The following is a 72,089-nucleotide window of genomic DNA, read 5'->3' as shown; positions in this document are numbered from 1 at the left end:
AAAGGCATGAAAGTTTCATTTTAAAAGACAATATTGACCTGTGACATGTTTAATTTGATCTTGTATTAGTTCATATCCTAAAAAATGCCGTCGGAAAAAAATAAAATAAAAATATAAAATGAAATAATTTTCCTACCTACCTACCCTATTTTTTTCAGGCTGGTAGCAGGAAACAAGACTATTATTTTTTTTTTTTGGCCTAATTAATGCCTCACATATATTTAGGAATCTACAGTAATGGATGTAAGAACATTCCATTTGAGCATGATGTTTAGTTTGGAACACCAGCACCTTAATACAAAACCACTATAATTGATTTACCTTCATTATTTTCTTCTGTTGGATTTCTTCTTTCTCATTCACAGAGTCAGAATTCTTCAATGTTTGTATCTTTTCTACAACTGAAACAAATACAATGTAGAGTAACAAATCTATTTTACAATTATTTTTTTTTGTGCATGTTCAATTTTCAGAAAGCAATATATGAGTAGGATTGAAGGCTCAATTTTCAGAGAGCAATATTCTAAATAGAGAAGTCACTATATACTGGTGAAGGGCTTCATATTTAGACCTTTTTTTAGTACTTAAAATTTTTCCATTTTTTTTTCTTTCAGCCAAAGATTGTCAATATCATTTTTTAAATTAAGGTCTATTATTAATTTTTATGATGCTTTTTTAGATTGAAAGGTTTTAACTCAATTAATTAGTATTAAAATCTGTTTAGCCTAGTTGTGTGGTGTATAATGAAAACACCCAAAAATTTTCCAAGTCTGTGATTCTTATGACAATTATAAATATAATATTTCAAAAAAAAAAAACAAAAACAAAAACAAAAAAAAAACAACTTACCTACCTAAATGTACCTACCTTGAATATTTGGATTAGTACATCAAACAATTTTTTTTTTTATTTACATAAAATCATATATTTAACTTTAAAAAAAAATTCATTTGTTTTACATACATCAACTACATCGTATTTAAAAGTAATTCTTAGTCTTCTAAGACGAACGGAAAATATTATTCATATATAAGTATTGTGAAGTAAGAGTTATCTCCTTTAATATGACTGCAAAGTCTTGTGTAGATTTTATTAAATCAAATATTTCTTTCTTTCTCTTTTTGTTTTGTTTTTAGTTAAATGTCAACCAAATACTTTATTAAAGTAATACATTATATAAAATAGAACGTAATTAGAGAAACAACACCGCGGGCTTGTAGATTTTCTCGACAGGCGTGCTCTAAGGTGTATGCATACTTGAATACGAATAAAACCTCCAAATTATTTTTTTAACAGGGATGGGGTAATTGTAATTAGTATTTGTAATTGAGCGTAATTAATTACATTTTTTAAAGTTATTGGAAGTAATGTGTATTTGAGCCAGTCTTCAATTACAAGTAATTGAATATTTTTTAAATACAATTCCAAAAATGTCATGTATTTTCAATTACTTTTCAATTACATTTCAATTACTTTTTTTTAAGCTATAAGTTTAAAAAGGTGTCTTTTCAAGATACACAGTTCAGTATACCTGCGTGGCATGGGCTTGTGTTTGTGCAACAATTAAATGTCTCAGAATGTTTAATTTGTTTATAGTACAGCATGCCACACTGCCCAGGGCAATAGGTAGAGGTCTAATTTTGTTCAGGTGTGAACCCCTCTAATACCCAAGAACAAAAACACTGAATAAATGTTCACTATAGTAAAAACCTTATTCAGAACCAAACATGAATTCAATAGTATTGGATGAATTTAATGTCCCAGAAAATGTTTCTGGAAATTTTAAAGTCAAAATCATTCCATGTTTCCTTGTCTTTCTCGGTTAGCCCAAAGGTATTTAGCTGTACCAGCGACTTCAGCACCCGTTGAAAGACTTTTCAGCATGGCTGGAAAACTGTTCAGACCAGAAACAGTACATAATGCTTTGTGTATCTCAATGCCGTTTATATATGTATTTGTTCTCAAGATTTTTTAAAAATAAAACTTAAGTAATTGAAATGTATTTAATTACATTTGTAAAAGTAATTGAGAGTAATTAATTACATTTGAAAAAATCAATGTAATTGTAATTGCAAGTAATTGACAAAATTATCAATGTATTTGAAAGTAATTAATTACATTTCAAAGTAATTGACCCCAACCCTGTCTTTTAAAATTATTTTTGTTTGGTAAAACATCAAATAAATGGTCTATTAATGTAATATATCTAATAAAATATAAATTTCGTTAATAAATAATAAATTTTCCCCTGGCAGGCGTCGGCAGGCGTATTTAGTATGACCGGTGCAAAGGGGGCTAACTCGTTACACTACACGTGTAATAGACTAATACTCAATTTCCCTATCTTTTTCGGCAATATCTAGATTTCGTGTATTAATATATTGTTTTCAGGAACATGTTTGTGCAAGGGAATATAAGATTTTTTTGACAAGAAAAAAAATTACCTGCTACCTAAACTCGAGTGGGAACAACATACGAACTCCAGCCATGTCCATTGGCATTTTTAGTGTAAACAAACCAAAATGTCGATCCCGATATTTAATGAGAACTCCGAAAGAATATAAAATTAGAAAACACATAAACTAAATAAGAAATTAAGACTAGGACTAAAAGCTTTAAGTGGTTGAATAAACTCTGTTATTAAACAAATTGTGTGCATAAATTTATTTTAATAAAAAAAAAAATAATAATGATAATTTTTTTTTTCCATATTACATTGTACATGTAATGTACAGCTGAAAATTATTTGCAAAATTTTAATTTTGGCTTTTGGGCACTATATCAAATATCAATCTAACAGACAACGTGCTACAAGTACAAGTTATGGTTTATCTTAATTGTAGGGATAATCCTAATGGATATAATAAAGTTAACCCAAATATATTTTATATGAGCTAGACAGGCTAACTGCAGCGTACATTTTTAGACATTGCTTAGTGGTATAAATAAGTATATGCATGATGAAGATTTTTGTGGATTGACTAAATATTATATGTGTATTATATGAATATTCGTTAATTCAGACACTTGAGTTCCAGCGCCCGGACTACTAAAAACCCCTTCTATCATTGATAGATACATGTAGATAACTGTTAATTCTGTTCTCCACCAGTCGCTTCTAGAAGGTGAAGCGCTCAGATTAACGAGGTTCCCAGCGGCGGATCCAGGAATTTAATAACGGGGGGGGGGGGGGGGCAGTAGAAGGCAGGGAGTCTGGAGGTTGCATTGAAGCCCCAAGCGGCCGGATCCAGGGCAAAGCCCTGGTGGGACGAATTCTAACAAATAAGAGGTGTTTTTTCTCCTTGATTTTAGGTTAATACAAACAAAATGTTAAAAAAAAATCAAACAGGGTGGGGGGGGGGGGGCACGCCCGGTGCTGGATCCGCCTTTCGTTCCACTATACATACAAGCGTACATTTGAGATCATCTAGAAATACTGTCTGAATCTTTCAATCGCTATCATTATTTTTAAATTTTATAAACAACCAAACAAGGCCACAATACTTTAATTTTTATGTCACAGTTGTAATTAAATTATTACTATTATTAAATATGAAAATTATGCTTTGCGAAATATTTAGTATCTTATTCCGATTGGCGTGCATAGCCAATCGAATACAACCGGTTTTGCAGGTATGTGAGAGTCATGTGCGAGTGTTTTGTTTTGTAGAGGTGAATTTCTATTTTTAGCATTCCTATACGTATGAATGACCAGTGACCTACCATGGACCAATGGATTTCACTATACTAATTTATATGCATGTTTTTACTAATTCGTGCACTATATAAAGTAGGAAACCCGCCAAATTCCCCACCCCAAGCTTTTGTGCCTTTACGGTAACAGATAATGTATTGGTTATACCTTAGATTGATTCAATCGATGTGTATTATTTATTTCTGACCTTAATACTGGATGCCTGGTAAGATGTTCAATAATCTTGTAATTCATTTACTTGTTAAATATATGTAACGATCTTCTGGCAGTCGTATTAATATCTTAATTACCCTTACTTTTCGTTAATGTTTAAATGTCTTGTAAGCTACCCAAGGGGTGGCTAGTATTTCTGAATCCTCAGCATGTTTTACGGGATGAACTGTCCGTCAAATTCTAATTCTGGGCCAACCGTGAGTTTTCCTCTTATTGTTGAACCCAGATTCATAAAACCTCCAATAAGCCAACACGCGATATAGTTTTAGTACTTTTATATAGAATCAGCATAGAATATACTTTTACATGAGTTTGGGATGTATCAGCACCGAAGGTCTGATTCCAACTGACTATAATTTTTGACAACAAAACATACATACTGAACAAAGAAAGAGTAAAATAATAGGATTAACAAAAAGTATAAAGAAATCAAGTATCAAACAATTATTGAGAGAATGGTGACATTTTAGCGGCATGTATATAATAGAATAAAAGTAGATGAAAGATTAAGTGTCAATAAATATAAATATAAGTCAATTAGGAGATTAACTGTCCATCTCTGACTGTGCCTCAGGTAGGATTAGGGCTGTGCGGAATTTATAGAATTTATCACATTTGAAGAAATATCCGAAAAGTTTTTAAAACAATTTACACAAAGTCCGAAAAGTTAATTTATACATGATTTATACATGATTTTATATTTAGTCCAAAAAGGGTCATATTTTACACCGTAACACATGCTTCGCCTTCGCGTAAAACACGTCCTCGTGTTTTGAATGTTAATTAATAGAAATTGCCTCTCCTTGGTTTTCCTTGGTGTCTACGCGGTTGAAATTGTCGCTTATTTTCCCTAAACATGTCGAGCAGATGATCCCTTTCATCTTCCAATATTCGGATGGTCTGTAGCAGGGCGTTGTTTTCTTTCCTTAACTGTTTAGTTGTTTTCTCAGCTTCTGCCTGAATTTTCATTACATACTCATTATGTTCCTTTCCGATCTCGTTTAATTTCCTCTGCATTAAGTCCATAATCACTCTATCACCGTGCGCGTCGTCTTCCAGTTTGCGAATTTTCTCACGATAGATTTTATCATTAGAATTGTTAGATTGTTCTTGCACCTTCTTTTTCATAACCGCATTTTGATTTTGAAGTTGTTTGATTTCAGATTCGGCTTTTGTTAAATTCGTTGTCAAACTCCTTTTCTCTTTATTTGCATTGCATATTTGAATTTTTAGATTTTTCAGCTCAGTTCGTAGAACACACGAATTATCACATATTGAACGAAACTGACTGTCCCGAAGAGAACTGAATGGCAATTCTCGCAGAATTCGTTTATTTTCGAGATACTTGCACAGTCGTTTCATGTCTCGAGCGTTTTTCCTGCTAGCAACCGGTCCCTTGTCTTCACTTTTTGGCTTTGTTTCTTTAATCCGTGTGAAGCACATCCTAGAATAATGTCCAATTCTTTGACATCTGTAGCACTTCTGGTTAAACGCGAAACATAAAACGTTAGGATGCACGTTACCACACCTTCCGCACACTGGATGCTGACATGAAGGGAAGTTGAACTTCTTCTGTCTCCACTGCGGTCGGAAAGAATATTCCATTGCTGGTCCTAACACGTGTACGTCTGCTTCATGTGTATCAGCACTGTCAAAACCGGGGGAAACTCGCTGTTTAGCTATTGTAGAGGTCCAGGATCTGACTACTACAAAATATATGTAGCAGTCCCGGGTGTCGTTACCCTTAGGTTTCTCACACCAAGTTTTACGGGATGAACTGTCCGTCAAATTCTAATTCTGGGCCAACCGTGAGTTTTCCTCTTATTGTTGAACCCAGATTCATAAAACCTCCAATAAGCCAACACGCGATATAGTTTTAGTACTTTTATATAGAATCAGCATAGAATATACTTTTACATGAGTTTGGGATGTATCAGCACCGAAGGTCTGATTCCAACTGACTATAATTTTTGACAACAAAACATACATACTGAACAAAGAAAGAGTAAAATATAGGATTAACAAAAAGTATAAAGAAATCAAGTATCAAACAATTATTGAGAGAATGGTGACATTTTAGCGGCATGTATATAATAGAATAAAAGTAGATGAAAGATTAAGTGTCAATAAATATAAATATAAGTCAATTAGGAGATTAACTGTCCATCTCTGACTGTGCCTCAGGTAGGATTAGGGCTGTGCGGAATTTATAGAATTTATCACATTTGAAGAAATATCCGAAAAGTTTTTAAAACAATTTACACAAAGTCCGAAAAGTTAATTTATACATGATTTTATATTTAGTCCAAAAAAGGTCATATTTTACACCGTAACACATGTATACAGGCCATTGCTTCATCATCTTTCCACTGCATGGTCCCACACTGGTGTTGATATACTGCCTGGTCCATGTTAAGTTGCATGTTCAAAAGCATCATGGGAGATATTGATCAATTTTGAATTATTTTAAGCTAGTTAAATATTTATGATTGCATTAGATAATTAAAGTGAATTAAATCAAATTTATATATATTATATAGTATATTAGAAGCTGCATGGCCATTTTGCATCTTAAACGTTTTTGAAAAGTTATCTGCTCTTGTTAAAAAGAAAAGTTTAATTTTACTTTTGGAAAAACTCTGTGGTCCTGGAAGATGATTCATTTTATTTCACGTTTTAATATAGAGAGAGTTTATGCAAATTTTACCAAGAGATGTTTATGAAATACAAAGTCCTTTTTTCTGAAGGATAATGATGAGAAGAAAAAAAAAACGAAAACAGCATACCTGCCCTTATTTCTTCATCTTAATAAAACATATGTTGATAAAGATTTCAGTGTAAAATTCAAAGTGTAATTAATTGGAATTGGACAATTAATTTGTAAATTCCTTTGGTTGAGTACTTTTCTTCGATAACACCTTCAAAACCCTACCATGATTGTAGAATATAGGAACAATACATTCATTTATAAAGTACAAAATATAATCGTTATACACTGAATACTCTATTTAATTGGTGTCACCACATTGTCACTGCATGCAAGACTCCCCCCCCCCCCCCCCCCCCTTCGGTCGAAAAAAAGACGCACATACACACACGCGCGCGCGCACACATCTCATGCTATGACACCTAATGACAATTGTAAGAGGAGTATGCTTTTTGAGGCAAAACCACTCCAATATATCCTTTCTTCAACTAGGGACCTATATACTAACCTGCAATGAAAATGGGACGAAACTTCTGGAGAGAATCCACACAGTCGGGACGAATCCACCCATTACCGATCAAGGTCTCCATTACGCTTTATATTCGTAGTAAAAAATATACGTTCTGCAAATGCATTGTTGCAACAGAGATGCAGGAACTCGGAAAGAAGACTGGAAGGCTGATCTTTGTTTGAAAGGATTAATTCACGTACATTTAAATCAATTTAGTCTCGTTTATATTCATTTTATTGAGATATTGGTTTAATATGCTTGAATTAGTCCATAATCACCTCAACAGCTCAACGCAAATCTAAGCGCATGAGTAATGGTAAAGCAATTAATCAACAGGTAGAGATAGCAACACAGGTGTAAATAAAAAGAAGAAGTACATTTTGTTTTTCAGTGTGATCGTGTGTTGGACAGAAACAAGTGTTAAGAATTCTATGACAAATATAAGTCAGACAGCAACACAATAAGTACATGATTGTATTTAAATCATAAAATAGGCCTGTAGGCTTGCATTTTGATAACAACTAGGCCTATAAACAAGTCTTACAACTGTGATTTGACACCACTGTAATTTAAAGACACAATAAGAACTTAACAAAACATTGCCAAAATCATGAAGTTGATATCAAAATCTTGGATTCATTAAAATACTCATGTTAGTAGTACTCATTATAAACATAATCATGATAATAAATAATTCATAGAAGTGAAAGAAAAACATTGTAAAAAATTCTTGAGTATTTTTTGGTATTAGACCTGTACAAAGGTGTTAAAAAAAAGACAGCTTTACTTTGCCATTTTGACTATCCAATGCTAATTACTAATTAATTGAAGACAATTTCTATGTTATATCTTAGATTAATTTCCATGGGAAAAAATATTATATAAAGTATTAGATATGGGACTTTTATTCCTATATATGTGAAAAATGGAATATTTTCTCCTAATTCTTCTTATATGGGACAAAATATCTCATATCAGTTCAACAATGGGACTAAAAATTCTGTGGGAGACAAAATTCTATGGGATTTTAAATATCCTATAGGATTATGGTGGGATATCAAGTAGGATAAGAAATCCCTCCAAAATCCTTTTTTTTTTTCAGGTGTTATATCTCCCACAATATACAAAATACAGGTGTCATAATTGGTAAATATAATGAGAGTACAAAATCCCACCATACAATATTAAAAGTTATATAATATCTTTAAAAAAGTGGTTGGCGAAAGTCCGGACAAATGTCGTGTCCGGAGTTAAATGTCGCACTGTTTAAATAAATCATCTATTTACCAGGATGCACCAATTTAATTTGCTCTCATGTAAAATAGACCAGGCTCCTCTCTCTGTAGATACTTGGTGGAATAATACTTAAGATGATGATCAGTCATACTTATCATTTATTGTACGTACAGCATCTCATTATCATAACAATATAGGCAATACACAAATAACAACATAAGAAAACATAGCTGATTCTTCAGAAACACAAGTTTAGGTCATCCAGTGTGGTAGGAGATTTTTAACTATGCTAATTACGTGTAATTTACATTATAAGTATCTCACCGTCTTTGTTTTCTTATCTTTTTAAATGTTGCCGCCGTACAACTAGCTGAAATCTATCGTAACGTAGTACGCGCTTGCTTATATAACCTCCTATCCCTTGTCACATGACTCAAATTATCCAAAGAAAATATGCCATACGAACTATCAACCAATCAACAGCTTGTACGGGAAGCTGAGTTCCCACACAGAACTACTTTTGCCACACAAGCTGCCGTACAATATCGTAACAAATATAACAATGTAAAATTAACAAATGGAAATAGAATACATAACATTAACTTGACTAGACGAATAAATTAATACTTTCAATGTTTATAAAACATCCCTAGGCTGTACAATAGGTACTAAACAAAGTAGCGTATGAATATTGTAACTACCAACGTTCACGGTAGTTCGGTCGGTAGAGCGCTCACTCTGTGATCGGGAGGTCGTGAGTTCGAATCTCGGCTGCGACTGACCTAAATCGATAAAAAATGTGTAGCAACTGTTCCTTCCCCATGCGCTCGGCACTTTGAAGTGAAAGTTGCGGGTCCTTCGGATGAGACCTTAAAAACCGAGGCCCTGTGTCACGGCAGGCGTTGGCACGATAAAGATCCCTCACTGCTCAATGGCCCTGAGTGCCGAGTAAAGGTCAGAATTTGAAGCCCTTCACCGGTATATGGTGACGTCTCTATATGAGTGAAAAATTCTCGAATGGGACGTAAAACAAAAAACAATCAATCAATCAACTACCAACGATAGCGTAAACAAATGTAGTTCTGATTAAGCTGACTGATAATAAAGTTAATGCTGACAATAAAGAACTACTTATAGCCTCAAAATACACAACTCAAATTAAAATGTAGAATCTGATCCAATATTCATAACCTAAATCATAGATTACTGTAGTAAATATGTCACTAAACAGGAAGTGACGATCTGAGTAAAGTATGATGGCTACCAAAACATGAAATGTAAAATCCACCCTCTTATCCCTAACATTATAAATCCTACGACTTTACATGAAGCAACAACAGGTAAAATATGATGATAATAGCTTTTACTACAATCGTATTAAGATAAGCTGACATATTATTTTCAATAAAATCGTAAACGAACAACTTTTCTGGCAGGCACATGATGAACATAAATTTAACAAGTATGAGAACTGGACGACCGCACAATATTACGTAAAATAAAATAAAGTGATATATTACAATATATTACAAGCTTTTATGTTTCGTGTTTGTCTTTGTCTTTTGTTTTGTATGAGTGTTGTGAGTGTGTTTTTCTATATTTCTAGGTTTCATTTCTTTTTGTTATCCTCATTAAACATCAAAAATGAACCGAATCCAGCGTTTTCTTTAACGATGACCCTGTGACATATGGCGCCCACGTTAATGATGTTACTATGAGGGAAACCAGGGTCCAGTTCCTGGGACAAGGCCGAAACGCCACTCGCCAGTGCCGCTGTGACGACCAACGCCAAGATTCCAGACAGTAGGCCTACAATTTTCATTCTACATAATCATAACAAGTGAGTTCTATTCATGATTGTACTCGGTACGTGCTTCGATCAAGTCCGTGCAGAATCAGTGGACTTAATAAATATTTTTCGCTAGCTACGAGTTCACCTGAGTTCATTTCAGGACAGGTGTCCACTATCCAGTGATCCGTAGACTAACTGACATCTGTTTTGTGCGAGGAAAAGAATTTCGCGCTACAAGTTGTGAAAAGACCCTATCGCGGTGAAATTATCCATTCAGTGATTCATATCTTTGGCCAGTGAAAAATAAAATCTATCCAGATATATCTGTGCTATTAATTACTATTTATGTTCTGTGTCTTTGTATTTTGCATTGCATTGTATAAGTCTGTGTATTGTTTAATGTATGGTGTGCGAGGTTGCAGGCTTTGTGAATGGGTGCAAGGTGCGTGTTACTCATGTGTAAAATCATCGGGCTCGACATTCATGTTTTCATTTGTTTTGGTTTTGAACTTCCGGAAGTGTTTTGTTTTGTTTTCCTGATTTTTTAAACAAGGTTTTTGAATTAATAAGTCTTTCTGAAGTCAACAGATCTGACTCACTGAATCCTTATCCACATAACAAAAATAAAATTCAACATAAAAACAAAAGTGGGTTTCTCTGTTTGCATTCAGTTTTCTATAATTGTTAGTAAATTGATTTTTATTCCTAATTGCCGCACGTGATATCTAAAAACATCTTTTAATCTTCATCATTTGTAAATAAATTTTAAAGCTTTGCCTTTTCCCTGTCCTGTTTTCGAAAATCTAGCCCTATGTTATTTTATAATTCATTTGTATTCAGTGTATATGTAAATATTGTCACGTCCTCACTCATACTATACCTGTTATCTGATTTTTTTTCTCACTTATCTATATATAGATTACCTCATACTCAAGTTCGCACAAATTAAACAAGTTATATATAATCAAGGTGTTCATTCTTTATATTTCCATGTTTCTCCTAAATGTCATGATCAGACTTTACGTCCTTACACACACAAATTGTAAATGAAAAGTTTTTGAATGGAAGCCATTTTCCCCTGCATTTGTATATAATTTTAGTTATCGGGTTTTCCGTCGAAATGTATGATAACATTTTGATTGGTTTCTTGGATTTCTATTTGCAATAATATAACGTATCATTTCTGTTCTAATACAGGATGCCCCGACCAAATCTTTCTTAACGTAATACATGTATATACACTAAATGTTACCTTAATAACATTTGTCCCAATGCTTCCAAATCTATTTCTACATTTACTCTTGTTAATTTTTTTAAATTCACAGTTATCATTTAAACGGAAATTGACCTGTGATGTGTTCTAAAAATAATATTTAAAACTGATGCTAATCATATGTGAGGCTATTTAATTGTCAAATATCTTTAAACATAAGAGAACAATATATTATTTAAAAGTAATTCAAGCTTCTTTTACATCCAAAATATTTAGAAATAGCCTTACTCCAAAAATAGGTCATCGTGGCCTATATTGGTTTGATGTTATTGGTTGACACAATCTTGGGACCCAAATCAATTAACTAACAAAGTTTGATGAATTTAAGCATTTTCGTATCCAAAATATTGAGATAACAGTATGACATTCTTAAAATAGGTCATGGTGATCTACTTTTTGGTTCAATACTCTGAGGACCCAAGAAGTATCAACTTCCAAAGTTTTACGATTTCAAGCCTCTTATTATAATTAGATGCAGATATCAAAAGTAGGCCACGATGACCTACTTTTTGGTTGACATGCTTTTAGAACCGAAGATGCATCAACTTACAAACTAGGTGATTCTTAGCGTTTATTTTTAAAAATATATTAAGATATAGCCTTGAAATATCAAAAGTAAAAATATTAAGATACAGCCTTGAAATATCAAAAGTAGGTCAACATGACCTACTTTTTAGTTGATTCACTCCATGAACTCAAGAAACATCAACTGCCAAAATTTAATGATTTATTTGATGAATATCAGCTGAAAAAAATATAGCTACAACCTAATTAAATACATTGATGTAGAAATAAAATTCCTCATGAATGAAATCAGCAAAAAACTAAATACATAAAACAAATTTTAAATGATTCATTTTCATAAAAAAATATATATAATTATACCTACAAATATGCACTTTGGCACTATATTAAAAATTTAAAAAAAAAACCGCATGAATCCATGATATTAAATAGTCTAAATGAATATATTTTCACATGCCTTAAAGTTTATTCTTGTTTGTCTAGAGTCAAATTGACCTCATGAGAGCACATCACACTGTCAGACTTACAGTAATAATCAGTCATTTCTGTTAATTTTTTTCTGCTGGTAACTGATTTCAACTTTTACTCTCAACTCGTGCTTTTTTATTATAAATGTAACATCTCTTCATAAGGCTGTATATGTATGAAAGTAACCCTGATTTACTGCTAATTTCAATGCTTTTCACCTCCCTCTAATTCTATGTATCTACGTACATCCCTTGAATTTATCTTTAAGCACTTCACAATTATGACTTTTTTTTCACGTTAAATTCATATGATCTTTTCAGTCTGCCTCTTCACTGAAACAAAATAACACTTTCTCTTATTTCTCTAAAACAAAATAACACTTTCTCTAATTTCTCTAAAACAAATAACACTTTCTCTAAAACAAATAACACTTATTTGCAGATTGAAAGGAACAACTGAAGAGCATAAACCATTTCCCACTCAAATCAAAATCACATTTTTTCCACCAGTATGAGTTTTGATGGGACTTTTCAAGTGTCCTTTGTACGGAAGCCCATTTAGGACCTATCAAAAAATATTTTCAAATTCGATATAACGAATTGTAGAATTTGTTATAACAGATTTAATTCGTTATAACAATTTCTTTGAATTCGTTATAACGAATTTAATCTGTTATAACAAATTTGTTGAATTAGTTATAACGAATTCAGAAATTTGCTGTAATGAATTAAATTCGTTTAAACGAATTGTAAAATTTGTTATAACAAATTTAATTCGTTATAACAAATTCAAAAATTTGTTGTAACGAATTAAATTCGTTAAATCAAATTCAACAATCGGGGCCTATAGAAAAATATGTATGAATTCGATATAACGATTTGTCGAATTCATTTTAACGAATTTAAGTCGTTATAACAAATTAGAGAATTCGTTTTAACAAATTTAAATCGTTATATCAAGTTTCAGAATTTGTTATAACGAATTTAATTCGTTATAAGAAATTTTTGAATTCGTGAAAACGAATTCAATAAATTAGTTATAACAGATTAAATTCGTTATGACGAATTCAAAGAAACTGTTATAATGAACTAAATTCGTTATAACAAATTCGACAATTCGTTATATCGAATTCAAAAATATTTTTAATAGGTCCTAAATGGGCTTCCGTACCTTTGGTATTTTTTTTTTCAACACAGATAAAATGTTCACTACCTTTTTAATATAAATTTTTAATATAACTTCATGTGTATTTTCAACGGTGTCTTTAATAAACACTTTTCCACACACATCACAAATATGTATACTCCTAGATGTGTTTTCTAGTGTCTCGTAAAGTAAGTGAATGTCCTCAAAACACATCACAAATATGTATACTCCTAGATGTGTTTTCTAGTGTCTAGTAAAGTAAGTGAATGTCCTCAAAACACATCACAAATATGTATACTCCTAGATGTGTTTTCTAGTGTCTCGTAAAGTAAGTGAATGTCCTCAAAACACATCACAAATATGTATACTCCTAGATGTGTTTTCTAGTGTCTCGTAAAGTAAGTGAATGTCCTCAAAACACATCACAAATATGTATACTCCTAGATGTGTTTTCTAGTGTCTCGTAAAGTAAGTGAATGTCCTCAAAACACATCACAAATATGTATACTCCTAGATGTGTTTTCTAGTGTCTCGTAAAGTAAGTGAATGTCCTCAAAACACATCACAAATATGTATACTCCTAGATGTGTTTTCTAGTGTCTAGTTTTCTAGTGTCTCTGTAAAGTAACTGAATGTCCTCAAAACACATCACGTCTGTTGTTGTTTATCAAATGTATCACCTTTTTTTTCCAAATGTACATGAATGTACCTTCATGTCTCAAGTGTTCTTTTTCAATCAATGCCTTTCCACGTACACATCACATAAATGAAGTTTTTCTCCTTTGTGTATTTTCATGTGTTTCTGTAAACCCTTTGAATCATTGACTAACTTTCCACAAAAATTACATGTTATTTCATTACATTCAAACTCCCGAACTTCTTCCCACACACATCACCTTTATTAGGATCATTATCTGTAAATGTGTCCTTAAGTATATCTGTTAATGTTCAGATCAATCTTTCAAACTTTCCACTGTCACATAGAAAAGGGGTTTTCTCCAATGTCTGAAAAACTTCTTTTAAAAGACTTCACCTTCATAGGAGGTTTCACTAGCATACATGTTCATATATGTTATCTTTACGTGTTTATATGCTGAAGGTATGCTTTCCCACATACATCAGATATATATGGTTTAGGTGTCCTGTATGTATCGTTATGCATCTCTGTAAAATTCTTATTTGACTGGATTGAATACCTTCTCAAGAACAATACACATTTAAGTCAAGTAATCGGGTAAATGTCGTTTCACATACATTACATTTAACATATTTTATCACCTTTACATGTCCATGTACGTTTAAGTAAGATATGCGGTTAGTAGAATGCCTTTTCACTCACACATCACATTTATACGGTTTATCACCAGTATGTTCTCTCAGGTGCTTTCATATGGAATCTGAAAAAGAGAAAGCCTTCCAACACATTACAAGGTACGTTTGTTTTCTCTAAAGTGTCTGTAAGTGATCTGATCACTTGTGTGTTGTCTAACACAAATCACATTTATAGTTTTCTTATCAGTATGTGTCCTCCCTTGTCTCTGTAAAGCGTAGGATTGTTAAAACGTTTGTAAGATGCCTTCTCATGCACATAAAATTGATTCAATATCTCCTCAACTGTCAGGTGTTCTGAGCAGTTATAAGTGTTTTTTACCTGTACAGTATGTGTCCTCTTGTGTTTCTGTAAAGCATATAATCGGTAAAATCTGTCTTTTTACACACATCACACTTTTAAGGTTTTTTTTACCAGTATGTGTCCTCATGTGTAGCTTTACGGAACTTGCTTGGTTGAATGCCTTTCCACACAGATCACATTTATAAGGTTTCTCACCTGTATGTATCCTCAAGTGTTTTTTTAAGTGTTCTGGTCGGTAAAATGCCTTTCCACATACAACACATTTATGACGTTTTTCACCTGTATGTGTCCTTATGTGTCTACTTAAATCACCTGAGTGAATAAATGCCTTCCCACACAGATCACATTTACAAGGTTTTTCACCAGTATGTGTCCTAATGTGTATCTGTAAGTTAAATGATTGTATGAAAGATTTCCCACACAAATCACACTGATAAGGTTTTTCACCTGTATGTGTCCTTTTGTGTATATGTAAGTTATGTGAGTGTGTGTATGCCTTTCCGCATAAACTACATAAATAAGGCCTATTAATTTTGTGTGTCTCTTTGTGTCTCTCTAGTTGTCCTAATTGGTTGAATACTTTCCTACACACATCACAATTATAGGGTATATTACATGTATGTGTCCCTGTAAGTGTAGGCAAGGATGTTTTTAAATTGTAGGCTTTCTTCACATTACATTTGTAAGGTTTCTCGTGTGTGTGTGTCCTCATGTGGCTCTCCATGCAAGTGACCATCTTTCCACACACTTTGCACAGAAAGGATCCTCTATAAATAGAAATCCTTACTGGTTCATCAAACCGCCCAGTTTGATAATTTACCATCTTGCACATATCAACAAATGGGTTTTTACATTGATGTGTTTTCATGTGTCTTTCTAAATCAAATTTTGCAATGACCTCCAGACACACATCACATTTCAACAGCTTCTCACACGCCTTTCTTCTCATGTGCTTCTGTAAGTAGTTTTTTGTACCAAAGAACTTTCCACACTTGCCACAATTAAAAGACTTTTTCCGAGTATGCGCCATCAGGCGTCTGTTCAAGTATTCTTTTTCAGCAAAGGTTACAAGACTGTTATCATTATGTGTCTTCATATGTCCAATCAAATGCCCTCTTTCAATGTATGCTTTTCCACACTTGTTACATTTATGAGGTTTTTCACTTGAATGCATCTTCCTGTGTCTTGTTAAACCCCCAGATTTACTAAAAAGCCTCCAACAAACATCACATTGATGAAGAGGTTTTTCCAGATAAGTGTTGTTTGGTATCTCCATGTTATTTGACTGACTGCATGTCTCTTTATACTTGGAAAGTTTTTCAACTCTAAGTGACCTTGGATCTTTTTAAGAGTCAGGTGCTTAATAAGAAATCCTTTGTTTTTCACTTTCGTGTGTCCACAAATGTACCTTTAAATCTGATTTTTCTCTGATTTTCCTCTGAAACACATAATATTCATCATTTTTTTCTCACCAGTATGTATCTTCATGTACCTCTGTAGGTGCACTAATATAGAGAGTGCTCTTCCACACTCATCAAATTTATATGGTTTTTCGACTTAATGTTTTTCAACAAATGCTTCATTTATTAGTCTTTTTCCTTACATGAGTATTGATGTGCTTCTTTACATTCTTTTTCTGTCATTCTCACCATAGTTGTTAAACTTTTTATTACTGCTTTAAATGTGCGATCTGGATGATAGAGCAGCTCCAATCCCCTGTAATCATAACAAAATTTTAATGCAATTCTATCAAGAAACTTGTTTGATGATCTTATGTAGACGTCAATCATTCCACATGTATAAACCAACAGTGTGCAAAATATCATCTTTTTATTTAAACCTTGAGATAATAAGTACCGCCCTCAGAAATATCTGGTCTGCATACCCAAATCAATCAAGTGAGTTAAGGTCCCTCATTGGGTGCTTGAAATTGATTGACATTTACTTCTAGTCCAAGTGTATTTACTTGTACTTATTGTTTGGCGCATGTGCTGACCATCAAATAAACATTTGGTCTTGATGTTTATAGCATATTTAACAGTGTTATAAAAAAGCAGTATGGATGCAAAATTTTAGCTTGATTATATTTATCTGTAGTACACACACATGAAAGATAATTTTATCTCGTAATGATTCAGTAAAATAAATCAGGCTTGTATATAATTACTTTTTTTCCATTCAAAGTACAATTTGACTAGTACATAAGTGACTGAAATCTTGCTTTCACTCACAGAAGATTTTTTTATGAGACCAGGCAAAAAAGTAGGATGAGACTAGATTACAAAATATCTTGATTTGTTTCTTAAAACTGAGCGAAACACAAACTTGAGAAAAGTAAAATCAAGGTCAAAGGAAAGGTCAAGGTAAAACATGTTGATGAAGTTAAAAAACCTCCTTCCAATATAGCAGCATATAAGGTGTAATAAACATATCGAATAGTTTTTTGAAATAAAGCTAAACACAAACTAGAGGTACTGTGAGCGAGCTCACAAAATAATACACCCACCCCTCCCCACCACAAGTTTTTTTTTTAAAGTGCTCATTTAAATTTTGTAAATGTAACCTTGAACTTCCCAAAAAGACCTTGGTTAAGAAAAACGACACATCCTTTTGTCATTAGTAATCTTTCAGAGAAATTCGGACTTGCAACGTAATTTCATTACAAAATTATAGGCCTGTGATGAATTTTACAATTTTTATACCAGAGACCTTGAACTTGCAGGAATAATCTTGCCCAAAGCCATGCCACACTTTCAGGTTAAAAACAATCTTTGTACCAAGTATGAGAATTCAATAATTTCCCATTACAAAGTTATAGTCTCTGGACAATACTTTTTGAACACTTTTTGACAATGACATGAACTTGCAAATATGACCTTGAGTTAAAGGGGGAGGAAATAAGCACCTCCTACAAATTTACCTCGTCTGTGAACCCCTGTCAATCACCTGAAATTAAGGCTGAGATTGGATACTTTTAATTGATTGACATTTAGTTTTTTTTCCTTGTGTATATCTTATGTACCTTGTCTGGCGATCGTACCGATCATCGAATTAACATTCAGGCTTTTGATGCCTACCGCATACATGCCAACGTGATAAAGAAGCAACCACAGCTGACATTTTTTTTTTACTTCAAGACATAAGAATATGTTATAAATATAATTAATCTGTCAGATAATTAAATAATTAATTTTAAAAAACTTGCTTATATATTTCAATTGTATTAAATTTATAAAAAGGGGGATTTCATTTCACAATAGAATCGATAATTATAGATTGTCAAACACTCGAACATTGATTCTACTATATACAGAAAATACCGACCCGCATTTGAGGCATCATTTAACTAAATACAATCATAATTCTATTTTTTTTCTAATCATGACAACATTGAAATATTGTTCAAATAAAATTTTATATAAGACACTGAAATGTTCGTATCACCTTTCTTCAAGAGATGTTGCACGTGGCGAAAGTTATGGTAAAATAATCAGTTTTGGAAGAGAATTTAGTATTTTAACAGCTGTCATTGCACGTAATGATTAGAATTACGAATCCCGAGGAAAAGATTAAATAGTTTCTACAAAATTTAGGGTTTCTAAGTTTTTTAAACTTATTCATGCCCCTCTTTCTACTTTCGTTTTGCGTGCACGACTTGCAATTCGAATTACTTCCCTGGTCTATATTCAATATATCATTTGAAATTAATTAACAAACACACAGTAATTTTGAAATTGAAATTGTCTAATTTATTCAAGGTGCCCAATAAAAATTTAGCATACTTTATTTCATAAATTTCACGATCAACTGATCAACATTTCGATTGACCTACACAAGAAAAACGATTGACATTGTTTTACTATGTCGAAGGAAAACGTATACAGGGAATACAAGTGACATCCTGTGTATATAGGTAGGTATACACAAGCCAGTGCTGTTCCCCCAAGGCTTCACGGCCGCTTCATTAAAGCTCCATCCCTCACTAAATTTACCTGAGGAAAACCGACCGGTTGAAAACCTCGGCCTTTAAGGACATGACATATCTTTGGTTCATAAGCAATCTCTGTTGTAAGTAAGAGCTTCCAGTGTTTCTCCATAACAAAGTTACAGACCAGACAAGATTTCATGGACAATCAGACAGACACTTGTATAGACTGACAGATGGAAAATATATACATATACATATACATGTACATGTACCTTCCCAAGCTTCATTTGCCAGGGGTATAATTTAAGAAAAATTAGGTCAAGGTAAAATGAAAGTTCGTAATGTTTAATGCTGAAGAAGCTAATAACTTTCCTCGATGTATTTATTAATAAGCATATAAGATAAAAATATCTTGCATTGTTTGTTTAAAACTGAGTCAAATATTAGTGGAATAAAAGTTCAAGGTCGAGAAATTGTTTTTCCAGATATGGTATCACCATATGAAGATCTATAGAAAATCTTGAATAGTTTCGCTAAAACTTACCTCAAGACAATATTGCATTCAGTAGGATCAAGGTCAAAAGAAAGGTCAGGTCTAATTGTTGAAGTTGAGTAACTCCCTCCAGTATGTTAAGGCATATTAGGTTTAATAAAAATATCTTGAACAGATTCTTTGAATTCTATATAAACACATTTTTTTCACTATTTATTATATTTAAAATGAGGTTAATGTGAAAGATCAAAAAGTGTTGATGAAGTTGAAAAAATCTTAATATGTACAAGCATATAGAATTTAATAAAAATATCACAAGTGGTTTCTTTGAAACTGAGCTAAACAAATTTTTTTGAAAATGTCAAAAAGGGAAAGGTCAAATAATTGTGATGAAGAATTGATTGATTGATTGATTACATGTATATGTTGTTTTACTTCCCTTCGAGAATTTTTCACTCATATAGCGACGTCACCATATACCGGTGAAGGGCTTCAAATTTTGACCTTTACTAGGCACTCAGAGCCATTGAGCATTGAGGGGTCTTTATCGTGCCAACACCTGTCGTGACAAGGGGCCTCGGTTTTTAAGGTCTCATCCGAAGGACCCACAACTTTCACTTCAAAGTGCCGAGCGCATGGCAAAGGAACAGTTTCTACCTATTTTTTATCGACTTAGGTCAGTCGCGATCGAGATTTGAACTCAAGACCTACTGATCACGGAGCGAGCACTCTACCGACTGGGCTACCATGAACGCTTGATGAAGAAATTGAAAACCTCCCTCCAGTATATATTAGCATATAAGGTTTAATAAAAATATCTTAAACAGATTATTTTCAATTTGAGCTAAACACATTTTTTTTGAAAAGTGAGGTAAAGGTAGAAAGAAAGGTCAAGGTCAAAAATATGTTAATGCAGTTCAATAGTTCTTATTGACTTGTATCAGGATATAATCTATAAAAGTTTGATAAAAATATTTTGAATAGTTTCTTTGAAACTCAGACAAATTCAAAGTATGATGGAAGGAGAGATGGAAGGACAGAATGATGGAAGAACAGGACAGAAGGATGGAAAGAAGGAACATAGACATGACAAACACTCGTACCCCAGCAATATTAATGGTGGAGCATAAAAATGTGCAACAAATCAATGCAGTAGTCTTCCACTCTTTGCCAAATCTTTTTCAGCACATGCCCTTTCAGCAGGTATATACACTATTTACACTAGCCTGAACAAATATTCACATGCCTAGAATTTTGTTAAGTAATTTTATTCTTATTTGAATTTTCATGACAGGGAAAACCATTTTTCTGAGAGCATGTATTGTCATGCCATTATTTTCAACACTTTTTGTGTCTCCAATATGTCCAATGTAAGAGGTTTTTTTGAGGTGGGGATTGGGGGGGGGGGGTTTACTTTAGAATTACTTGTCCTTAATGTTTCACTTTGGATAACTAAATCACACACTTTAAAGTTAATTTGATGTTATTAATGTTATTTAATTTTATATGAAACATGTTACATCTGATGTATGAGTTGATTATCTGAATCAAAAGCAAAATTACATTGTTATAACAATACTGAATTTTAACCTTCAAATTTATATGTTTCTGTGCTTCACACTCAGTAAGTAATTTCTATATGCCTGCTTTCAACTTTACCCAGTCCCAGGCATTGGACTCCAAGGATTTATAGAAGGCTGGTCCCCAAGTGCGTGTCCATAGAAAAACATGTCTACTGACAGAAGCAGCTAGATGGACAGACAGACAAACATGCTGATTCCATTATACCCCCCCCCCCCTTTAAACATTTGGGTATGAAAAGTTTTTGGTTGATGGTAACACCTACAACTTTAAAGACCAAAAAAAACTTCCTTAACCTCCTTGCAAAAACTATTTTCAGGCCACATAGAAGAATAGATGTAATACTGTAGATCCCTTGTTTTATGTGAGTACTTAATATTGCAAAATGGCCCTTAGATGTCAAATTTTGAGAATAATCAGTGAGTGATTGATTGACCAAGAAATTTTACATGGACTTCAGCACCATAAATATACAAGAGGCCCAAGGGCCTTGAACCGCTCTTCCGATAAACTGTACAACCTATCACTTCTATTGAAGCCTCTAAGTATCCTGTATATTTAGATAAACCCTTGAAATTCCAATTCACACTCTGAGAACCCAAGATGATTCTCAGCCAATTAGTACCTGAGAGTTGGTCATGGTGACCTACTTATTACTTGTCATTCTCTGAGGACCCATCAACTAAATTGATGATTCTAAGCCAATTAATACCTAAAATATTTTTGAAAATTATAACCATGAATTTTTTAAGTAGGTCAAAGTAACCTACTTTTCAGTTGTTGTACTACGAGGTCCCAAGATGCATCAACTGACAAAGTTTGATGATTCTAAGCAAATAAGTACCCAAAATATTTAATTAAAGCCATAAATTTTCAAAAGTAGGTCATGGTGACCTACTTTTCAGTTGTTGTACTCCGAAGATTCAAGATGCATCAACTGACACAGTTTGATGATTCTAAGCCAATTAGTAACCAAAATATTTAATTAAAGCCATAAATTTTCAAAAGTAGATCACGGTGACCTACTTTTTAGTCGACCTACTCCAAAGACCCAAGATGCATCAACTGACAAAGTTTGATGATTCTAAGCCAATTAGTACCTGAAATATTTAATTAAAGCCATAAATTTTCAAAAGTAGGTCATGGTGACCTACTTTTCAGTCAACCTACTTTGAAGACCCACGATGCATCAACTGACAAAGTTTGATGATTCTAAGGGAATTAGTACCTGAAATATTTAATTATAGTCATATAAATTGAAAACTAGGTAACCGTGACCCACTTTTCAGTTGACCTTTTTTGAGGACCCAAGATGCATCAACTTATAAAGTTTTATGATCATAGGCCTTAAAATGTCCAAATTATGCCTCTAAAACCTTTTGAAATCGAATGCCTGCAAAGTTCACAAAGTAGGTCACTGTGACCTACTTTTTAATAAATATGTTTTATGGCCCCAAGATGCATCATCTTACAAGATTTAATTATTCGAAACCTCTTAGTATTCAAATTAATGACCTTAATTGTTTTGAAAAAGATTAGCCATAAAGTTCAAAAAGTAGGTCAAGGTGACCTACTTTTTAGTTGACATACTTGAGGACACAAGATACATCAGCTGACAAAGTTTGATGATCATAGGCCTTAAATTGTTCAAAATATGCCTCTAAATCATTTTGAAAAAGAATGGCTGTAGAATTTAAAAAGTAGGTCACCTTGAGCTACTTTTGAGTCAACATGATATGAGGTCCTTTAGATGCATCAACTAACAAGATTTGATGATCCTAGTCCTTATAGTTACTATACTATAGTAAGCAAAATATCAACATTTTAATAAAATGTAATTTTTGGTCAACTTTGAAGTGACCTTGAGACCACGAGACTTTGCCCCAGGGTAAATTCCCGTGCAAATTTTAATCTACAACATATCCTCATCCTTTTGTGCAAGTTTGGTGATAATCTGCCCAGTGGTTCTTGAGAAGATTTTTTAGCTACCCGTACTTTTGTTTCTATTTTGTTTCTATTTTCCTAATTATCTCCCTTTGTTTAAGGATCACAACCCTAGTTTTAGTATAAAAGGGAGCCCTTGGGCCAAGTATACTCTGTGACTTTGACAATAATTGGCCAAGGGGTTCTTGAGTTATGGCCTTTATTCTAAAAAGTTTACGCACACCGCACAAATGGTTATAGCATTAGCTCTTTGAGCCTTTGGCTCAGAAGAGCTTAAAAGCCTGTAATTCTATTCCACAAGTGGTGCTTCTTGCAAAATTACATAATAACAAGAAGTCTGTGTGCCAATGCTCATTAGTAATAACCCACTCTGATATGAATATATGCTCTCATGAATCCCACCATATGGCATGCTTAGACAAAGAGTATGCTAAAATTTCATGCATCTGCGATGAATAATTGCTGAGAAAACTGTGACCGAAATTTGGTACAGACAGATGCACAGAAAACAGGAAGTTGACATCAGATTTATTTAAAAATGAATCAAACCATATGGCAAGCCAGAACAAATAGTGTATTAAAATTTCAAGCATCTGCCTTGAGTAGTTGCTGAGAAAACTGCAATGGGAAATTTGGTACGGACAGATGCACGGATTAACATGAACTTGACATCGGATTCATACAAAAATGAATCCCAACATATGGCATGCCTAAACAAAGAGTGTTCTAAAATTTCAATCATCTGCGAGAGAAGTTGCTGAGAAAACTGCAACGAAAATTTGTTAAGGACAGAAACACGGATACACAGACAGACACACAAGGGTAAAACAGTATACCTCCCTCTCCTTGGGAACGGGGGTATAATTAATGCCTCATGTATATTTATGAATCTACAGAAATGGATGTAAAAACATGAGCATGATGTTTAGTTGGGACACCAGCACCTTAATGCAAAACCCCTATAATTGATTTACCTTCATTATGTTTTGTTGTTGGTTTTCTTCTTTCTCATTCAAAGGGTCAGAATTCTTCAATGTTTGTATCTTTTCTACAACTGAAACAAATACAATATAGAGTAACAAATCTATTTTAAAATTATTTTTTTGTGTATGTTCAATTTTCAGGGGTTGTAATGACATCAGAAAGGGGGTGGGTTTCTTTTCCCAACATTTTATAAAGTTTCACCCCCTGGAGAAACTCGCATAGATCTAGAATATATTTAAATGGGCTACTGCTAAATAATGTGCATGTAGAGTACTTGTTTTTAAATGCCAAAAAAGACGAGAGATGTAAAAGTTAATGTCGGTTTGTAGTAAGGGTGTTCAAAGTTTGTCATGTCAAAAAGTGATGTTGATCCTGTGTGACAGAGGTTGAACTCCCACAAGCAAATATGCTGTTATAATCAAGTGAGGATCTTTCACTATGTATAGATCCATTTACAATATTATATGCATTGAAATCAGCTTTCATAACATTGTAAAATCATATAAACAAGACGGGTTTAAATCTTTACTTAAGTCCAAGGAATCTCATCAAAATAAGTGTATGAAGTAGAGAATGCGGACAATGAGAAACAATGACGTCATGAAAATAAATGGCGACAGCGCCGGGTGTTCATATAATCTTTTTTATTTTTATAATAATTTGGTAAATATTCAAGGTATCGAGCTAAAGTTTTCAACATTTCTTTAACTTTTGTTTTTTTATGTTCCTTAAAAATTTTGTAAGCATAAACTACACATAGTACTAATTTTATTGCATCAGTCCATGAACTTTCCGAACAACCCTCGTATTAGTAGATACTGAAGGCTCAATTTTCTGAGAGCAATATTCTAAATTAATAGAAATTGAAAACATTATTGATTTTTTTTTTTTTTGATAAATGTCTGCATCATTATATATTAATTCAGCTTGCTACTCCTTTTTTTAAATTTCCTATTTCAATGTTAAATCCTGATTCCATTTAATGGAATCATTTCATGCCAAATGGGGCTATGATTTGAACAAACTTGAATCCACACTATCTGCATGAGGATGCTGCCATATTTCTTTTATTATATGACATATCATGGTTATGCTGTTCTTGAGAAGAAGTTTTGGAGGATTTTGTGGTAAAACTTTGATCTCTAATTGTTATGAGAACAGATTTCACCTAACCCAGCCAAGGAGACTTGCTTGTGAATAGATCTGCTATTCATGAGAAGAACATTTTCAAAGATTTTTTCCTACACATGTCCATTTAAAAGTTTGATCTCAATTTTTGCCCCATTCTATATACATATGTACAAGAATCATGATTTAAAAAACTTTAAATTATATATGAGGAATGTGGACAGTTTCATTCTTATCCTTGCTTTGTTGTGCTTAATATTTTTGATATTTTTTTTTCTACCATCACACTCTCCCATTGGAGCCCCATCCTATCCCTGGGGACCAAGATTTGAAGACCAAGAAAACTTTTTATAAATTTCATCTTTCACAGTCCAGTGCTTCTTGAGACAATTTTTTATAATTCCAATCTTTTCAACTTTTTATGCCCCCGGATCAAAAGATCCCGGGGGTATATTGTTTTTGTCCTGTCTGTCTGTCTGTTTTGTCTGTTTATCTGTTTGTCTGTTTATCTGTTTGTCTGTTTGTCTGCCTGTCTGTTGTCAACTTTAACCTTGCCCATAACTTGGAGATTGGTTGGAGCTATGACTTTCATATTTCACATGTGTATTCCTTGTGACAAGACCTTTCTTTGGGTACCATCATATTTGACCTTTTGACCTTGACCTTGGAGTTTGACCCACTTTTGCAAAATTTTATGAGACTTTAACCTTGGCCATAACAACTGAACGGTTAGTGCTTGGGGTTTGAAACTTCACATGTGTATTCTTTGTGACAAGGCCTTCCTTTGGATACCAACGCTTTGACCTTTTGACCTTGACCTTGGAGTTTGACCTACTTTTGAAAAACTTTAACCTTGGCCATAACTTTTGAACAGTTGGTGCTTGGGGTTTCAAACTTCACAAGTGTATTTCTTGTGACAAGACCTTCCTCTGGATATCAACCTCTTTGACCCTTTGACCTTGATTTAGGAGTTTGACCTACTTTTGAAAAACTGTAACCTTTGCTATAACTTTTGAACGGTTAGAGCTAGGGCTTTCATACTTCACATATGTAATCCTTGTGAAATGACCTTTCTTGGGATACCAACTACTTTGACCTTTTGGACTTGACCTTGACCTAGGAGTTTGACTTACTTTTGAAAAACTTTAATCTTGGCCATAACTTTTGAATGGTTGGTGCTAGGGTTTTCATACTTCACTCATGTAATCCTTGTGACAAGACCTTCCTTTGGATACCAACAACTTTGACCTTGACCTTGATGTTTTACTTACTTTATAAAAACTTTAACCTCCGCCATAACTTTTGAACAGTTGCAGCTAGGGCTTTCAAATTTAACATTTTTTATCTTTTGGCCTGGATTTTGACTTGCATTTGAGAAACTTTCACCTTCGCCATAAGCTGCCATACGGGGGCATCAGTGTTTCACAAACACATCTTGTTTTTTTTTTTAAATTATCTCCCCTTTTAAGAGGGGAGATATAAATTATTTCAATCTTGTGTAACTTACATCAACCTCAGGGGTGAGACTGAAATTCATCATTTTTGAAAATGATGATTACTACTCATAAAATTGATTTTTAATAATGACCACAATTCATCATTTTTTTTAGAATAATGATGAAAAATAGTCATAAAAATATTGGAGTTTATTATTTTTAAAATTTAGAATACCTCTGAAGATAAACATGATCATATATCATCACTTTGTATCAAATTGGCAGGTCTGGACATACTTAATTATCTCATTTGTTTTATGGAGTGCACTACTTTATTTTGGTTTCAACTGTTTGTCAAGACATTACTAGATCTACACATGTATCTATTGTAAGATAGTCTACTATAGCTGATTATTGTAGTAAATGGTTTGGATTGATTGTATGTTGTTTTACGTCCCGTTTTCAGAATTTTTCACTCATATAGAGAAGTCACTGGTGAAGGGCTTCATATTTAGACCTTTACTCAGCACTCAGGTCTCATCAAAAGGACCCGCAACTTTCACTTCAAAGTGCTACATGTAAGTGCTTGGCGAAGGAACAGTTGCTACCCCTTTTTCATTGACTTAGGTCAAACACACAACCTTCCGATCACAGAGGGAGAGCTCTACCTACTGAGCTTTTTAAAAGATGCCATTAATTTTTCACTATTTTGTAATTTTCTCCCCTTGGAAGAGGGCGTGGCCCTTCATTTGAACAAACTTGAAACCCCTTCACCCAATAATACTCGGTGCCAAGTTTGGTTAAAATTGACACACTAGTTCTGGAGAAGAAGATGAAATTGTGAAAAGTTAATGACAACAATGATGAAGATGACAAAGACAACAGACAAATTTTGAATAGAAAAGCTCACTTGAGCCTTTGGCTCAGGTGAGCTAAAAACCTATTGAGCAAGCTTCCTGTGTATGACTTTTCCTACCAACTTAACAGGGATCTGTGTTTTCTAGGGGGGTCCAATGACACTTTTAGTTGCTTTAGTATATACATTTAATAACTCTGTAAAATCCAGGAGGGGGGCTTGTGGTGGTTCTGGACCTCCCCCCCCCCCCCACATATGTGAATGTGTACTCCCACTCACCTATCAAATCCTCAGTCAACCTGATCTTTTCAGGTCCAGCACAATCTCTTGATTTAGCTAAATAGCTTGATTTTGCTATATAGCTTTATCAAGCTATTCAAAATAGCTTGGTAAAGCTATTTATATGCAGTTTTTCACAAAAAAATGTTTTTTTTGTAAGAAGTAGACAAAAAGTTGCAAGTATTTGACTATTTACATGTACATGTACTATGGACTATCAAAAAAGCAACCCATATCAAAGATAGTTGTAACATTGCAGCTTTTGAATACTTCTAAGCAAAAGTGGTATTCCCTTTGTTTTGATAACTGTACACCACAATGGTGAGGTGTATAAGTATGATTGCTTCACATTGTGCCGAATTAATATTAATCAATTTTTACCTTCTTCCTTGGAAGACTGTATACAGAGTTGAAGTATTTTACAGTCTTTGGACTGTGCACTTCCTCTCTTCTTTGATTGGTACAAAATGCATGATGTAAAAATTTTCAATTATTTCATTGGTTGAAATGCCATTCTAGGCAAGGAAGATAATTTTCTGGTGATCTAATTTTCATACAAATTACAATTTTTCAATCTAAAAAAAAAATCTATATTTTCATGGTTAACAGAATATTCTTTTTTTGCATGCAAACATTTAAATTTGTGTTTATACTTTTTTTCCTTTGTTTATATACACCTGTAGTAGGGCTTATATCAGCAGAACTACAGTCCTCAAGAATAATACGACCGTGTATGTCAGTTTACTGTTTAAGGTTGTTGCAAAAGTTTTAGAAAAGAAAAGCAACCATAAAAATGGATACATTCTAGGTACTACCTTAATTAACGACTTTGCCAAAAGAATAGGACCCACACAATTTTGCTCTTAGACTAGCTGTAGGGTGAAGATAGGGTCAGAGCAGGAGATATCTTGTCCTTGTCTTCCTGACTTCCTTCATGATCATGTTTATAATTTAATTCATTCAATTTATACAAAATCTGCAATCTACCTATCCTTTTGTATGGATCAGAGTGTTGAAGAATGACAGAAAGCGACCTGAGCAAAATGTTGACATTCCATACAAAGTCCCTGTGAAGGATCTTAAGAATATTTTGGCCCAATACCATCTCAAATCAGGACCTCAACAGGTGCCAGCAAGAGGACATAGCCACAATTATCATCAGAAAACGATTGAATTGGCTTGGCCATGTACTTAGAAGGGACTCAGACAGCATCATAAAGACAGCTCTCTTCTGGACACCAGAGGGAAAACGGAATAGAGGATCAGGAAGGCCCAAAGTCACTTGGCGGTGGACAATGGAAGCCGAACTTAAAGAACAAAAGAGAAGTTGGGGCACACTACAAAATCTAGCTAGTGACAGACAAGGATGGATAACCCTTGTTACTGCCCTATGAATAGCTTAAAAAAGCTATATATCTAATTCAAGCTATATATAGCTTAATCAAGAGGTTGTGCCTGACCTGCTTTTTTTAGTACTTAAATTTTTTCCATTTTTTTTTCCTTTCAGCCAAAGATTGTCAATATCATTTTTTAAATCAAGGTCTATTATTAATTTTTTATGATGCTTTTTAGATTGAAGGTTTTAACTCAATTAATTAATATTATAATTATGTATAATGAAGACATCCAAAAATTTCCAAGTCTGTGACTCTTATGACATTTATCAATATTTCACCAAAAAAAAAACCTACCTAAATGTACCTACCTTGAAAATTTGGATTAGTACTTCAAAGTGAAACAATTTTTTTTCTAATGATGGCCTGGGCAAGGGGGGTTAACTCGTTACACTAAACGTGTAATAGACTAATACTCTTAATTATAGGTTATTTAAATTAGAACATAGTTTTGAAAAATATTTGATTTATCTTCCAAAAGATTTGAGAAAAGCTTTATGTAAATTTAGATGTATGAATCACAGATTTCCAATTGAGAAAGGTCGCTTTTGGGGTGTTGACAGAGATGATCGAATTTGTGATTTTTGTACCTCTAACAATTTAGGAGATGAATTCCTCTATCTTTTAGAATGTGCATTTTTCAAAAGAGAACGAAAAAAACTTGTTCCAAATATTTTTTATGCTAACCCTAATGTTATTTAATTTCATGACCTATTAAATTTTAAGGACACTAAAGTCATTTTTGGACTTGCCAAATTTTGCAAAATTTTATTGTCAGTAATAAATTAATAATAACAAAACAGCTGTTTAAAATATGTTGTAATGATTTATTTAATACTAGCAGAGGCCTTCTATACTTTGATTTTTTTGAACTATACATGTACATGTATATAGTAATCAACATTAGTGCCACTCATTTCATGCTTGTATGTTATTTTGTTGTATCATTTGCATTCATATACCCCAGCTGGGGTCTTTGTCTTAAATAAAAACTTGAAACTTGAAACTCAATTTTCCTATCTTTTTAAGTTTTTCAGCAATATCTAGATTTCTTGTATTAATATATTGTTTTCAAGAACATGTTTGTGCAAGGGAATATAAGATTTTTTTGATGGGAAAAAAATTACCTGCTACCTGAACTCGAGTGGGAACACGTGAACTCCAGCCATTGGTATTTTTGGTGTAAACAAACCGAAATGTCGATCCCGATATTTAATGAGAACTCCTAAAGAATAAAATTAGGAAACACATTTCAACTAAATAAGAAATTACGACTAGGATCAATAGATTCAAGTGTTTGAATAAACTCTGTTATTAAATTACAAATTATGTGCATAAATTTATTTAATTAAAAAAAAAAAATAATTATATATATATTTTTTTCATGTTACATCGTACATGTAATGTACAAAATTATTTGCAAAATTTTAATTTTGGTTTGGGGCACTATATCAACCATCAATCTAACAGACAACGTGCTACAAGTACAAGTTATGGTTTATCTTAATTGTAGGCATAATCCTAATGGACATAATAAAGTTAACTCAAATATTAATTATATACGAGGCAAGCTAACTTCATGCAGCGTACATTTTTAGGCATTGCTTAGTGGTATAAATAAGTGTAATGAATTATTTGCATGATGTAATTTTTTAATGACTAAATATTACATGTGTATTGTATGAATATTCGTTAATTCAGACACTTGAGTTCCAGCGCCCGGACTAATAAAAAAAACCTCTTCTATTATTGATAGATTTATAACTGTTTCCCACCAATCGCTTCCAGAAGGTGAAGCGCTCAGATTAACGAGGTTCCATTATACATACACGTGTATATTTAAGCTAATCTAGAAATACTGTCTGAATCTTTCAATTGCCATCATTTTTTTTTTTAAATTTTATAAACAACCATGCAAACAAGCCCACAATACTTTAATTTTTAAAAGAAAATATTTACTGGAAAGTAAGAGTAATTAAAAAAAACACACAAAAAATTAAAATGCTTATAAAAATTTTCCTCATCAAAAATTTATCGAGTTGTGAAAAATATGAAAAGCTTCAAGAGCCCCCCCCCCCCCCCCCCCAATGTTTTGAATACAATGTCGGCATACGGTCATGAACAATAATAACATAAAACATATACCTGCATATACAACGTGACAAATGTGAGGCAAACAAAATAATGTAGAGCATATTCACATATTTCTAAGTTTTCATTGCTGACTTTCTTTTTTTGGTTCAAACTTCTTTTTAAAGAAACATATCCTTCTAGCAGTTGTAATATTTGAAGGATTGACAATTTTTCTAATGGGATTACATGTATCACTAGTATATGATTGAAAAGTCAAAGTCATCACGTTTATCATCAAACTTGGTTGTTAGATCACTATTAACGTCTTTTTTAAGAAAAATAGAGATTGACAAACACACACACACACGGATGGAGACAGACAGCATTACTCGCAATATGAAATTCAACATAAAAACTAAAGTGGGTTTCTATGTTTGCATTCAGTTTTGTACAATTGTCAGTAAATTGATTTTGATCCCAACTGCCCCACGTGACATCTAGAAATCTCTTTTAATCTTCATCATTTGCAAAATCTTTATAGAACTTCGCCTCTTTTGGAGTCCCTGTTCTGTTTTCGAAAATCTAGCTAGCCCCATGTTCTTTTATAATTCATTTGTATTCAGTGTATATGTTAACTTGTCACGTCCTCAATTATACTATACCTGTTATCTGATTTTTATTTTCACTTATCCATATATATCGATTGCTTCATACTCTAGTTCGCACAAATTTAACAAGTAATATATAATTAAGGTGTTAAGTCTTTATATGTCCATGTTTCTCCTAAATGTCATTATCAGACTTTAAGTCCTTCCGCACAAAAATTGTAAATGAGAAGTTTTTGAATGGAAGCAATTTTCCCCTGCATTTGTATATTTAATTTTAGTTATCGGGTGTTCCGTCGAAATGTATTATAACATGTTTGGATTGGTTTCTTGGATTTCTATTTGCAATATTATAACTTACATCATTAATACAGGATGCCCTGACCGAATCTCTCTAAACGTAATACATGTATATACACTAAATATTACCTTAATAACATTTGTCCCAATGTTTCCAAATCTATTTTTACATTTACTCCTGTTCAATTTATTTTTTATTATTATTATTATTTTTTTTTACAATTTCATAGTTACTATTTATACGGAAATTAACCTGTGATGTGTTTTAAAAATTAATATTTAAAACTGATGCTAATCATGTATGAGGCTATCTAATTGTTACCTTTAAACATAAGAGGACAATAAATTATTTATTAGTAATTTTATAAGATTATGGAATAAAATGTGTAAAAGATGACTTGATGAGGCATTTTTTGAAAAAAAAGAACTTTCTATTGAACATTTAGAACTGAGAAATATCTTGTCTCAGAGCAGGGACTTTGCGTTGTACGCCTTCGTGCTTTGCTTTTAATAAATGCATATATATCTTTAAAAAAAGAAAGAAAAAACCCGTAAATATTTAGATTAAGCCTTGACATTTTAAAAATAGGTTTCATGACTTTCTTTAGGATTTACACACTCTGAGAACTCAAGATGCATCAAAAGACAAAGATATCATTCAAGCTTCTTTTCATCCAAATATTTAGAAATGGCCTTGCTCCATTAGTAGGTCACTGTGACCTATATTTGTTTGATTGTGATTGGTTGACACAATCTCAGGACCCAAATTTATTAACTAACAAAGTTCGAGGAATTTAAGCATTTTCGTATCCCAAATATTGAATTAAAAGTATGAAATTCTTAAAATAGGTCATGGTGATCTACTTTTTGGTTCAATACTCCAAGGACCCAAGAAGTATCATCTCGAAAAGCTTTACGATTTCAAGCCTCTTATTATCTGAAATAATTAGATACAGATATCAAAAGTAGACCACTGTGACCTACTTTTTGGTTGACATGCTTTGAGAACCGAAGATGTATCAACTGAGAAACTTGATGATTCTAAGCGATTGTTTATCCAAAATATTGATAAAGCCTTGAAATATCACAGGTATAGGTCAGCATGACCTACTTTTTAGTTGATGCACTCCAAGGACTCAAGATGCATCAGCTGACAAAATTAAATAAAAAAGCAACAACCTAATTAAAATAAATTTATGTAGAAATATAATTTCTCATGAATACACATCAGCAGAAAACTAAATACATAAAACGGATTTTAAGTGATTCATTTCATTAAAAAAATATATAATTATATCTACAAATATGCACTTTCGGCACAATATTAAAAATGTAAAGAAAATCATAGAAAACGCAGGAAATCATGATGTTAAACAGTCTAAATGAGGATATTTTCAGATGCCTTAAAGTTAATTCTTGAAAAGGGGGTCATCTTTTTCTCCAAAGTCAAATTGACCTCATGAGAGCACATCGCACTGCCAGGATTACATGTACAGTAATAATCAGTCATGTCTGTTAAATTTTTTTTTTTTATCTGCTAGTAACTGATTTCAATTTCTACTCTTAACCCGTGCTTCATTATTATAAATGTAGCATCTCTTTGTTAGGCTGTATACACTGTATGTATGAAAGTAACCCTGATTAATTACCGTTTTCATTGCTTTTCACCTCCCTGTAATTCTATGTGTCTATATACACCCCAAGCACTTCACAGTTATGACTCTTTTTCACGTTAAATTCATATGATCTTTCAGTCTGCCTTTTCACTGAACAAAATAACACTTTCTCTAAAACAAAATAACACTTTCTCTAAAACAAATAACACTTATTTGCAGATTGAAAGGAACAACTTAAGAGCATAAATCATTTCCCACTCAAATCATAATCACATTTTTTCCACCAGTGTGAGTTTTGATGGGACTTTTCAAGTGTCCTTTGCTAATTTTTTTCTACACAGATAAAATGTACATGTTCACTACCTTTTTAATATAACTTTTTAATATAACTTCATGTGTATTTTCAACGGTGTCTTTAATAAACACTTTTCCACACACATCACAAATATGTATACTCCTAGATGTGTTTTCTAGTGTCTCATAAAGTAAGTGAATGTCCTCAAAACACATCACAAATATGTATACTCCTAGATGTGTTTTCTAGTGTCTAGTAAAGTAAGTGAATGTCCTCAAAACACATCACGTCTGTTGTTGTTTATCAAATGTATCACCTTTTTATCCAAATGTACATGAATGTATCTTCATGTCTCAAGTGTTCTTTCTCAATCAATGCCTTTCCACGTACACATCACATAAATGAAGTTTTTCTCCTTTGTGTATTTTCATGTGTTTCTGTAAACCCTTTGAATCATTGACTATCTTTCCACAAAAATTACATGTTATTTCATTACATCCAAACTCCCGAACTTTTTCCCACACACATCACCTTTATTAGGATCATCATCTGTAAATGTGTCCTTAAGTATATCTGTTAATGTTCAGATCAATCTTTCAAACTTTCCACTGTCACATAGAAAAGGGGTTTTCTCCAACGTCTGATAAACTTCTTTTCAACAGACCTCACCTTCATAGGAAGTTTCACTAGCATACATGTTCATATATGTTATCTTTACGTGTTTATATGCTAAATGTATGCTTTCACACATACAGATTTATTTGGTTGAAGTGTCCTGTATGTATCGTTATGCGTCTCTGTAAAATTCTTATTTAACTGGACTGAATACCTTCCCAAGTACAATACACATTTAAGTCAAGTAATCGGGTAAATGTCGTTCCACATACATTTAATATATTTTATCACCTTTACATGTCCATGCGTGTAAGTAAGATATCCAGTCAGTAGAATGCCTTTTCACTCACACATCGCATTTATAAGGTTTATCACCAGTATGTTCTCTCAGGTGCTTTTATATGGAATCTGAAAAAGAGAAAGCCTTCCAACACATTACAAGGTATGTTTGTTTTCTCTAAAGTGTCTGTAAGTGATCTGTTCACTTGTGTGCCGTCTAACACAAATCACATTTATAGTTTTCTTATCAGTATGTGTCCTCCTGTGTCTCTGTAAAACATAGGATCGTTAAACGTTTGTAAGATGCCTTCTCACACACATAAAATTGACTCAATGTCTCCTCAACTGTCAGGTGTTCTGAGAAGTTTTTAGTTTTTTTTTTACCTGTACAGTATGTGTCGTCTTGTGTTTCTGTAAAGAACATAATCGGTAAAGTCTCTTTTTACACACATCACATTTTTAAGGTTCTTTTACAAGTATGTCTCCTCATGTGTAGCTTTGCATAACCTGATTGGTTGAATGCCTTTCCACAGACATCACATTTATAAGGTTTCTCACCTGTATGTTTCCTCACGTGTTTCTTTAATTGTTCTGATCGGTAAAATGCCTTTCCACATACAACACATTTATGACGTTTTTCACCTGTATGTGTCCTTGTGTGTCTACTTAATTCACCTGAGTGGATAAATGCCTTCCCACACAAATCACATTTATAAGGTTTTTCACCAGTATGTGTCCTAATGTGTATCTTTAAGTTAGATGATTTTATGAAAGATTTCCCACACAAATCACACTGATAAGGTTTTTCACCTGTATGTGTCCTTTTGTGTATATGTAAGTTATGTGAGTGTGTGTATGCCTTTCCGCATAAACTACATAAATAAGGCCTATTAATTTTGTGTGTCTCTTTGTGTCTCTCTAATTGTCCTAATTGGATGAATACTTTCCTACACACATCACAATTATAGGGTATGTTACATGTATGTGTCCCTGTATGTGTAGGCAAGGGTGTTTTTAGATTATAGGCTTCCTTATATACATTACATTTGTAAGGTTTCCCATGTGTGTGTGTCCTCATGTGGCTCTCCATGCAAGTGACCATCTTTCCACACACTTTGCACAGAAAGGATCCTCTATAAATAGAAATCCTTACTGGTTCATCAAACCGCCCAGTTTGATAATTTACCATCTTGCACATATCAACAAATGGGTTTTTACATTGATGTGTTTTCATGTGTCTTTCTAAATCAAATTTTGCAATGACCTCCAGACACACATCACATTTCAACAGCTTCTCACATGCCTGTCTCCTCATGTGCTTCTGTAAGTAGTTTTTTGTACCAAAGAACTTTCCACACTTGCCACAATTAAAAGACTTTTTCCGAGTATGCGCCATCAGGCGTCTGTTCAAGCGTTCTTTTTCAGCAAAGGTTACAAGACTGTTATCATTATGTGTCTTCATATGTCCAATCAAATGCCCTCTTTCAATGTATGCTTTTCCACACTTGTCACATATATGAGGTTTTTCACTTGAATGCATCTTCCTGTGTCTCGTTAAACTCCCAGATTTACTAAACACCCTCCAACAAACATCACATTGATGTAAAGCTTTTTCCAGATAAGTGTTGTTTGGTATCTCCATGTTATTTGACTGACTGCATGTCTCTTTATACTTGGAAAGTTTTTCAACCCTAGGTGACCTTGGATCTTTTTAAGAGTCAGGTGCTTAATAAGAAATCCTTTGTTTTTCACTTTCGTGTGTCCACAAATGTACCTTTAAATCTGATTTTTCTCTGATTTTCCTCTGAAACACATAATATTCATCATCTTTTTCTCACCAGTATGTATCTTCATGTACCTCTGTAGGTGCACTAATATAGAGAATGCTCTTCCACACACATCAAATTTATATGGTTTTTCGACTTAATGTTTTTCAACAAATGCTACATTTATTAGTCTTTTTCCTTCCATGAGTACTGATGTGCATCTCTACATTCTTTTTCTGACTGTCATTCTCACCATAAATGTTGACTTTTCATTATTGCTTTAAATGTGTTGATCAGGTTGATAGAGCAGCCTCACTCCCCTGAAAACATAACAAAATCATTTCTTTTAATGCAATTTTATCAAGAAACTTGTTTGATGATCTTATGTACTGCAGATGTCAATCATTCCACATGAATGAACCAACAGTGTGCAAAATATCGTCTTTTTATTTAAAACTTGATATAATAAGTACCGCCCTCAGAAATATCTGGTCTGCATACCCACATCAATCAAGTGAGTTAAGGTCCCTCATTGGGTGCTTGAAATTGATTGACATTTAGCTTCTAGTCCCTGTGTATTTACTTGTACTTATTGTTTGATGCTTGTGCTGACCGTCAAATAAACATTTGGTCTTGATGTTTAGAGCATATTTAACAGTGTTATAAAAAAGCAGTATGGATGCAAAATTTTAGCTTGATTATATTTATCTGTAGTACACACACATGAAAGATAATTTTGTCTCGTAATGATTCAGTAAAACAAATCAGGTTTGTGTATAATTACTTTTTTTCCATTCAAAGTACAATTTGACTAGTACATAAGTGACTGAAATCTTGCTTTCACTACAAAATATCTTGATTTGTTTCTTAAAACTGAGCTAAACACAAATTTGAGAAAGTAAAATCAAGGTCAAAGGAATGGTAGGTAAAAAAATGTTGATGAAGTTGAAAACCTCCTTCCAATTTATTAGCATATAAGGTGTAATAAACATATTGAATATTTTTTTTTTAAATAAAGCTAAACACAATCTGGAGGTACTGTGAGCGAGCTCACAAAATAATACACCCACCCCTCCCCACCACAAGTTTTTTTTTAAAGTGCTCATTTAAATTTTGTAAATGTAACCTTGAACTTCCCAAAAAGACCTTGGTTAAGGAAAACGACATATCCTCTTGTCATTAGTAATCTTTCAGAGAAATTCGGACTTGCAAGTCTCTCCATTACAAAATGTATAGGCCTGTGATGATTTTTATACCTGAGACCTTGAACTTCCAGGAATATTCTTGCCCAAAGTCATGCCACACTTTCAGGTTAAAAACAATCTTTGTACCAAGTATGAGCATCCAATAATTTCCCACTACAAAGTTTAGTTAGGACAATTAAGAAATGAATTTAATTTTTGAAGATTCAAGAGGACATGAACTACGACACTTCACGCCAGCATATTTCATGAAGTGTGTTAGTGCTTCATGATAAATATGCCGGAGTGAAGCGTTGTAGTTCATGTACCTCATGACTTTTCAAAAATTAAATTCATTTCTTATATTGAAATTATTTTTCTGATGAGTTTCCACAAGTTACGCCATTCAACTGTCATTTTTGAAGCAAAACAGTTTGCACTATAGTTTTGACGTCAAGTACAGTATTATGACGTAACAATGGAAATATTCATGCTCATCTCATGGTAGTTTATGAAACCAGAAGTCTCTGATGAGACTGTAGCTCTACTGGTTGTATTTATAAAGGAAGATAAAAGTAGCACTTTGACTTGAAACTTTGCAACAGCAATAAACAGAATAATGATCCTTGGTTTAGTCTCTTTTGTGGCAAGATTTATTATTATATCAGACTAAAACTGCAGGAGGTGTAGCCTTTTAAAACAATTTTACAGAAATTTTGATTTATGTAACCATGGCAACATCATTCAACAAAATCAAAAAACAATAACACCAATTATGTATCTCTGTAGTCTACTTGTATGCCACATTATACTGAAATCAGACAAAAAGTGTAGGAGGAGTAGCGTTTTGAAAGTATTTCAAGAAAATTTCTATTTTTAGTAACCATGGCAACACCGTTCATTGAAACAAAACTGGTACAGAGAATTATGTATCTTAGTGTAGTCTAATTGTGTGCTAAGATATACTAAAATTAGACCAAAACTGTAAGAGGAGTAGCATTTTGAAGGTATTTCAAGGAAATTTCTATTTTTAGTAACAATGGCAACACTGTTCATCGAAATCAGAAACTGGTACAGAGAATTATGTATCTTTGTGTACTTTACTTGTGAGCTAAGTAATACTAAAATCAGACCAAAATTGTAGGGGTAGCATTTTGAAGGTATTTCACAGAAATTTCTATTTTTAGTAACCATGGCAACAATGTTCATCGAAATCAGAAAATCAATATAAAGAATTATGTATCTTAGTGTAGTCAACTTGTTTGCCAAGTTATACTGAAATCAGACCAAAACTGTAAGAGGAGTAGCATTTTGAAAGTATTTCACAGAAATTTCTATTTTTAGTAACCATGGCAACATCGTTCATTGAAATCAAAAACCGATACACAGAATTATGTATCTTATTATAGTCTACTTGTGTGCCAAGTAATATTGAAATCAGATAAAAACTGTAGGAGGAGTAGCATTTTGAAAGTATTTCACAGAAAATTCTATTTTTAGTAACCATGGCAACATCGTTCATAGAAATCAAAAACTGATACACAGAATTACGCATCTTAGTATAGTCTACTTGTGTGCCAAGTTATACTAAAATTAGACCAAAACTGTAAGAGGAGTAGCATTTTGAAGGAATTTCAAGGAAATTTCTATTTTTAGTAACAATGGCAACACTGTTCATCGAAATCAGAAACTGGTACAGAGAATTATGTATCTTTGTGTACTTTACTTGTGAGCTAAGTAATACTAAAAACAGACCAAAACTGTAGGGGTAGCATTTTGAAGGTATTTCACAGAAATTTCTATTTTTAGTAACCATGGCAACAATGTTCATCGAAATCAGAAAATCAATATAAAGAATTATGTATCTTAGTGTAGTCAACTTGTTTGCCAAGTTATACTGAAATCAGACCAAAACTGTAAGAGGAGTAGCATTTCACAGAAAATTCTATTTTTAGTAACCATGGCAACATCGTTCATCGAAATCAAAAACTGATATACAGAATTACACATCTTAGTATAGTCTACTTGTGTGCCAAGTTATATTGAAATCAGATCAAAACTGTAGGAGGAGTAGCATTTTGAAAGTATTTCACAGAAATTTCTATTTTTAGTAACCATGGCAACACCGTTCATCGAAATCAAAAACTGATACACAGAATTATGTATCTTAGTATATTCTACTTGTGTGCCAAGTTACATTGAAATCAGATCAAAACTGTAGGAGGAGTAGCATTTTGAATGTTTTTCACAGAAATTTCTATTTTTAGTAACCATGGCAACACCGTTCATCCAAATCAAAAACCGATACACAGAATTATGTATCTTTGTTTAGTCTACTTGTGTGCCAAGTTATATTGAAATCAGACCGAAATTGTAGGAGGAGTAGCATTTTGAATGTTTTTCACAGAAATTTCTATTTTTAGTAACCATGGCAACACCGTTCATTGAAATCAAAAACCGATACACAGAATTATGTATCTTAGTGTAGTCTACTTGTGTGCCAAGTTATACTGAAATCAGACCAAAACTGTAGGAGGAGTAGCATTTTGAAAAACTGTTTACAGACGGACGGACAGACAGACAGACAGACAGACGGACGGACGATGGACACCTTACTATCGCATAAGCTCTTCTGGTCTCTGACCAGTAGAGCTAAAAATGAACAATCTTCTATTTTGCAAAGAATCTTAAGGAAAAATACTTGGAAATGTATATATTACTTTTTTAATACTTTTTGACGATGACATGTACTTTGCAAATATAACCTTGGGTTAAGGACATGACATATCTTTGGTTCATAAGCAATCTCTGTTGTAAGAGCTTCCAGTGTTTCTCCATAACAAAGTTATAGCCCAGACAAGATTTCATTGACAATCAGACAGACAGTTGTATAGACTAACAGATGGAAAATATATACATATACATGTACCTTCTCAAGCTTCATTTGCCAGGGGTATAAATTTAAAAAATTGAGGTCAAGGTAAAATGAAAATTCAAGATGTTTAATGCTGAAGAAGCTAATAACTTTCCTCAATGTATTTAAGCAAATAAGATCTGATAAAAATGTCTTGCATTGTTTGTTTGAAACTGAGTCAAATATTAGTGGAATAAAAGAGAGGTCAAGTTCAAAGAAAAGGCCAAGGTCGAGAAATTGTTTTTTTTTTCAGATATGGTATCACCGTAAGAAGTTCTATCTATAGATTTATAAATTCTAACTCAGTTTTAGGACGTGTAAAGGGGAGCATTTCACAATCTTTTTTGTAATTGTTTGAACACGTACATGTTATACAAGAAAAAGGAATAACGATATTATACCACAAATATTCACCATCAAAACAGCCATAAAACAACAATCAAAACACATGAATTAAACATCAACATAAAAAAATTCTACATGTGATATGATACGAATGTAAAAGTAATGACACTTTCCCCGTCATGTCTGCTCAAATTTGCAGTGACTTGACGTCATATGCCATTATGACGTCATATCTAGGTAGTTCAGAGAAGTTACTACAGCTGGTATAATGTGACATTCTTCGGACAGCCTTATCCTAGCCGCGTCAGTATGTAATTTCTACATGCCCGCTTTCAACTTTACCCAGTTTACCCAGTCCCAGGCACTGGACTCCCAGGATTTATAGAAGGCTGGTCTCCAAGCGCATGTCCATGAAAAAACATGTCTATTGACAGATGCAGCTAGATTAATGGACAGATAGACATGCTGATTCCATTAGACCCCCTCCCCCCACTTTTTTTTTTAAACTTTTGGGTGTACAAAGTTTAAAGTTGATGGTAAGACCTATGACTTTAAAGATAAACAAAAAACTTCCATAACCTCCTTGCAAAATCTGTTTTCATGCCCCATAGAAGCATAGAAGTAATACTGAAGATTCTTTGTTTTATGTGAGTACCTAATATTGCAGAATGGCTCTTAGACTTCAAATCATGAGAGGATTAAATCAATGAGTGATTGGTTGACCAAGAGATTTTACATGGACTTCAGCACCATAAAAAAAGCCTGTAATTTTATTCCACAAGTAGTGCTTCTTGCAAAATTACATAACAAGAAGTCTGCGAGCCAATGCTCACTAGTAATACCCCACTCTGATGTGAATATGCTCTCATGAATCCCACCATATGGCATGATTAGACAAAGAGTGTGCTAAAATTTCAAGCCTCTGCAATGAATTGTTGCTGAGAAAACTGTGACCGAAATTTGGTACAGACAGACGGACGGATAAACATCAGATTCATTTAAAACTGAATCCCAGCATATGGCATGTCAGAACAAAGAGTGTACTAAAATTTCAAGCATCTGCCTTGAGTAGTTGCTGAGAAAACTGCAACGAAAATTTGTTATGGGGATGGACAGATGCACAGACAGACAGCTAGACAGAAACACAAGGGTAAAACAGTTTACCTCCCTCTCCTTCGCTATAATTAATGCCTCACATATATTTAAGAATCTACAGTAATGGATGTAAAAACAGATGAGCATGATCTTTAGTTTGGGACAAAGCACCTTAATGCAAAACCCCTATGCTTGATTTACCTTCATTATTTTCTGCTGTTGGTCTTTTTCCTTCTCATTCACAGGGTCAGAATTCTTCAATGTTTGTATCTCTTCTACAACTGAAACAAATACAATGTAGAGTAACAAATCTATTTTAAAATTATCTTTTCTGTGTATATTCAATTTTCAGAAAGCAATTTACTAGTAGGTATTGAAGGCTCAATTTTCAGAGAGCAATATTCTAAATCAACAGAAATTGAAAATATTGAGGTTTTTTGATAAAATGTCTGCATCATTATATATAATTTCAGCTTGTTACTCCTTTTTTAAATTTCCTATTTCAATGTTAAATCCTGATTCCATTTAATGGAATCATCTCATGCCAAATGGGGCTTTGATATGAACAAACTTGAATCCACACTACCTGCACAAAGATGCTGCCATATTTCTTTTAATAATAGGACATATCATGGTTATGCTGTTCTTTGGAAGAAGTTTTAGAGGATTTTGTGGTAAAACTTTGATCTCTAATTGTGATGAGAACAGATTTCACCTAACCCAGCCAAGGAGACTTGCTTGTGAATAGATCTGCTATTCTTGAGAAGAACATTTTCAAAGATTTTTTCCTACATATGTCCATGTAAAAGTTTGATTTCAATTTTTGCCCCATCTATGTATATATGTACAAGAACCATGATTTTAAAAACTTAAAATTATATATGAGGAATGAGGACAGTTGCATTCTTATCCTTGCTTTGTTGTGCTTAATATTTTTGATTTTTTTCCCTACCATCACACTCTTCCATTGGAGCCCCATCCTACCCCTAGGGACCAAGATTTGAAGACCAAAAATACTTTTCATAAATTTCATCTATCTCAGTCCAGTACTTCTTGAGATAATTTTTTATAATTCCAATCTTTTTATCTTTTTTTTTTATAAAATTATTTCTTCTGTAACTGCCATCAACCTCAGGGGTGAGACTGAAATTCATCATTTTTGAAAATGATGATTACTACTCAGGCCAAAATAAAAAATACCTTTGTTTCCCCTAACGCGACCGACCCAAATAAAAAGCTCCGACTGGAAAGTTTTTTCATAAGATTATTCCAATATTTTTTTTTTTATGTTTTATCATCTTTAATAAAATAGAATTCCATCAAAATCCGTTTTTATCAGAATGACTGATTTTGTTCTTTGATTTTCAAGCCTTTGTTGGAAACAAAATGGCGCCCACAACATGTCTCGGTCACCGAGGGTTAGTTCATGTTTTAAAAGAACGACGACGTATCAACCTTATGCCTTTGGCATATAAGAATCCTACACTCTTGAAACACTTTGTTAATAAAATAAAATATACAATAACCTTTAAAGTGTGTTAAAACCTGTCTTGAAATTAAGTACGTAGAGAGCTAATTAGAATAATCTAACTGTGTCTCGGAACAAGCCCTCACTGGGTCTGTAGGACAATATCATTTTAACAATAGAATGTTCTATCTAGTAGAGAGCATGCTTAGGTCCGTAGGCCCTCCTCATGATACCCCTCATGAGCAGACAAAGGGCCCTTGTAAACAAAACAATCAATTTCACTGCATTTTATTTGAGTTTCGATCTTATAAACAGTTTATCAATATTCCTATGTTTACTACATGTATTATGATGTATATGGGACCATAAGAGTTGTAAAAAAGTCTGCATATTGCATCCTAATGAATAGAATTCAAACATCTTTTCTTCCTGCCTTTTATTCATGGGTTAAACTTCATGACTTTGACATTGTGTATGACATTTTATCATTTTTAGATATGGATTGTCTCAATTAAATATGGTCAACATACTTTTTCCAAATAGATTTGAAATTATGATACAAGCTTTCTGAGACGTCCGTGTATATTTTTTAAATAAGGCCCTTGAAGATTGGTTGTTTCTTTGATTTGAATTCCTTTGATAATTATTGGGACACCAACATTTATTTAAACATTTGTCTGGTGAAGGCTCCAAATTTAGACTTGTATGCGGCTCTTTAGGCCACTGAGCAGTGAGGGATCTTTTTCGTGCCAGTATCTTCTGCGAACTGGACTTACATGCAAGTTTTTATGGTCTTTGTGTACCCAAGAATCTTTTACACAGATGTATTCAATTTCAACAAATTTACTCTGGTATGAGATATTCGATTGAATATTATAATAGTCATGAATTAATTTACCTTAAATGTTAGTCTTAACGACATTTGTATGGTATTCTAGCTGTTTACAAATCGCTTTCTTTTGTACTTAACTTATTTATAAACAGTCAGGGGTGAGACTGAAATCCGTCATTTTTAAAATGACGATTTTTAGTCATAAAATAAAATTTTTATTATGACTTAAACTCATCATTTTTAAGAAAATGACGAAAAACAGTCATAAAAATTTAGAGTGTTTCTAGAATACCGAGATACCTCTCTTTGAAAAATGTTCGATCCACCAACTGAAAAAAGGACAAAAAACAAAGTAAACAAACTTCATTTATCTTATACAGTTGACTACAATACTGGTTATGTTGACAGTACAAATTTCCCAAGCAAAAATAAGAGTGGAAGAGTTATTTGTCAATTTATTTGCATTAAATAGGAAAGAAGACGAAAATGACGATATTCCGTCTTTTTTCAAAATGGAGGGTCTGGGCGCACTGAAATATCTCGCTTGTTTTACGGGGCGCACTACTTTTTTATGGCTTTAACTTTTATCGAGACTTTTCTCTACAAGTACGTACTCTTCCAGAAGGTGTACTATATGTTTTTATAGGACTAAAAGCCATGTAAAAATGGCGAATTAGTTCTAGCAAAATTCAACATTTTACCGCTAAATAATAACTTTCACCTTCCATGTTGATGTTCTTCACAAACGTGGTCGGCAGTAATTAGTGACCCGTATGAAATGAAACTTGTGTAAACACTCTTCTTTCAGCGGTGAATTCAAATTTCGCTTTTATGTAACCAGGATAGAAGAATTAAGTTGAAAAAGAAAATATGACGATAGTAAGTCATATTGACAAAAATGACAAAAATACGTAGTTAGTAAATATGACGATTATCCATCATTTTTCAGAAATGACGGATTTCAGTCTCACCCCTGACTTATACAGGTATCATTCCATTTAATTTTAAGAATGTATTTTCAAAGCTGCTGTCAAAAAAAAAAAAATTATTTGCCAACCTACCTACCCAACTTGAGATTTTTGGGTCGGGTAGGGGGAAACAAAGATATTTTTAATGATGGCCTCATAAAATTGATTTTTAATAATGACCACAATTCATCATTTTTTTTAAGAATAATGATGAAAAATAGTCATAAAAATATTGGAGTTTATCATTTTTAAAATTTAGAATACCTCTGAAGATAAACATGATCATATTTCATCACTTTGTATCAAATTGGTAGGTTTGGACATACTTAATTATCTTGTTTGTTTTACGGAGCTTATTTCTTTATTTTGATTTCAACTGTATGTCAAGACATTTCTCTACACATGGATCTATTGCAAGATAGTGTACTATAGCTGATTATTGTCATAAACGGGTTGGACTGATTGATTGATTGTATGTTGTTTTACATCCCGTTTCGAGAATTTTTCACTCATATAGAGAAGTCACTATATATTGGTGAAGGGCTTCATATTTATACCTTTACTCGGCACTCAGGTCTCATGAAAAGGACCCGCAACTTTCACTTCAAAGTGCTGAGTGCTTGGCGAAGGAACAGTTGCTACCCCTTTTTCATCCACTTAGGTCACACACACAACCTTCCGATAACAGAGCGAGAGTTCTACCAACTGAGCTTTTTAAAAGATGCCATTAATTTTTCACTATCTTGTAATTATCTCCCCTTGGAAGAGGGCATGACCCTTCATTTGATCAAACTTGAATCCCCTTCACCCAAGAATACTCTGTGCCAAGTTTGGTTGAAATTGACCCACTGCTTCTGGAGAAGAAGATGAATTTGTGAAAAGTTAATGACAACAACGACGACAACGACCACAGACAACGGAAAAATTTTGATCAGAAAAGCTCACTTGAGCCTTTGGCTCAGGTGAGCTAAAAACCTATTGAGCAAGCTTCATCTGTATGACTTTTCCTACCAACTTAACAGGGATCTGTGTTTTCTAGGGGTGTCCATTGTCACTTTTAGTTGCTTTAGTATATACATTTAATAACTCTGCAAAATCCAGGAGGGGGTGGTGGTGTTGGTTCTGGAACCATCCCCCCTTACATATGTGCATGTGTAATCCCACTCACCTATCAAATCCTCAGTCAACCTGATCTTTTCAGTTTCAGCACAATCTCTTGATTTAGCTACATAGCTTTATTTTTTTTTGTTATATACCTTTACTAATGTATTCAAAATAGCTTGGTAAAGCTATTTATATGCAGTTTTTCTCAAAAATGTTTTTGTAAGAAGTAAATTAAAAGTCACAAGTATTTGATTATTTATATGTACATGTACTATGGACTATCAAAACATAGGTAATCAGAGATTACAGAGCTCACCTTAACGAATGTTGTCTTTAAGTAAGGCAAAGTCCCACACTAAACTAATAATCTAGGAGTGTGCATCCCTAGATGCAACATTTAGGCAATTTTGGTCTGATAGGGCTTGCAGTTACTTGGAAATAGACTTATATGAAAACTTAAAACTAGTCACTCATCCAGAAAGTGTAAGTCAAATCCAGCATCCGAAGCAAGTTTTGAGATTGTCCTTCCCTTGATGCATCATCCATGCAAGTTTGGTTCAGATAGGCCTTATAGTTACTTGGAAATGAGATCTGCTCCAAAAACTTTAACCTGGTTACTTATCCAGAAAATGTAGGTCAGATCCAGCATCCGAAGCAAGTCCAGTAGTGTGAATCCTTAGATGTATCATCCATGCAAGTTTGGTCAGTATAGGGTTTATAGTTACTTGGAAATGACATCTGCTCCAAAAACTTTAACCTGGTCACTCATCCGGAAAATTAAGTCAAATCCAGCATCTGAAGCAAGTCCAGTAGTGTACATCCTTAGATGTATCATCCATGCAAGTTTAGTCAATATAGGGTTTATAGTTACTTCAAAATGACATCTGCTCCAAAAACTTTAACCTGGTCACTCATCCCAAAAATTTAGGTCAGATCCAGTGTCCCAAGCAAGTCCAGTAGTGTGCATCCTTAGATGTATCATCCATGCAAGTTTAGTCAATATAGGGCTTATAGTTACTTGGAAATGAGATCTGCTCCAAAAACTTTAACCTGGTTACTCATCTGGAAAATATAGGTCAGATCCAGCATCCAAAGCAAGTCCAGTAGTGTACATCCTTAGATGTATCATCCATGCAAGTTTGGTCAATATATGGTTAATAGTTACTTGGAAATGGGATCTGCTCCAAAAACCTTAACCTGGTCACTCATCCATAAAATATAGGTCAGATTCAGCATCCGAAGCAAGTCCAGTAATGTGCATCTTTAGATGTATCATCCATGCAAGTTTGGTCAATATAGAGCTTATAGTTACTTAGAAATGAGATCTACTCAAAAACTTTTACCTAGTCACTCATCCGGAAAATGTAGGTCAGATCCAGCATCTAAAGGAAGTTCAGTAGTGTGCATCCTTAGATGTATCATCCATGCAAGTCTGGTCAATATAGGGCTTATAGTTACTTGGAAATGAGACCTGCTCCAAAAACTTTAACCTGCTCCAAAAACATTAACCTGCTCCAAAAACATTAACCTGGTCATTCTTTAGCTGAAATTGCAGCATCTGAAACCTTGACTGGTACAATAAAACACACTAGAAGCATCCTCCATGCATCTCTGACTAATATAGGCCATAGAAGTACTTGAAAAGAAAACTGCTCCAAAAACCTTAACCTGGGACGCTGATGCTGAGGGTATTACATAAGCTCCCCCAACTTCATTGAGGTGAGCTAAAAAGCAACCCATATCAAAGATAGTTGTAACATTGCAGCTTTTGAATACTTCTAAGCAAAAGTGGCATTCCCTTTGTTTTGATAACTTACACCACAATGGTGAGGTGTATAAGTATGATTGCTTCACATTGTGCCAAATTATTATCAATCATTACCTTCTTCCTTGGAAGACTGTATACAGAGTTGAAGGATTTTACAGTCTTCAGACTGTGCACTTCCTCTCTTCTTTGATTGGTACAAAATGCATGATGTAAAAATTTTTAATTATTTCATTGGTTGAAATGCCATTCAAGGCAAGCAGACCTGGGGTCAATTACTTTGAAATGTAATGAATTAAATTACAATTACTTTGGAATTTTTACCATTACAATTACCATTATCATTACTCTCATTCAGAAAAGTAATTAATTAAATTACAATTACTTTGTTAAAGTAATGAATTACATTACACATTATATTTTATAAGAGAAAAACACAAATTTTATGACCACACAATTTATCTACAAATTAACATTCGCACACTTTGTGCTCAGTTAATATGCTTTCCCTTAGGTCGATAAGTCCAGCAGGATTTAATTTTTAGACTTTAACATTATCAATAATAATAATAATAAAAAAAAACTCTCAATGGCCTAGCTTGCTTTGTTTAAGATTCAGAATTAAAAAGATATAAAAATACAAAATGTAATTGAAATGTAATTGAAAAGTAATAGTCATTTCTGACATATTTTTGAAAGTAATGCATAACATTACAATTACTTGTAATTGAAAGATGGATCCATTACACATTACACCCAATTACTTTGAAAAGATGTAATGATTACAATGCATTACCATTACACATTACCATTACCCTAGGTCTGAAGGCAAGGGAGATAATTTTCTGGTGATCTAGTTTTCATACAACTTAATAATTTTTCAAGATTTTCAATCTTAAAAAAAAATATCAACAAAAGGAACAAAAGAAAATTGCAATAAATGAAGCTGACACTTTAACTTTTATAGCAACTATTATTATGTTTTTTCTATATTTTCATGGTTAACAGAATATTCTTTTTTTGCATGCAAACATTGAAATTTGTGTTTATTTTTTTTCCTTTGTTTACCTGTAGTAGGGGTTATCAGTCATTCTACAAAAACATGACCAATTAAGAATTTTTTATGTCACTTGCAAATTTACCGTTGTAATATCTCAATTATAAATTTAGAGGTCGATTTCAACTCTAAGACTTAAAATACATACATGGTTTTGTAAATATTCACCGATATATATGCAGTTAAAGTTTTGATATGAACATCATGCAATGTTGAAAAACGTATTCCACTGCAAATCTTAATGTCGCTTCATTTATATACATTGTCAAATTTCAAGATGAAATTTTAAGCCCTAAAATCGTTCCAAATAGAGTGCAATGAATATTAAAAAATGTCATTTATCCTATATAAAAAGAAATCAAACCATTTCTCGCAAAGAAATGCATAGATCTCCTTTCATGCGAATTTATAAGCATGTCGCTTAAAATCGATTAACTTTCGTAATGATTTTTGTTTGAAATTTCACGCATAGATTGCAGATTTCAAAAAGAACTGAAACTTATCTGAAAGTGACCACGGAACCTTATATCATTGATTCTAGTTGCGAGTCAGCTATTTTACACAATTACATTTTCGACATAACAAAGTGAATTAGACAAAAACAGTTGTCTCTCTTAAAAATTTAACTTCCGTAACGGTATTTAAGGAAAGATATTGCATTTAAGGTAAAATTTTTGATTATTTTGGAAGCAAAATGCTTCATACTTTTGATTAATATCCTAAAACAAACTTTGATTTTAACTATTGAGGAGAATTTTAACTTTCATTGTTGGGAATTAACTTCCGTAACAATTAACTTCCGAAACGACATTTTTCCCGAAAATTTAATTTAAATTGGGATTCATGCGAGACTTCATGAATCATACTTTAGCATTCTTTACATCAAAACTTTTTGAAATCTTCATATGATGGAGAACCCTTGTTACTGCCCTATATACGCCAAAGGCGTCACAGGCAGTAAGTAATTATAATCTCATTCAAGGTGTTACTGTATGGTCACAAATCAATTGCTTTATATAGCCCACAAACTTTTAAAACTTTGAGTACAGTCTCTCAAGGAGACAGAATTTGACGAGTGATTTTTACATGCATTGTTTATAGCAGAGTTCATAGTTGAATATACCATCACTGCATCAAGGTGCAACTTTTTGTACATGCTGAAAAAATAACACATTTAAGTAAAAAAGTGTGATAAAACAGCTTAATCAAGCTATGCTGAATAGCTAATTCAAGCTATATAGCTAATTCAAGCTATATATAGCTTAATCAAGAGATTGTCAGGTCTAGGAAAATCACTATATTTAGCTATATAGCTAAATCTACCTATATAGCTTTATTTACCTATATAATATAGCTTTATTTAGCTATTTCAGAGTAAATTTCTGTTTTATGAAAAGCAGACAAAAAGTCGCATAATGAGGCAGTATTAGTTTTCAACTTTGAAATGGACTGAAAACAATTCACCAAAAACCCACTTTTAAAAATGTTTCTCCTTTTGTGCAATTGCAGTCAAAGATCTAAAAGTTTTGGGGCTATGTATAACAGTTAATCTGTGAATAAGCAGCTACTTCAACAAAGAAAAGCAGTTTTGGTCAACAAGATAATTGATTGGTAATAATTCAGCACAATGCAAGGCAATCACACTTAGTCATGCCTCATCGCACTTCCAGTAATGGACAGCTATCCAAACAATAGAGATGCATTTTTTGGTTAAAAAGTGTTTAAAAGAGGCAATGCTTTTACTATCTATGCCCTAGGTTGTTTTTATCAAACCTTTTTAAAAAAATATCAGCCATAATTTTCATGCGACTTTTTGTTTGCTTTTCATAAAACAGAAACTTATTCTAAAATAGCTAAATAAAGCTATATTATATAGGTAAATAAAGCTATATAGGTAAATTAAGCTATATAGCTAAATATAGTGATTTTCCTGGACCTGATTGTGCCTGACCTGCTTTTTTCAGTACTTAAAATTTTTTCATTTTTTTTCTTTAAGCCAAAGATTGATATGACAATTATCAATATTTTACCAAAAAAAAAAAAAGGAAACCTACCTTAATGTACCTACCTTGAAAATTTGGATTAGTACTTCAAACAATTTTTTTTTTTCTAATGACGGCTTGGGCAAGGGGGTTAACTCCTTACACTAAACGTGTAATAGACTAATATTCAATTTTCCTATCTTTTTCGGCAATATCTACATTTCTTGTATTAATATATTGTTTTCAAGAACATGTTTGTGCAAGGGAATATAAGATTTTTTTGATGGTAAAAAAATTTACCTGCTACCTGAACTCGAGTGGGAACAACACGCGATGTCCAGCCATTGGTATTTTTGGTGTAAACAAACCGAAATGTCGATCCCGATATTTAATGAGAACTCCTGAAGAATAAAATTAGGAAACACATTTCAACTAAATAAGAAATTACGACTAGGATCAATAGATTTAAGTGTTTGAATAAACTCTGTTATTAAATTACAAATTATGTGCATAAATTTATTTAATTAAAAAAAAATAATTATGTATTTTCTTTTCATATTACATTGTACATGTAATGTACAACTGAAAATTATTTGCAAAATTTTAATTTTGGTTTTGGGCACTATATCAAACATCAATATAAACAACGTGTTACAAGTACAAGTTATGGTTTATCTTAATTGTAGGCATAATCCTAATGGATATAATAAAGTTAACTCAAATATAAATTATATACGAGACAAGCTAACTTCATGCAGCGTACATTTTTAGGCATTGCTTAGTGGTATAAATAAGTGTAATGAATTATTTGCATGATGTAATTTTTAATGACTAAATATTACATGTGTATTGTATGAATATTCGTTACTTCAAACACTTGAGTTCCAGCGCCCGGACTAATAAAAAAAAAAACTCTTCTATTATTGATAGATTTATAACTGTTAATTCTGTTTCCCACCAGTTGCTTCCAGAAGGTGAAACGCTCAGATTAACAAGGTTCCATTATACATACACGTGTATATTTGAGCTCATCTAGGAATACTGTCTGAATCTTTCAATCGCCATCATTTTTTTTAAAATTATAAACAACCATGCAAACAAGGCCACAATACTTTAATTTTTAAATGAAAATATTTACTGGAAAGTGAGAATAATAAAAAAAATAAAATAAAATGCTTATAAAAAATTTCCTCTTCAAAAATTTATCGAGTTGTAAAAAATATGAAAGGCTTCAAGAGCCCCCCCCCCCCCCTTCCCCCAATTTTTTGAATACAATGTCGGCATACGGCCATGAACAATAATAACATAAAACAAATTAACATGATTAATATACCTGCATATTCAAAGTGACAAATGTGAGGTAAACAAAATAATGTAGAGTATATTCACATATTTCTAAGTTTTCATTGCTGACTTTCTTTTTTGGTTCAAAGCACTTTTTCAAGAAAACTATCCTTCTAGCAGTTGTAATATTTGAAGGATTGACAATTTTTCTAATGGGATTACATGTATCACTAGTATATGATTGAAAAGTCAAAGTCATCACGTTTATCATCAAACTTGGTTGTTAGATTACTATTAACGTCTTTTTTAAGAAAAATAGAGATTGACAAACACACACCCACGGAGGGAGACAGACAGCATTACTCGCAATACTGTAGGGAGAAAACTTTTTCGTCAGAAAATTGTGTCCAGGATTGATGTACATCACTATGATATGTCAAGATATCGTAATTCTTGAGATATCTGATAAATTTCATGTAATATATACTTGGAGATTGAAAACATGAAAATAAGTTTTTTGTTCAGTAGTAATGATTTTTTGGAAATTATGTTTTGCGTTATTCTTATATACAATCATGCGCCGATATAATTGGTGTTGGGGTTAACATTTTTAGATCACCTGAACTGGAAGTTCAAGTGAGCTTTTCTGACCGTCCCTCTGTCTGTAAACTTTTCACAATTTAAGCTTCTTCTCAATAACTACTGGATCAATTTCAACCAAACTTGCCACAAAGCATCCGTGGATAAAGGGGATTCAAGTTTGTTCAAATGAAGGGCCATGTCCTCTTTCAAGGGAAGTAGTTAAGAACTAGTGAAAATTTAGTGACATCTTTTAAAAATCTTCTCAAGAATCACTGTGTCAGAAAAGTTGTAACTTATGTGAAAGATTCATTATGAAGTGTATACTTTCAGTTTTATTCATATCATGTACCTTGAGGGAAGGATGTGGCTACGAGTAGGTGATCAAAGTTTTTCGTAGAATATTTAGAAAAAATCTTTCAATTCTTGTTTTCAAAAAGTGCCGGTTTAGAAGATATAATACTTATGTGAAAGCTTCGTTACATAGTGCACGATCAATTTTTAGGTGCTGGCACTGCTCAATGACTCTGAGTGCCAAGTATAGGTCTAAATTTGCAGCCCTCCACCGGCAAGTGATGACGTCTACATACGAATGAAAAATTCTCGAGATGGACATTATAACAACAAACTAGAAATATGTCCATAGGACATGAATGCCTCGCCGAGGGTATATTAGTAATGCAACATTTTAACACAAATTGAGAAAAGTGAGGTCAAGGTCAAAGGAAAGGTCTAGGTGAAAAAATATTGATGCAGTTGAATGGCTTACATCAGTATGTATCAGCATATAAAGTTTGACACTAATTTAATAAAAGTGAGGTCAAGGTCAAAGGAAAGGTCAAGGTCAAAATTTGTTGATGCAGTTGAAAAGGTTTCATCAGTATGTATTAGCAAATGAAGTATGATAAAAATATTATGAATGGTATCTTTAAAAGTGAGCTACACACTAATTTAAGAAAAGTAAAGTCAAGGTCAAAAGAAAGGTCAGGGTAAAAAAATATTGATGCAGTTGAATAGCTCTCATCAGTATGTATCAGCATATGAAGTTTGATAACACTATCTTGAATGGTATCTTTAAATCTGAGCTAAAACTTATTTAAGAAAAGTGAGGTCAAGGTCAAAGGAAAGGTCAAGGTAAAAATATTGATGCAGTTGAATAGCTCTCATCGGTATGTATCAGCATGTGAAGTTTGTTAAAAATATCTTGAATTGTTTCATTAAAACTGAGCTAAACACTAATTAAGAAAAGTGAAGTCAAGGTCAAAGGAAAGGTCAAGGTCAAAAAATGTTGATGCAGTTGCATAGCTCTCATCAATATCTATCAGCATATGAAGTTTGATAAAAATATCTTGGATAGTTTCTTTTAAACTGAGCTTTGAACAGAGCTAAACGCAAAGTGTGACTGAAGGACAGACAGAAGGACAGAAGGACGGAAGACGGACATGACAAACACTATATGCCCCGGCCATATTCATGGCGGGGCATAACAAACAAAAACAAAATCAATTTCTTCAAATCATGACCCTAGGGATAGGTGGGATCACAATGGGTGGTCAAAGTTTTACATAGGAATATATATAGAAAATGTTTAGAAATCTTCTCAAAAACCAGACAGAAGTAGCACCGGTGCAACCCCCCCCCCCCCCCGGTGGTTTGATTTTTTTTCTGCTTTGGTAAATTCCCTTTTCTTTAACTTTAATATACTCTCAATTTAGTTCACAATTAAAATTTCATAATTAAATAATTTACTTAACATATACAGTAATGACACGTCTGAATTTTGTGTCTTTTTGAACGTGTTCTATATTTGGGGAATATTTCCTTTATTTTGGGGGAAAACTCGCTTTGCCTGTGGTTGAACTCCTTGGTGTCAGCTCTACTGACGTAGATTCGAGATCTATCTGTCGTGGCTGTTATTCCAAAGGAAAAATAAGATTATAAAAATTTACAACTTTATTCAAAAAAGCGTCGCATGACTTGTGCTAATTACAAACAACAGTCACCAGTTACAAACAAAATAAGAAAATAATCAAATTTAATAAAGATATTTCCCTAAGCTTAAACCTGGTGACTTTACAGAGGGGTGAACAATATATGTAACAAAAGTAACAAAAATACCCTCTAAAATTCATTAATTTAAAATAATTTTAACAATCGAGGAAACTCGAACTTACTGCATTTCGACAATTAAACGTTAATAAATTTACATACATCAAAGGTCGTTAACAAAATAATGTTAAAATAAACTCTGCATTATAATCAGTTATTAATCTGAACTCATAACATTCTAAAAGGATTAATAAAGGATATTGTAAGACTTGAAATACATGAAATAAAGCTCAAATTTAGAAAATATAATAATTAAATTCAATTAATAAAATTATTTCAAAATGAGACTTAAATGATTTATCTTAACATTTAAAAAATATAACAAAAATGGAACATACCTGTAATTCCAAAGGAAAAATAAGATTATAAAAATTTACAACTTTATTCAACAAGGCGTCGCAGGGAAGTGACCAGGGTAGGCCAAATTTCCAGCGACACTGGGTTGCCTTTGGATTACAGGTCATTAACCAATCAGATTTGAGAATTAATTTTACGGAAGAAATGAAAGTGAGAAAATATACCATTTTTGGATTTGAACACGGTAATCGCAATCACGTGACCAAAAAAGATGACCCCTGAGGCTGACCAAGCTCAAAGCACCTGTGCATGGCCTAAGGCCTTGACAGATTTATAACCAAAAAGTAAAAATATAAAAGAGATCAATCTTTGTTACGTAATTGATTAAACCTTATCTATAAACAAGAAGAACATCAAAGACAGCCATGAATAAATTATTTACACATAATACAATGGACAGTTCCTGCAGAGGATTACATGATTTACTCTAACCAAGATTCAATAAAAAAAACTGCTACTTCCTCAATTAACAACAAAATACATTCTTTTACAAGTAAACATTGACATTTGAATGGATAACAGAGACCTCTTAAGTATTACCGATATGAAGTCCAAATTATAATAAAAAACATTATTTTAAGTTTATGAAAGAAAATAATATTTTAATTAGATCATGAACTGTAATAATAGACAATAATTCAAACAATCACAAAGTTTATTTTTAAATAAAATTTGTGGAAAGACAGTAAGACACCTTTACATACAAATGACTTTTTAAAATTTTTTATTTGTCAAAAAAATTCTGAACTGCCTGCACCCCCCCCCCCCCCCTCTGAAATTTCTGGATCCACCACTTAGACCAGTAGTAGGCCTGTTTATATGGAAACATTCTCAGGTAGTGCAGAATTCAAGTATCTTCAAATCAAACCGGGCCTAGGGTAGGGCCACAATGGGCGATTGAACTTTTAATTTCTTTAAAAATTATCTTTATAAAAACAGCAACGCAATGATTAGTCACATTTATATGGATTGATTGATTGATTATTGTTGTATAACGCAGAGTTGGCAATATTTCAGCCATATTTCGCACAGGCGCTTGAAGTGTGGATCAATAGCCCCCCCCCCCTTTTTTTTTTAAATAAAAATAATTGTAAGAGCTTATAATTTCTCAAAAATATAAAATTTCCCCATCAATCACATCCATATGTCGTTCTATGCAAGCAGATTGTACTTTTTCTTACGTTTAAAGAATAGCCTTGTACGGTATAATAAAAAATACACATGGTAAGAAACAAAATTTGTAAACAAACGGGGGGTTCCCTGCTTCGAGACATATTTCCAAGGTAATAACAGCGTTACCTATAATTTTGCAAGCACTCTGTCAAGGAGATGTTTTTCTACTAATATCTGTAACCTAAACCCCATCATCAGTGTTTTATATGTCGTAATCGGACGATTTATTAATCGGATACATAAAATTTTCTCCATTGACAGCTTTGAAGAAGGTTTAGGAGTTCGCACATCCGTCTCGCTTTATTTGATCGGTCAAAGATTTAAACTGTATCACTGTTAACCAATCAGAAAAAGCGAGACGGATGTGCGACGTGTATCGTATGCTATTTAATGCAACGATGTCGTCCTGTTCATATTGTCGCTGGCGAGAACTCATTGCACATATTGTCATCCATCGATACATGTCGCATGAAATATACATGACAATTAATGCTTCAATATACATGTACAGTAAAACTCGTTTAGTGCGAACACGGATATAGCGACGTTTTTTTGGAATGCCCAGCAAAATTCTTAACAATTCCCTGCTCTCCTAATTTTTTTACAGATATAACGAACTCGGATATAGTGAATTAACGGATATAGCGAATATATTATGTGTCCTCTAGAGGTTAAAAACGAAATTTACATCTTTTATAGCGAATTTTCAAAGATCTTAATTTTTAAAATATTGAATTGACACTATTTTTCGAAGTATTTTAAATTTGAGATTCACTTCATTTTACAATTTTTGAACTCCAAGGTATTTTTTGTATTTAATACTTCCCAAAATACATTAATTTTGGTAGTCATACTTGAAAGAAAAAAATTTAGATTACGAATTCGCTATATATATATACTTCAACAAAGAACTATATGCAGTATATGCATATTTTTGCCCCCTCCAATAGTCATATTTTGAAAAAGATTGAAATGTGCTGAATTTTATATATTGTATGAGAAATCTAAATGAACAAAAAATATTATAGTTTCAAAGTAGGTTATTGGCAATTTTTGTTTCTATGACTTCACAAACTATTCGGATTTTATGTTATTTTTCAGAAAGGGGGAGTCGCCCGCGTGGCGCAGTGGTTAGAGCGTCTGCTCTAGAGTCGCGAAGTAAGGAGTTGATCCTTACGTCGCGGGTTCGAATCCCACTGTGGGACGTGGAGACCGGTCCTTCGGATGAGACCGTATAAACCGAGGTCCCGTGTCGCAGTAGGTGCTGGCACGAAAAAGATCCCTCACTGCTCAATGGCCATAAGTGCCGAGTATAGGACAAAATTTGCAGCTCTCCACCGGCAAATGGTGGCGTCTCCATATGAGTGAAAAATTCTCGAGAGGGACGTTAAACAACATACAATCAATCAGAAAGGGGGAAAAAATGGACAAAATTTCCTATAAAATTTATAGAGCGCAGACCTGCTCCAGAGCAATATTTACATATTTCATTGATATTATCACTCTACACATTATATTAAAATATTGAGTTGGAGCAGGCCTGCGCTTAGTGACTTTTACTCAATATCGACGTTATAAACACCTTTTTCTGAGTAAATCATGAAAATTTTGAATTTACGTCATTTTCCTGGCATCATATCTAACATATGGCGTCATGGCTTATGAAAATATTCAGTGCTTTGAAGTCTGCAGATAACCCCCTGTTTTAGAACATAATTAAAGATTTCTCCATCAAAGTTTGATTTTGGGGGGCAAATATTGGTCATTACCAAATATAGTCCTTTGGTATACGGTTATAACGAATTACGGATATAGCGAAGTAATTTCGCAGGTCCCCAACACTTCGCTATAACCGAGTTTTGTTGTAAATATGACTAATCATTGCTTTGCTGTTCTTGACGATTTTTGAAGAATTTCCATATACATTCCTATGTAAAACTCTGATCGCCCATTGTGGCCCAACCCTAGTCCTGGGTGTCATGATTTGAAGAAACTTCCCAACAGGCACGCAACGTTGATTCAACGTTGAAAGTAGGTGGAACAAAAGTTGCAATGTTGAGCAACTTTAGTTCAACGTTTTTACAACATTTAGGATTCAACGTTGAAACCTCAACGTTTTTACAACATTAAAGATTCAACATATTTTCAACACTAAATGTCTGCTGTTATTTCAAGATTGAAACAACGTTGAAGATGCAACATATTTTCAACGTTGAATGTTAGTTGATAATTCAATGTTGAAGATTCAACTTATTTTCAACGTTGAATGTTTGTCGATAGTTCAATGTTGAAGATTCAACTTATTTTCAACGTTGAATGTTTGCTGTCATTTCAAGGCTGACATAATCGTGAAGAAGCAACAAATTTTCAATGTTGAATGTTCATTGATGTTTCAACATTGATACAGCGTGGAAGATGCAACATATTTTTCAACATTGATAAAGTGAGGAACATTTAACGAACGATGTGTAATTTGCACTTTATTTCTGATGTCAAAATAGTAAGGTTTATTCAACGTTGAATCAATATCACTTATATGCAATATTATGCTTAGTTAGAGAATATAATTTACAATAAATGAAGTCAGTTGTGAGTTAATTTGATGTATTCGAAAGAATTGTGCTTTATACAATGTTTAATATGAGCATTGCAAGTTTTAATTTAATTAATATGTCTAAATGCAGATAATTTCACATGGTCTCAAGGGAGCACATTACACTGTCAGGATTTCAGTAATAATCAGGTCTGTTAAATTTTTTTTTCTGCTAGTAACTTGATTTCAACTTCTGCCCCACCCTGTACTTCATTATTATAAATTTTGATTTCCTTTTAGCCTTCACAATTTTCAAACATCTCTCCAAAAAATTTGTGGCACCATCATTCCGCTTTTCTCAAATATGGCCTCTTGTTTCATTGTATATGTTAACACCTCTTCATAAATAAGGCTCTATGTGTGTGAATGTAACCCTGTTTAGTTTCCATTTTCAATGCTTTTCAACTATGATTTTTTCCCCACCTCACTGTAATTTTATGGTCGCCCGCATGGCGCAGTGGTTAGAGCATCTGCTCTAGAGTCGCGAAGTAAGTTGATCCTTACGTCGCGGGTTCGAATCCCACTGTGGGAAGTGGAGACCAGTCCTTAGGATGAGACCGTATAAACCGAGGTCCCCTGTCGCAGTAGGTGCTGGCATGAAAAATATCCCTCACTGCTCAATGGCTGTAAGTGCTGAGTATAGGACAAAATTTGCAGCTCTCCACTGACAAGTGGTGGCGTCTCCATGTGGGTGAAAAATTCTCAAGAGGGACCTTACACAAACAAACAAAACTGTAATTTTATGTTTCTGAAGACCCCTTAAATTTCTCTTAAAGCACTTCACAATTATTGTTTCTTTGCATATGTTAACATCTCTTCATAAATAAGGCTGTATATGAATGAATGTACTCTAACAAAAATTTACTATAGTAAATTATAGTAAATACCTTGATACTTTATTTACTATGAAACTTTAAAACTTTTTTTTTTTGAAATTTCAAAGCATAAAATCTCTTTACTCCAATAAAAATGATATTAACTTTGAAAAAAAAATATGCGAATATAGAAGTAATATTTACATTTAATATCAAAAATGTGCATGTATGAATTGAGGAACTTTAAAATTAACAATCTGAAATTGATTGACTATATAGTAATAACCTTGATTTACTACAGTAAAAACTTTGATACTATAGTAAACAATATTATTTTAAGTTATTAAACTATATTATTTTTAGAATTATAGTATTCTTAAATTATATGATATCGCTGTTTAATTTTCAATGCTTTTCCACTTTACAATTTTTTTTTCACTTTCCTGTAATTTTACGTGAGTCTGTACCCCCCTTAAATTTCTATTAAAGCACTTCACAATTATTACTTTATTTCTTCACCTTTAATTCATGTGAGCTTTTTATGTCGGCCTTTCCACTGAATGTTCTCTGAAACAAATAACAATTTATTGTATATTTGAAAGGAACAATTAAAGAAGCATAAATCATTTCACACTCAAATCACAATCACATTTTTTTCCATCAGTATGAGTTTTGATGGGACTTCAAGTGTCCTTTGCCAATTTTTTTTCCCCCATAAATTTTTCACTACTTTTTTAATATAGCTGCCTGTGTATTTTCAATGGTGTCTTTAATAAATTCTTTTCTACACACATCACAAATATGATTTTCTAGTCCTTTATGTAATATTCCATTGTCTCTATATAGTACCTGAGTGCCTTCCAACACGCATCACATATGTTGTTGTATATCAAATGTATCACATTTTTCCCAAAGTACATGAATCCATCTTCAGGTTTCATTTCAAGTGTCATTTTTCAACCAATGCCTTTCCAAACACATCACATAAATGAAGTTTTTCTCTGTTGTGTATTTTCATGTGTTTCTGTAAACCCTTTGAATCGTTTAGTACCTTTCCACACGAATTACATGTTATTTCAACACTTCCAAACTCCCAATTTTTCCCACACACATCACGTTTATAAGGACAAAATCTGTACGTGTTCTCAAGTATATATGTAAATGTACAGATCAATCTTTCAAACTTTTCACTGTCACATACAAAAGGGTTTTTCTCCAATGTCTGATAATTAAAATTTCTTTTCAACAGATATCACCTTCATAGGGAGTTTCACTAGCATTCATCTTTATGTATATCTTTGAGTGTTGATATTCTAAACATATGCCTTCCCACATACATCAGATCTATATGGTTTGTATGTCCAAGTGCATCTCTGTAAACTTCTTATTTGACTGGACTGAATGCCTTCCCAATACCAGTACACATTCAAGTCAAGTGATGAGGTAAATGTCGTTTCACATACATTTAATATCTTTTATCACCTGTGCGTGTCCTTGTGTGTTTCCGTAAGATATCTGATCAGTTGAATACCTTTTCACTCACATATCACATTTATATGGTTTAACACCAGTATGTTATCTCAGCTGCTTTTGTATGGAACCTGAATAAGAGAAAGCCTTCCAACACAGTTGAATGCCTTCACACACAACACATTTAAAAGGTTTTTTTTACCTGTACAGTATGTGTCCTCCCGTGCCTCTGTAAAGAATATGATCAGTAAAATGTCTTTTCACACATCACATTTATAAAGTTTTTGTCCAGTATGTGTCCTCATGTGTACCTTTAAGTTTTCTAATCTGTTGAATGCCTTCCCACACACATCACATTTATAAGGCTTTTCACCAGTATGTCTCCTCATGTGTGCCTGTAGGTTACGGGATTGGTTGAATGATTTCCCACATACATCACATTTATAAGGTTTATCACCTGTATGTGTCCTCATGTGTGCCTGTAAGTTGTTTGATTGGCGGAATGCCTTCCAACACACAACGCATTTATAAGGTTTATATCCTGTATGAGTCCTCTTGTGTCTCTGTAAGTTACCTAAACTGTTGAATGCCTTTTCACACACACCACATTTATACGGCTTTTCACCTGTATGCATCTTCATGTGTCTATGTAAGTGATTTGATTGGTTAAATGCCTTACAACACACATCACATTTATAAGGTTTATTACCTGTGTGTGTCCTCATGTGTACCTGTAAAGTACTTAAAACTATAAACAATTTTCCACACACATCACACTGATAAGGTTTTTCACCCGTATGTGACCTCATGTGTGTCTGTAAGCGATGTGAGTGTTTGTATGTCTTTTCACACATATCACACTTGTAAGGTCTGTATTCTGTGTGTGTCTTTTCGTGTCTCTCTAGTTGTTCTGATATATTAAATATTTTCCTACATACATCACATTTATAGGGTTTCATACATGTATGTGTCCTTGTGTGTCTTAGCAATGATGTTTTTAGATTGGAGGCTTTGTTACACGTACTGCATTTGTTAGGTTTCTCATGTGAGTGTATCCTCATGTGGTTCTCCATACATGTGACCATCTTCCCACACACTTCGCACAGACAGGATCCTCTATAAATAGAAATCCTTACTGGTTCATCAAACTGCCCGATTTGATAATTTTCCATCCTGCACATATCAACAAATGGGTTTTTACATTGATGTGTTTTCATGTGTCTTTCTAAATCAATTTTTTCAATGAACGTCTTCTGACACACATCACATTTCAAAAGCTTTTCACATGCTCGTCTCTTCATGTGCTTTTGTAAGTAACGTTTTTGACCACAGGACTCTTCACACTGATCACATTTATAAGGATTACTGTCATCACGTAACTTCAGGTGCTTGTTACAGTGCTCTTTTTTAGCAAAAGTTTCAAGACTGTTCCCATTACGTGTCTTCATATGTCCCATCAAGTGCCCTTTTTCACCGAATGCTTTTCCACAAAAGTCACATTTATGAGGTTTTTCACTTGTATGTATCTTCTTGTGTCTTTGTAAATACATTGATTTACTAGACACTTTCCAACAAACATCACATTTATCTGTAGCTTCACCCAAACATGTGATACTGTGTCCCTCTATGTTATTTGACTGACTACATATCTCATTATACTTGGAATGTTTTTCAACTCTACGTGACCTAGGGTGTTTTGGAAAATCAGCTGTTTTAATAGAAATCCTCTGTTTTTCACCTGTGTGTGTCCTCAAATGTCCCTTTAAATCTGATTTTTCTCTCAACATTCTCTGAGACACATTACGTATATAACTTTTCTCACCAGTATGGATTTTCATGTGTTCAGGTACAGAGATTGCTTTCCCGCACACATCACATTTATAAGATTTTATGCCTGTATGTGTCCTCATGTGTGTCTGTAAGTTGTTTGATTGGTTGAAAGTTTTCATACACACATCACATTTATAAGGTTTATCCCCTGTATGTGTCCTCATGTGTGTCTGTAAGTTACCTAACTGGTTAAATGCCTGCTCACACACATCACATTTATAAGGTTTATCCCCTGTATGTGTCCTCATGTGTGTCTTTAAGTTTTGTTTTTGACTGAAAGCTTTCCCACACACATCACATGGATAAGGTTTATCCCCTGTATGTGTCCTCATGTGTGCCTGTAAGTTATGTGATTGGTTGAAAGTTTTCATACACACATCACATTTGTAAGGTTTATCCCCTGTATGTGTCCTCATGTGTCTTTGTAAGGATCCTAATACACTGAATGCCTTTCCACACACATCACATTTATAAGGTTTATCCCCTGTATGTGTCCTCATATGTGTCTCTAATTGTTGTTTTTGACTGAAAGCCTTTCCACACACATCACATGGATAAGGTTTATCACCTGTATGTGTCCTCATGTGTACCTGTAAGTTATGTGATTGGTTGAAAGTTTTCATACACAGATCACATTTGTAAGGTTTATCCCCTGTATGTGTCCTCATGTGTCTTTGTAAGGAACCTAATACACTGAATGCCTTTCCACACACATCACATTTATACGGTTTATCACCTTTATGTGTCCTCATGTGTCTCTCTAAGTGTTGTTTTTGACTGAAAGCCTTTCCACACACATCACATAGAAAAGGTTTATCCCCTGTATGTGTCCTCATGTGTCTTTGTAAGAATTCCGATTCATTGAATGCCTTTCCATACACATCTGGTTTATCAGAATTGCTTTTAATGTGTTGTCTGGATGAAAAAGCTGCCCTTTTCCCCTGTAAAATTAACAAGATCGTTTCTTTTAATGCAATTTTAACAAGATACTTGTTTGATGATCTTATATAGATGTGACAATCATGTGACACAGTACGCAATATATCTTTTTTTCATTTAACATGCATATAACCTCATTTTCCCCCCTATTTTAAAACTGGAATTGCTTCAGCTGTTCAAAAGAAGAAGTTGAAAATGTTCAATAGGTAACGACCAACGGACGACTCGTGACGGATGATGAAGGACAAAAATAGATACATGTAGGTCAGCTGAGTGATTTGGGTGACCAAAACATAAAATAAAAACATATTATATAATATCAAATTAGTTTTCAAAATTAATACCAAATTAATTTGAAAATACAGTAAAACTTCTCTAAACCTGCAAGCTGCTGGACTGAGAATGTTGTAGATTTACAGTAGTTGCAGAATTATAGCATTAATGTAGTGTTTATGGCTAATGTTGTAATAAGCAATACAACGCCTTTTCCAGCTAAGTAATTTTGAGTATTTTAAATTATTAAAGAAAAATATACAAGCTGTATCATTGCATGTAGAGTTACATGTATCTGCCAGATGTTGGGATTTAATATATAAAATTAGCATCTTTTATGATTATCAGTCTGCCTGTGATTGATTATTGGCAGGTACCTAATGTGTACCAAAGGTCTAAAAATCCATGCAAAATACTCTGTCAGTAAGGATAATTTCGACATTCCTTTTGATTTTTTATTTTTCAAAGATTTATTCTAAAATTAAAACAGAAAAAGACTATGGAAAAGTCATTTTATTATTCATCTGTGAAAAAAAGCATCTCCTTACCTAAACTATCTATACATGCTATATGCCTATCGCTTACGTCATTAATAAATTTGCTTGTACTTCAGTGAAATGTAAATAATTAGATCATTTCTGAGCTAAATTTCTGTTCTTTTAATCATGAAACATATATTTCGATAAAAAATTTTAATTTCTTTCTAAGTTTTTGCTTTCTTCAGTGTCCAAGGCTAAGGCCGCTTATGTCTATTTAAAAGTATGATGCAACATGGCGTTTGATATTTTGTTAATTCATTACGTGTTTGACACTTTATTAATTTAATAGTTGTTTGATATTTTATCAGCCACTTACGTAGTATGGCATGATGACTACCCCTTAATAACGCAGGTAAACAATTGAAAACCCTAAGAAGCCGTTTACTGTTTTTCATACCTCTGACTACTGGTTGGTATTTTTCACACCTCTGGCTGGTCATTATTACCCCTCTGGCCTATGACAGTTAAATTTCTTGCAATTAAACAGTGGCTGGTATAATGAGGGGGAAATTACCAATGTTTCTTACATTTTGTTCTTGGAAAGTGGCTGATGTCCGCTTTTCAGGGGTGGCCGGTTTTATGAGAATTTATGTGTAAACAAATGTTAAGAATACTGCCGGGACTTACAAATTAGGCCGATATTTAGGGAGAACCGGTTTTCAGGGGGGCAGGTTTAAAGAAGTTTCACTGATAAAAGGCTATGTGTTTTAATTTGACAAATGCTATCAATTAGAGAGTTAGAGACTAGATCTTCAATTCTTCTGCCCAATTCCCAAGAGATATAGATAACACCTGTTTGATCAGAGATGCTCTAACAGAAATGATTAAGACAGCCTTCCTACGTTGAACTGATTAATTTTTCAATGGACAGACTTATCATAATGCTCATCTCATGTCCAACTCATTTACTCACCAGGGACGAATAGATTACACTATCTCAGTGTAATACATTGTTAAGATTGCATTTTCATAGTACAATATAATTGCATATTGATGTTATAACTGGTGAAATCATTTTTTTTTTATTTGTTATAAAGCTGTATATTGATAATTATGCAAGAGGCCCCATGAGCCACAATGCTCACCTGAGTCAATAAGGCCCTGCTGTTCCTCAATAGTAGATTTTTTTTTTCTATTATATAATCCTATGTAAAACTTTGATCCTTGTTGTGACCTAACCCAACCCCCAGGTGCCTGACCTGAACAGACCGGAATCCCCATCACCAAAGGATGCTTTGAGGCAAGTTCATTTGAAATTAATTAGCCCAGTGATTCTGGAGAAGAAGTCGAAAATGTGAAAAGTTTACAGACAGAGGGACACACAGATGGATGGACAGATAAATGGACAAATTGACAAAATATGATCAGAAAAGTTAATTAGAACTAGAGCGAGCTCGTTGCAAAGCAACGAATAGGTCTTCCGTTGGAGCTGCGGAAGGAAGAAGTGACCTTGAGTCAAGGTCATGCCACATTCTAAAGTTATACATGTAAGCAATCTTGTAAGGGGAAGCAACTTACAATATTTCGCTAGGAAAAACTGTAAAGGAATGTACGTGACCTTGAACATTCCAAATGCCTTGCATCAAACCATGACACACTCTCGTCATAAAACCCAATCTGTGTGTTACCGACTTGAAAAGTTCACAGTGACACGTCATGTTCTTTTAGTCCATACATACAGTCAAAACATCTTATCCTTAGTGACCTTGAACTTGAGTCAAGGCCATGTCACACTCTGCATGATACCAGCAATGTTTCACTAGTACAAATACGGTAGCGAAATTACAGTTTCTCTGTCAGTGACCTTGACTCGACCAAATGACCTTGCATCAAGGCCATAACACACACTGATTAAAAGCAATCCCAGTCTGTGAGTTTCTGAATGGATAAGTTCAGCCATGTTTTTTCAGATCATACAGCGAGTCGGAATAATTTGTTAGGTTCAACATAATGATTAAAAAATTCATTGAGAATGTTTTATGCCCAGTTTGGATAAGTAGTAAAACGTGGAGATCGGTCCTTTGGATGACACCGTATAAGGTCTCGTGTCGGGGTAAGTGCTAGCATGAAAAGGATCTCTCATGCTATAAATTTTGAATTTACCGGGTGGCAGTAAATACTGACAACCGGTAAGTTCAAAATTTACAACATGACAGATCCATGGCACTTGATTCTACCTGATTTCAAAAGATTTGCACTGTTCCTGATTTGTATTGTTTGAATGGTCTTTTAAGCTTGAATGCTGCACAGGTGCTTGTGGACAGGAACCCCCCCCCCCCCCCCCCCAACATACACCCCGGGGTCCAAGAATATTTTTATTCGTCTTTTTCCATAAATTAATCTTCTAGTACACATTTACAATGTATTCCATATGAAAAATCCATAAAAATAACGTAGAATTAACGTTTTATTAAAAAATCATACCCGCGGTATTATGAAATAGAGAAGGTAAGTCACTTCCATTTGTTAACACTAGACCCCTCTTGGATATCGGGCCTAAAATATCATATACATGTACCTACCACATGTCACCAAAATATGTTATTATATCTTGTTTCGGTAGATATTTTTGTCTTTAATCGTGCTATTTAAACGGAAGACCTTAAATAGTGTCTGTGGCTGTCACTATTTCGGTGTTTTTCAGAAACTTGATCGTAGAATTAGTCAAAGTCCACAACTGGACAATAAACTGATAAATCGGCTACAGTATATTATCTGTTCACAGAAACGACATATTGAAACTGGAAAAAAAAATATTTCAGAAGCAATTCATTTCATTGAAATTCTATCATGAATATTTTGTTTTAATCGATGGACTCGATAAATCAATAAACTGACCGAAGGAAAAATGTTGCACATGCCGTAACATTCTGTACGTTTTTTTATTTTACATTCTACTTATGTACATATATATTAAACAGAAACATAAATACCAAGCCCGTCGGCATTTAAAACAAGTAATAAAACATAATTTGATTTGATCTACTTTATTTCATTTAAACTCTATTAATTTGTTTTAAAAGTATGATTGATCTTTTTCCTTTTAACATACACTCAGGGTAAAAAAAATGTATATATTGACTCGCGTAACTTTCATGGTTGTAGTTACATTTGAAAATGAAGAAATAATGAAATAATTAAACGTTGAAGGGACTGGTGTGTTGTATGGCTAGACAATGCCTTGCACATGCAGAGAAATTTACCACAGGTACTCTAGGACAGGTGTGAAACCCCTAGGGCATGCCGTTTCCTGTTCTTGCTCTGCTAATCCCTATACACAGGAAATGATTGCGACTAATACTTAATACACAAAGAAACAGAATATATTCAAGTAAACTTGGCATTGATTTTTTTTTTGAGTATTATTGAGAATAATAATTTTTAGTGATATACCCCCCCCCCCCCCCCCTGTTTTAATTGTTTTGTGAAGTTCATCACCATGCACATTCCATCTTCTGTAATTGGAGAAATGTTTAAATTAAAAACAAACCACTGTTTACAAAAGAAGTAAATATCGAGGGGAAAAAATTGTTATATTTTATTGATATCTTTTATAACGTTCACGCACCCACTCGCTGCAAACGCTCACCATCAAATATTACAGCTTTCCGGTCATTCGACAATTTCAGGGAAATGCTTGCACATTAATACAGTAAAGTGAAATTATTTAAATGAATTATATTGTTCTAAATTTGGTAAAAAAAAAAAAAAAACATGAACAGTATATGGATATATTTTTTTCCTCATAGGAATGCTGAAAACTGTTAATCGGAACTCGCACTGACTACTGTTAAGCACGTGTATTTCACACAGAATTTCGGGCCGTAAAAAAGATCCGATTTTGATTAGATTTCAGGTGTAGGCGAATGTGTGTGTACTGAGGTGTTAGTTAATTCATTCAAGATTTATTATATTGTTCGTTTGGACGAAGGCTTCATAAAAAATATACACACTGCTTGTACAGGTACACATCAATGAATGTTCAGATAAATTCAAAAATCGGCGGACATTAATTTATTTTAGTTATCTAAAGGCAATGTTATTTCCAGAGACATTTATATTTTCTGTTTTTTGTCTCGGATTTTTCTTTTTTGTGATTTACCGGTTTACAAAGGTCTGTGTTTTAACAGCTGTTTATAAACGCTGTCAATTAATATATAATCAGAGAAAACGAGACATCTCCTGGTAATTCATTTCTTATGGAAAATATTCAATTCAATTCGTTTATTGACCAATTAAGGCCCCTCATGGGGCAAAAAGAAAGTACATTGTTAAAATGTATATAATGATTGTGATCATACACACGAAATACAATATACATATACATAAGAGGGAAAGAATTGCTTGATTGATAGAAAAGACATACAAGTAGGGGAATACCCAAAATATTTTATATGAACATAAGACTTGTTTTATAGGTATATATACAGTACATCATATATATATGCATACATTACTAAACCATTACTTAACTCAGAGAGTGCTCGGAGTGAACGGACGTGTTTTTCAGCACTCGTCACGGTCACTGAGTCCAGTCTTTAATGTGGCATTTACTTCTTATTTTGAGGATTTAGGATTATCGAGTTGTGTTAAAGTGTAATTATAACTAGTGAAAAACATGGGGAAGTCCAGAAACAAAAAAGGAAAGCAAATTCAAGCCCTGAGGTGAGTGGTAACAATAATTTGAGTGATATGAGTAATGTGAGTGTAAACAACGCTTCTGATGGACAAAACAAGACTTTTTTAAGTCATTTGATCTCAGCTGCAAATAATGTTCTATACGGGTCCCCAAATTATGACAAGAGACACGGTGAGGGCGGAAAACAGCAGGAAGATCCACCTATAACGTCAACACCAAAATGTCGGCTTACCGACTCGGGCACGAGCCCCACGAGCATTGAAAAATTAATGGGTACTGTAATGGAGACAAACCAGAAGTTAGATTTTGTGTTAAACAAACTAGACAAGTTAGACAATTTTGAAAAAGTCATTGAAAAGTTGGTGGTACAAGTTTCTAACTTGGAAAAAAGAGTCGAGGTCCTTGAATCGATGTTGAACGACCATACAGAATCTTTAAGCTTTTTGTCACATAAAGTCGACGAATTTGAGAAGAAGAAAACTTCAGTAAATACAGGAGTTGGCCGTGAATTATCGAGACAAGAAAAGATGATCGAGAGTTTGCACAGAAACGTGGAGGACCTAAGACATTCACGGGAGGGATTACAAGAGAAAGTGTCAGAGCTACAGTGGCGTTCAATGAAAAACAACCTTGTCTTTACTGTGTTAGGCAATGAAACGAGAGATGAGGATACGGAAGCCAAATTAAGAGATTTCCTCTATGGTGAAGGATCGTGGATTCATGTTAAAAAACAAGGCTTACGGTATTCAGGAGCAATTACCAGCAGATATGAGTGAGCGAAGAAGACATCTAGTCCCCATTATGCACCTACTCCGTGAAGAGGGTAAACGTGTGAAACTTGTTAGAGACAAACTTCTTGTAAACGGCAAGCTTTACGTCCCTAATGAGTCAGATGAATACCCAGACAAGATGGAAGCCAGAGCTGATGAGCCTCCAGCAGATCCAGCTTCTAGTGGCAACGCTTAGGGACGCGATGAGAGTGGCCGCAGTGAAATCTCATTGTTATCTTGGAATATAGCAAGATCTCTATCTGAAAAATTGTCTTATTCTGAATTCGTTTCACTGATTGCTAACTACGACGTCATTTGTCTTTGCGAATGTTGGATTAATCCAGACGATGAATTTCACGTAGCAGGATATGAACATTTCACTGTTCCCAGAAAAATAAAAGGTGGAGGAATTGTAATTTTTTATAAAAGCTTTTTAAGTCCAAGGATAAAATTGGTTAAAAACCTATTTGATAGTGTAATTTGCTTAAAAGTTGAATGTGAAACCCAAATATTTTTATTTTTTTGTTATATTCCATCCGAAAATAGTTCTGTGTACAAAAAACTCGATGTCAATTTTTTTCAATTACTTGAGGAATCATATAGTGAATTTAAGAACGATGGTCCAGTGTATATTTGGAGACTTCAATGCTAGAACAGCAGAGTATGACGACTTTATTAGACACGATAAATTATTATGAGACGGTATTCATTCAGATTTTTTAAGAGATAATTATGATGAAGATCAGGTACCGAAAAAGCGTAATAATATGGATAAATGTATAAATGGTTTGGGTAGACAACTTTTAGATTTTTGTAAATCTACTGGCTTTCGAATTGTTAACGGCAGAATAATTGGTGATGAATCAGGTAACTTAACTTTTTATAGTAAAAGAGGTTTTAGTTTGATTGATTATGTATTGACTGAAAATAATCAATTATCCAGTATAAGAAAGTTCAAATCAGGTAATTTTACTGTCTTTTCTGATCATTCACCCATTTCCTTTAGTGTTTCATTGAGAGATTTGGTCATTCAAAATGATTTGCACATAGTAAACAATTGTAACGGTAGAGTGACTGCTAGGTCAGTCAAGTGGAAGGACGAAAATTCCAGCCTTCTTAAAGAGTGTTTAAACAATAACATACACGAACTTCAAAGTATTGTAGACGTAGATTTCACTTCTATCGAAAGTGTCAATTCTTGTGTAGATAGCTTTTGT

At 33.3% G+C, this 72,089-nt stretch overlaps 3 protein-coding genes across 3 annotated transcripts in view; all 3 read right to left on the bottom strand.

The window, feature by feature from the left end:
- The window catches only part of LOC133201143 (zinc finger protein 664-like), a 13,167-nt gene extending 10,682 nt beyond the window's left edge, over nucleotides 1-2,485 (bottom strand). The window contains exons 1-2 of the mRNA XM_061336926.1: nucleotides 2,445-2,485; nucleotides 322-401 (exon numbers count right to left, since the gene is read on the bottom strand). The gene's annotated coding sequence lies outside the window, so the exon portion shown is untranslated. The remainder of the gene's footprint in view (nucleotides 1-321; nucleotides 402-2,444) is intronic.
- A 30,971-nt stretch (nucleotides 2,486-33,456) lies between these two features.
- Nucleotides 33,457-42,601, bottom strand: LOC133201144 (zinc finger protein 664-like). Its single transcript, XM_061336927.1, has 2 exons — nucleotides 42,528-42,601; nucleotides 33,457-37,111 (listed from the first exon to the last, which is right to left on the bottom strand). Exon 2 carries the CDS (start codon nucleotides 36,665-36,667, stop codon nucleotides 35,477-35,479), a length of 1,191 nt encoding a protein of 396 aa, XP_061192911.1. The 5' UTR covers nucleotides 36,668-37,111; nucleotides 42,528-42,601; the 3' UTR covers nucleotides 33,457-35,476.
- An 18,363-nt stretch (nucleotides 42,602-60,964) lies between these two features.
- On the bottom strand, nucleotides 60,965-64,625 carry LOC133201160 (zinc finger protein 208-like). The gene has a single exon (XM_061336945.1). It carries the CDS (start codon nucleotides 64,546-64,548, stop codon nucleotides 62,143-62,145), a length of 2,406 nt encoding a protein of 801 aa, XP_061192929.1. The 5' UTR covers nucleotides 64,549-64,625; the 3' UTR covers nucleotides 60,965-62,142.
- Nucleotides 64,626-72,089: the final 7,464 nt, after the last annotated feature.

Source organism: Saccostrea echinata, unplaced genomic scaffold (assembly GCF_033153115.1).
Source record: "Saccostrea echinata isolate AGI-Se365-2 ecotype Australia unplaced genomic scaffold, CSIRO_AGI_Sech_v1 ptg000042l, whole genome shotgun sequence".
In the NCBI taxonomy this organism is placed as follows: Eukaryota; Metazoa; Mollusca; class Bivalvia; order Ostreida; family Ostreidae; genus Saccostrea; species Saccostrea echinata.
The sequence above is the reverse complement of the archived record's forward strand: the minus strand, read 5'-3'. Positions and strand labels throughout refer to the sequence as shown.

Coding starts and splice junctions, on each gene's coding strand:
- LOC133201144 (XM_061336927.1), bottom strand. CDS start 36,667: ATGGAGATACCAAACAACACTTATCTGGAAAAAGCTTTACATCAATGT.
- LOC133201160 (XM_061336945.1), bottom strand. CDS start 64,548: ATGAGGACACATACAGGGGATAAACCTTTTCTATGTGATGTGTGTGGA.